This window comes from Arachis hypogaea, chromosome 14, assembly GCF_003086295.3.
Source record: "Arachis hypogaea cultivar Tifrunner chromosome 14, arahy.Tifrunner.gnm2.J5K5, whole genome shotgun sequence".
In the NCBI taxonomy this organism is placed as follows: Eukaryota; Viridiplantae; Streptophyta; class Magnoliopsida; order Fabales; family Fabaceae; genus Arachis; species Arachis hypogaea.
Window position 1 is genome coordinate 29,604,813 of NC_092049.1, and position 72,089 is coordinate 29,676,901.

The window sequence follows — 72,089 nt, forward strand, 5'->3', positions numbered from 1 at the left end:
TAAATGAAATTTATAACGATGGAGGTGATGCAATCGAAGGTGTTGAAAGTAAAAAAAGATGGCAACAAGAGAAATACAGAAAAGTGCATTAAACTATCAAAAGAGAAGCAGCAAGATTGGATGAAATTATAAAAAATAAAAAATAAAAAAGATATATTTTTATGATTAAAAAATGAATAATTAGAACGAGGCTAAACTTTTGGTCAAACGATTAAAATACAGTACTGTACTCACTGACATACTTAGAACAACTCGATACAAACCAAAATTAATATAAAACTAAATAAAACATAATTTAAATGAATACCTCAAAATATAATAAGATCCACAAAAAATTACTTATCACCCCTGATTAAATATTTGTTGGCTTCTAATTTTTTTTTTCATTTCATATATGCCCCGAAAATCAACATTTTGACATAGTCGTTATCTAGTTTAAGACGTCATAAAAACTTATTTAAATAATTATTCCATACGGAGAAGCATTTAGAAGATAAGTAAGGAGAATCAGAAAAAATGTGAAAAAATTAAAAAAGGAGATTGCGGGAGTAAAGAATTGAACAGAGGTTATGCATGAAGTTTTTGTAACTGTTAGTGAAATAGTTTTGAATTATGTTAGTAGAGTTAAAATAGAAAATTGAAAATTGGATACCAAACTCCATGTATTGCCATTATATATTGTTATAGATATATGTTTATTGTGTATTTTTATAATTTAGTTTTTTAAAGGTCTTTAATATTTTAGTGATTTTATTTTCAAAAAAAAAATAATGATATGAATAAGGTCACGACAAATATTGAAATGATGGAAAAAACATTTAATTAACAAATTGAAGAGTGAATAACATATTAAAAAAATAAAATTAATTTTATAAAAATAATAAAAAAATGGCTGAATAGGTACGGTAATGTCTGTTAAGCCGGTAGTATAAAATAATATTTATTTATAACAATATATAATGAAAAAATTTTGGTGTCCAAAATTTTTTTTCAATAATACTCTTCTTAATTAACTCCTTCATTTAACGTCAGTTCTTCGATTTTAAAAAATTCTCACCAATTTTCTCATCTCATATTCACGTTATTAGAGCAACTTCACACGTATCCTACTTTGACATAACTTCCACCCGTTGTCTCTCACCACCTCTTGCCAATTTTTCTCATCTCATATTCACGTTATTAGAGCAACTTCATACTTGAATTACTTTGACGTAACTTCACACCAATACAACAACCCCATTTGAAGATATCACAAACCGAGATGGACACATTGCTGACCATCAATATTTTATTTCAGAAACTCTATCTAGATTAATTGTAAAAAACAAATACTATAGGTTACTCCTACAGTATTATAAACTATAAGTAATAATTTTTTTTGTTACATTCATATTTTGATTATTATTATTATACTTTTATTGTAATGTATTCTTAGTAGCTATAATTTATATAAGAAATTACTTCATTTTTCGGTGATATTTAAAATACATTAATTTCATGCCAATAATATATTACTTTGTAAATATTCAGATACTCATAATAGTGGTGGAGTTGGTCCATCTGGTGATAATAACATTAGTAGGTATAAATTAGGTTAAATACTTTTTTCATCCCTAAGGTCTTGAGTTAAAATCAAAATCGTCCCCGACTTTTTTTCTTATTAATTTCATCCTCAACGTTAGAAATCGTTTTAAAATCATCCTTTTAAAAAAATTATAATATTTTGACAATTTTTCCCCTAAAAAAAAAATAAAAAAAAAAACCTCCTCCCCACCTTCACCACTAACCCCCTTTGTCCCCTGCATCTTCATCATATACTCATCAATCACCTCTCTCTCTCTCTCTCTCTCTCTCTCTCTCTCTCTCTCTCTCTCTCTCTCTCTCTCTCTCTCTCTCTCTCTCTCTCTCTCTCTCTCTCTCTCCACTTGAACTCTTTATCCAACACCCAATACACAAAACTACAATCAAACCTCAACAAGTCCCAACTAAAAAAGTGAAGGTTTAGGGATAAGACGGGAAGCACAACGGGAAGAAAATCTGCTGCTGCTGCCATTGGCTCACCGGAGAGAGAGAGAAGGTATCACTACAACAAAAATCATTCTTAGTGGCCATAATACAATGGCTACTATTTTTCTTATTTAACCTATGTTTTTGTGGTCATTATACATTTGTCATTATTAATATATGTTATAATATTATTATTGCCACTAAATTATTACCTTTTTACTTTTATTTTTATTTTTTTCAAAATTAATAACGGCCATTATTATTATTGCCGGTAAAAGGTGTTCCTAAATTAAATTGATTGAAAAAGAGAAAAAAAAGATATCTTCATGTTCATGGGTAAAAAATTCATGCCATAGGTAAAGCCACATACAAAGCATACTCTCACTTTCTTCTGTCGAACTCACTTCCTTCCATCGCCGATTACCGCCGCCGTAGGCCTTGCCACTGCCGATTACTCTTTTCCACTCATTCAAACTGTATCTCGATTTTTGTTTCATCTATTCTCTACCTCAGATCTGCAACGTTGTCTCAGATCCACCATCGCCAACATCCTCCAGTTCCAGAGCCTCTGTTGCTGCATCATCCTTCTGAGTAGAATTGCTGACAACTTGTAGCTGTGGATTCTGGCAATAACTACAGCTTCTCCAACTACTCCAAAAGTGGTGGAGATCATAGCTTCACATCGCAATTGTTCGTCGTTTTCATGTTAAAGCTTAGTGATGGGGGAAAATCGCCAGTAAAGAATTTCACAAAAGTAGTCGCATTGCAAATATAGATCTAAACCGACAATTAAATCTCAATCAAATTTAATTTGTTTGTCACTTAAGCAAACCCAATAAAATTAACCGAAGTATTAAACCTCGGGTCGTCTCTCAAGGAATTGCAGGGAAGTATGTTACTATTGGTTATGAGATATTATATTTTTTTGGTTTTTAAATGTTGAACAAGGAATATAAATGACAAGGAAATAAACTAATAATTAAGAAAAGTCCTAGCAAGAATTGATAATTGGAATTCCTATCCCCATTATCATAGTCACTTGTGATGGTAATTACCTTTTGCTCTCACTTAGTTAACCTCTAACAATGAAGGAAAGTCAAGTGAACAATAATCAACTGGAGTTCACAAGTCCTAATCAAAGACTAGATTTAGTGAAGCCTAAGCCAACTAGCAAGTCTCAACTGCCAACCAACAAGAGACTTTAACAATTCAAGAGTCTCTAAATACTCAATCCAAGCTAAGAATATAAAAAGCTAATTTAAAATCCAACCAAGCATTTTATCAAACACTTGGAAGGCACAAAATAAAAGCATAAAAAAACTATAGAGAATGTAAAATCTAAAACCAACAATTGCAAGCATCAATGATAACAAATAAAGGAAGAAGCAATAAACATAAATTACCTCAAATTGCATTAAAAGGGAAATCAAATCTAACATGAGAATTCATAAACTAAAGTGGCAACATAAAGTAAGCAATAAGGGAAATAAATAAACTAGAATCCTAGAACAATTAAAAGTAGAAGAAAAACTAAATTGAAATAAGATAGAATTCAGAAATTGAAAAGGAATAAAACTAAGAACCCTAAAACCTAAAATTATGTGAATAAATGATGATTTTCCATCCAGCCCCACTCTACAGCCTCTAATTAGTATTTTCGGGTTTGAAACTGGGCCAAAAATAGCCCAGAAATTGCCCCCAGCATTTTTTGATACGTGCAGCACGTGGCTCTGTCACGCGTACGCGTCGCCCATGCGTATGCGTTGCTGAACTTTTGCAAGGTCATGTGTACGTGTTATTCACGCGTACGCATCGCCTAACTGCATAGAAACTATGGCAAATTGCATATCATTTTGAAGCTCCGGATGTTAGCTTTCCAACGCAAGTTATGATCTGGAACCGCCTCATTCGGACCTCTGTAGCTCAAGTTATGATCGATTTAGTACGAAGAGATCAGGCTTCACAACTTAGCAATTCCTTCAATTTCTTGTATTCCTTCCACTTTTGCATGCTTCCTTTCCATCTTCTAAGCCATTCTTGCCCTATAAATCCTGAAAACACTTAGCAAACATATCACAACATCGAATGGTAATAAGAGATGATTAAAATTAGCAAATTTAAGGCCAAAGGAGCATGTTTTCAATCATAGCACAAAATTATGAATGAAAATGTAAAACATGCGAATTATATGAATAAGTGTGAGTTTAGTGGATAAAATCCACTAAATTAAGCACAAGATAAACCCTAAAAATGGGGTTTATCACTTAGTGAACGGTCAAATTTGTTATGAAATTAGGTTATAATAACGTGAATCTTTCTAATTATTTTGATTTTTTATATTTCTGTTTGTTCTCTTTTTCTCCAATGGCATCTCCTCTTACTACTCCATTCTCGCTGATTTCTTCTTTTTCTTCTAGTTGCTGTGTTGAGCTTACCATATCACTAGTACTATTCTCCTTTCTCACACATGTTTATTGCTATTGCTTCACTGAATATTTTTGTTTGTTATATTTGTGAATCTTAGTTTGAGTGGAATGACAACTAAGGAAGACTTTGAGGTGAGAGAGAAATTTAAAATGAAAATAAAAAAATTAGCTTTTGAAAGAAACAGGTAAACATGTAATTTACAATGCATTTTAGCTAGCATAGAAATTGTTGGATGAAGATGAGTATCTTGACTTAGGGCATTTTGCATAATTCTGTTTGACTTTGATCAACAAAGAAAAAGAAGAGAAAGAGAAAAAGGAAGGAATAATATTTTTCTTTTTCTTTTTTTTTCAGCTCAAGGTGGTTCAACTTAGAAGAAGCTTAAAGATTAAGTAGCTTTTTGAAGTATGATGAAAAAGTACTATGTATGTATATATATGTTGAAGACTTGACTCGAGTTGCATTTCTGGAGTTGTTGGGTAACTGACTTGACTCTGAAATCAGATAAGAAAATAGATGCCAAGATAGTAGTAGGTAGGGTATCATTTTATATGGTTATGAAAAAGTGAGGTTTTCAGCATGTGTCATATGTGTTTGTGTTTTCACTTTTACTTAAACTATTTTTGGATTAATGAAGTTACATATTCATGCGTGATGCTTGTCTCTTATGTTTCATTAGCTTTAAATATAAAATATAAGTTTGTTGGTGTCATTAGTTTTGGTTATAAGTATATGAGATCACCTACCAAAAGTCCTTTTGATTTAATGAAATAGCTTTAGAATTGATGGAATTTTATTTAGTTCATTATTTTTTCTGTGCTTACTTTATCCTGCAAAATATTCACGAAGTTAGTGCCATCCAAAAATCAAGTGCATAATTGACAGAATATTTTGTTGTAATGGCTTGGTACTAAATAAAAGATCATATTGGGTCATAGTTTATATTGAGATAAAAAACTTTTGTTGTTTGTTCTATTTGATTTATAGCAAAATTTTAAGTTTTTAAGTGCATTATTTGTAACTGTGCTTTGGTTAATAATCAATTTATATGATACCCCTTTTTTTTCTGAAGCCAACAAGAAGAGGAACGTAAAATTATCTCTGATGGAGTATCTTCAGTGGCAAGTTATTAGTCTCTTTCATTTCACCTTATGCTACTTTTAAAACCCCCTCTCTTCTTTTTTTTTCCAATTATATCCTAGTTATATTGCAGGTAATTTGTTTTCTCTGATATTTGTTCCATTTTGTGTTTGAGCAAAGTAACTTGCTTTTTCAGAAGACAAAGTGATTGATGATATGTCTGAACTGGCTCTGTCATTAACCTTATAACCATTGTTAGCATTGGACTCCTGTTTCTTTAAATTTGATTGATTTATTGATTTGGTGTATCTTTTTTATTCTTTAGGCTATTTGCATCTTAATAATGAAGATGAACATGGTAAAAAAATAGAGCTTTAGCCTGAGAAGTGGAACGAATGTTCTATACTGCTGTAGTATTGTTGACTCGATGTTAGTCATTGCCAGGTGGAATTGTAGTATTGGGAAAGTTTGATGCTCTGCACATTGGTCATCGAGAACTCGCAATTCAAGCATCAAGGGGCCGGGCTAGTCCTCCATTTCTTTTATCATTTGTTGGAATGGCTAAAGTACTTGGATGGAAACCTAGGTATGATTTAGTATTTGTTTGTATAGAGCCAGCCATGCATTCATAAGATAATCTTACACTTTTGGCTAATTGCTTCAACCGAAAATCAATTTCTTCCAAGATTTTGCTAATAGGTGAACTCTTCGTTATAGATTGAAACAATTCAACCATAAAATGTGATTTAGCATAGGATCATAGCATAGGTGAACTCTTTTGCGGCTCTCAGCTCTTCCACATGTTTCATCTTCAGCTATGGAGCACATGCAAAGTCGACTATTGGAAGACTATCTAGGACAATTATTGTTTCTTGATTTTGGAAATGGATCTGCCAGAAATTCTGACATAGAAATTATTAGTAGTCAAGAGGAACTGAAATTCTATTACCAGGTAATAACAAGTGTACTTCTGTGTTCTAGGGACTTAACGAATAAATAACTACTAGTGGCAAAAGAGAATTTTGAACTAACCAATTTTATATGGATCTGAAATTTTTTCTATTTGAGTTGGACTTCTATTAAGCTGTGTGTATGTAAAGTTATAGATAAAAACCAATGGTCCGAATAAGCATCCTTAGCATATTAAGTCAAACAAAATTCAAACTGAATTAAAGGAATACAAGGTTCACAAATATAGGCAGTCAAAGTCAATGGCAATGTATCCAAGGAGCCAGAGATCATTTATCTATCACGCCAAAATAAATTGAAGGTCAAGTCAAGGAGTACAGAACTTATGAACAATGACAAGGTTGAATGTTCCAAAAGATTCAAGCAACAGCTTGAACATAATCAGGCAAAGATATATATGAACGATATGATATGGTCAAAAATATTTGAACCATTTTTCAAGAAGTAGTTCGAAACAAAGAATTTCACTGCAAGCAATCAAGGAGGAGATAACACCAAGTCACTTTGGCACGAATATAGATTTTGTGTCGAAGTGAACTAACCCTTAAAACATAACTTCTATCCTTCCCAAACCCTATGATTTGCATCATTTATTACTTCTATTTTGTCTATGATAACCCGTTGGTGTTCCCATATACATAAATCATTAGTATTAAGTTGGCCAGACTTAACACCATGAGGTATGCAATGGTAAGCTAACAGCGTTAATCAACAGACAGCCATGCATATAAAATCTAGACTCTTGTTATCAGAACAAGTCACTAAGCATGACAGACACTCAGAGTATGCAATGAAGTATAATCAGTCCATTCCCAAGGCTCTAACAGGAATGAATTGCTCTGATACCATAATATAACACCTTAACTTCTAGCACCTCATGACCGTACTAAAAGTTCGAGCGCTACTTACCTCTATTCCTTTATTTACTATTTAATATTGAGCCTTCGCGAATACAAATCGTAACTTTAGTTAAGAAAACGAAAAGTCTTCACCTTAAATCTCTTAATCACAAAAATATTTATATTCACATAGCAATATATACATAGACTTATTCAATGATCCTCAACTACAAGTCCTACCCCTCTAAAAGCCAAACAGTAAACGACGAAGGAAAAATAAAATCTAAGACTAAACCGAATACAGAAAATACAGATAGGTAGAAGTAAACATAAAACTCTGAAGTTTAGTTGCAGCTCCTTGCCAAGGATTTCTGAACCTGTCGCTGAAATAAAAGATCTGTAGGGGGTGAGAACGTCGTCCTCGCATGTTCTCAGTAGGAAAGGTGAATGCCGTAAAAGTAATGAACGAAATGCGAATAATTGACTTTACTTGATAAAACTATTCTTTTATCAAGCCTTTAAAAATACTTTTTAATTTTACTTTAGACAATTAATTGCTTTCTTTAAAATTTCTGAACTTAAAATAAAATCTCATTCACAACATTAATTCTTAATCACTTTATTACATAAACTAATAGTACCAAAGACCTAATTGAACACACAGGTAAGGGAAAATAAGACAACCAACATAATCACAGAGAAAATACAATAAGCAAAACACATCCAAATGCAAATGCGCAAACAATATGATGTATGTCTGTCCTAAGCAGTCCATGAGCTCACGCGCCGGTTGTCTACCCGCAACCCAATGTTACTCGAGGCGAACCCCAAATATGGTTCCTTTACCCTGTCAGTCAGGCACAATTATCATTATGGGCAAACCCATGTCAGTCAGGATATATTGGCATTACGGTAAGAACAGGCTATCAATTAGGTGAACCTTCCCGCATTAGCAACCTTAGGATATAAGTTAGGCGGGCACTTTCCCATTTGCAACCATAGGCTATCAGTTAGAAGGACATTCCCGCATTAGCAACCTTAGGCTATCAGTTAGGCGAGCACTTTCGCATTAGCACTTTGGCACAAGGTCCATTCAAACATACACTATTCAATTATCCTTTCATTCCTCGTTTCTCATTTCTTTTCTTTTTGTCATACTTTCGCATCACCAAATAAATACGCATACCTCTGTGTTGCCATGTTACCAAGCATACTTCCGCATCACCAAATAATCAATCACTCTTACCTCCACATCACCTCATAGGTATACTTTCAATCTTAGCATTAAAATCTTTAATCTCTAAATACCAAAACTTCTTTAACATTAAATCAAGATAAAAGTCATTTTCCTAATAAATCAAACTCAATTCCCAACTTAAAACAGAATCTTTTCTTAATAGATTAAACTTAAAATATTATAGCTTTTCTTAATAAATCGTACTGAAATCAAGAGTCTTTTCTTAATAAATCGGAATCAATTAATACGATTCTTAAATCAAATCTTCTTTTAAATAACGCTTTAAACAAGTCTCGAAGTTTTGTAAAAATTTCTACAACACTTTCTCTAAAATCCGAGCTTTGCCACCCTTCAATGGTCCTTACCAAACCATCCTCAATTCTTAAAAACCCTTCTTGATAATTTAAACAAATTAAATTTAATGTTATAAATTCATTTTCAATTCTCAAAGATCACTTCCAATACATCAAATTTTTAATACAAAAACTCTTTTCTCAATTATGAGTAAATACGTAAACCAAATCTTTTTGGAACATAAAGTTATTTCTCAAAATAAGCTTGTAAATCAGGTTTCCAAAATAAAATATCCTTTTCGTATATTTTTGCAAGAATTCGGACATAACCTTTTCCTAAAAATAGACTTCACCACCCTCACGACTCCCTCACTTCCATCAATCCTTAACTTATCTCAATCCAAACTAGTACTTAATTCAAAATCAATCAAATTAATTACCGAAATCAATCAAAATCACAGCCAAACATTCACAGCAAAAAAATCTAATCTCAATATTATAATTACTAACATGTTTGTAATTATTTACTATACTTTTGGGCATTCTTAAATTAAAAAATGTTAATTTTAAAATAAAACCTCCTACCTCCGTATGAAATCAAGATCAAAGAAAGTTCTGGAGAAGCTTTTTGACCGAGCTCTTGAAGAGGGAAGCGTCAGAAATCGCCTGTGCCTCCTAGAACTCCAATTGGCCGAACTCAAGGGGAAGAGAAACTACATGACCATCAATTTCTACCGAATAAAAATGATGCCAACATATAGAAAAGAAAGATACAAACACTTTTATCGAATTAGATTTTTTATTGGAACTATGGATCGCAAGAACTCGAAGCTGGAAGGTTTATGTTTCCATGAAGTTCACGCTCTCTCTCTCTCTTTTGGATTTCTTTCTTTTCTTTCTCTCCAAATGCATGTTCGGTGATGCATGAGGAACAAAACAAAGATGATTAATGATGAATGGTGATTTGTGGTATTTAGGCATTATAGGTGTCAAAGTTAGAAAAATAAAAGAAACATGTGTCATGATGATATATGTATAAAAGAAACATTAATAAGAATTATATATATGTACATAATTAAGCATGCAAGCTACGTTTTGGCTTTCTTTATCTTAATTCCCTTAAGGCTTCGGCCAAAGGAAAATAAATATATCAATATTATAAATATATAAATATGATAATATAGTAAAAAAAATAAATAATAATAATAATAAATTATTATTATTATTATTATTATTATTATTATTATTATTATTATTATTATTATTATTATTATTATTATTATTATTTCATTATAATAAAAATTATTTAAAATTTTTAATAGATTTTAAACTCAAAATATAATAAAATTTAATTTAATTATTTTTAAGAAAATAATTTTTTTAAATAAAATAATAAAACACAAATAACTCATTATTTAATTTTTGAAAATTCGGGGTCTTACATTGAAAGAGGGGGAGAGAGGAAAAGAGAGAGTTGAAATTTTTTAACTAATAAAAAAGAATCACCACCATCAACCTATTAAATTTGAGTTATATCAAATGAGGATTAAGAAACAAATTAGAACTATGAATTTAAAAGTTTTTTTATTTTTCTTTATATAGTATTTCATTTGAAGTAACTATTTTTTATGGATAGTATTTAAAGGACAAACAAACTAGTAAAAAGATTCGCATTAGATTATGAACTCTATATAGTATGATCGCATCACTTCAAAATATGCAAAATAAAATAAAGTATAGTTTAATTAATTTGCACAATAAAGCAAATATGAAACTTATATAATAGTTGTCAAATATGAAAAATAATGACAACTTTCTATTCTAAGGTACTATATTAAATTACATCTTAAATTAATAATTAATATTTGAATATTTATAATAATATACTCATTTTTAGGATTACTGCCATCAAATTTTGATAATTTGAGCAAAAATTTTGAATACTTTACGTCTTCTAATAGAACAATAAAATAACTTAATACGCACATCAAGAAAAAATATTATTTTTATACATCTAGATATTCAAAAAACACAAAAACGAATTCTTTTAACATTTCAATGACTCATAAAAGTTAAGAGAATGGATAATTCTAGATCAAAGTGATAGACAAGATTAAAAATTGTGATAATGGTACTTAGTGATAATTAATTACGATCGGATGAAGAAAATGGATCGGAGAATAAAAAGAAGAAAATGAAAAAGGAGAACAAGACAATACAATAGTGGCGGAGGGACAATGACAGGTATGTGTATAGAGAATAATAATAAGAGAAAATAATAATGTGTGATACAATAAGGAGATATAATGAAAGTATAAATTAATAATTTTAAAAATAATAAAATTAAAGATAATTTAATAAATTGAATATAAAATTAAAAATAAAATATTTTTTATTTATTAGAATTATACATGCAGATAAAAAAATATTTTGAATATAAATTTTTATCTTTGTTTTAAATTAAATGCAGTTAAAAAATAAATAAATAAACTTACATAATATTTATAAATAATTACTTTATAAATATTTATTTTGATTTTGTTACACAAAATAACAATATAATATTTTTTTTAATATCTTATTTAATTTAAATTTATAATTTTTTAATATCTTTTTTTATAATTTTTTCTTCCCCCTTCCCTTCACTCGATTGTAATTAATTATCACTAAGTACTATTATTGCAACTTTTAATTTTGACTATCACTTTGATCTATAACCATCCATTTTGTTAACTTTATGAATAGTTGAAATGTTAAAAGAATCTGTTTTTATGTCTTTTGAATATCTAGATGTATAAAAATAATAAATTTTTCTTGATGTACGTGCTATGTTCTCTTATTGTTCTATTAAGACAAAATTTAAGACGGAAAGCATTTAAAATTTTTGCTCAAATTATCAAAATTTGATGTTAGTAATTCTTAAAAATAATATCAAAATATATTATTTTTAACTAATATAATAAAAAATAGTATATTAATGTAAATTTTCAACTATTAATTATAAATTTAAGTTGCAATTTAATATAGTACCTTATAACAGAAGGTTGTCATTGCTTTTCACATTTAACTGCTATTGTATAAGTTTCATATTTACTTTATTGTACAAATTAATTAAACTATACTTTATTTTATTTTGCATGTTTTGAAATAATGTGATCGTACTATAAGGATGATATTAGTTTTTATAATCTAATGCAAATCTTCTTGCTATTTTGTTTGTCATTTAAATACTTTCCATAAAGAATAGTTACTTTAAGTAAAACACTATATAAAGAGAGACAAAAAAAACTTTTAAATTTATAGTTCTAATTTGTTTCTTAATCCTCACTTGATATAACTCAAATTTAATAGGTTGATGGTGGTGATTGGTGCGGAATTTTATAACACACAAACTAACCGACAAGTGCACCGGGTCGTACCAAGTAATACCTCAGGTGAGTGAGGGTCGATCCCACGAGAATTGATGGACTAAGCAACAATGGTTAAGTGATTTATTTAGTTAGACAAACAGAAAATGGTGTTTGAGAGTTCAAAGAGCATTAAACAGTAAATTCAGAGTTTAAAGACAGGTAAGTAAATAAGTTGGGAATAAAATATGGAGAAAGCAGTTAAGGCTTCAGAGTTATCTATTTTCCTGATTGACTTTTCTTACTAACTATTTTAATCATGCAAGATTTAATTCATGGCAAACTATATGTGACTAAACCCTAATTCCTTAGACCTTTTTAGTCTCCTCTAAAATTCATCAACCGCCAATTCCTTGGTCACTTAATTCCAATTAGAGGGTGAAGCTTAATTCTAGTTTATATGCCACAAAAATCCTAATTACCCAAATATAAGAGGATTATATGTCATGTATCCCGTTAAGTCCAGATAATTAGAAATTTAGGAGAATATGTTTTCAAGTTGTTGTTCAAGTAAAGAGCTTTTCCAAGTTATACAAGAACTCAATTAGAAAAAGGGTCATACTTCCGTTCCACCCAAATTCATAAGCTAAAGAACGAAAACAATTCTTGAATTATAAATCAGTACATGAATTAAAATAGAAAAATAATAGTATCAATCCATACAATAGACAGAGCTCCTAACCTTAACAGTGGAGGTGTAGTTGCTCATGGTTCAGAGAGAAAATAAGTGGAATGAAAAGTTAACTAATGTTGGAATCCCCTAAAAGAGAAGTTTCTTTTCTCTTTTATATCTAATCCTAATTAATTTAAAATCTATTTTCTAAAACTAAAAATAATATCTTTTCCTATTTTAAAATAAAAGTTTAAATCAGAATCCAAATCAGCGTTTTCTGCGTTTTCCGCATGTGGCGCATGTCACGCGTATGCGTCAGTCACGTGTATGCATCGATCGTCTTCTTTGCGTGTCACGCGTACGCGGCAAGTACGCGCACGCATCGCTGAGCAACTTCGCTTTTCCCGCGTACGTGTCAGGTACGCGCACGCGTCACCATGGACAGCTCCAAATCACGCGCACGCGTCAGGTACGCGCACGCGTCGCTCCTCGCTGTCATCTCCTTTAATTCTTGTGCTGATTCCATTTGTGCAAGCTTCATCTCCATCTTCTAAGCCATTCCTGCCCTAGATATCCTTCTTCTCTTTTTCTGTGAAAGCTCCATCAAATCCAACCAAATCTACCTAAAATAAACAAAATTTCACAAGACTCAAAGTAGTATCCATAGTGGGTAAAAGATAATTAATTCTTGATTAAACTCAATAAATTAAATGCAAATTCACTAGGAAAAGATAGAAAATATTCTCACGCATCAATGATTCTTTTTTATTAGTTAAAAGATTTCAAATCTCTCTCTTTTTCTCTCTCTCCCTCTCTCTCGATCTCTCTCCAGAATACTTTTTAACTTTTTTGTAATAAATATTTTTTAAATTATCTAATGTATAAAAGATCACATTTTTTTAAGTTTCATATTCTTTTGTTTAGAACATTACAATTTATTATATTATTATATTATTTTTATACCACATAACAAAAAGTAGAATTTAATATCTTATTTTTGTTTCTTATTTTATTTTATTTTGGTTATCTAAATTAGTCTGTATATTATTAATTTATTTTCTATTATTTATACAATATTTTTTTTAGTAGTTATTCATTAATAAATATTGAATTAACAACTTTATTTATTGTATTTTAATATGTCTATTTTGATAATATTTTTTAAATTATCTAAATCTTTTAATATAAATTATTTCACATTATCAGGGCCAAAAAATTTAAGAAATAAAATTAATATTTTTTCTAAGGATAATTATCATTAAGATTATAAATACATGATAAAAATTTAGAGTACATTAAAATAGTTCATAGTAAAAATAATTCAAACTTTAAATTAACAGTATAAATTTATTAAGTGAATAATTATCAATCATAATAGATTATATTGAAAATAATTGAAGATTCACTAAGCATGAATTAAAGTTTTAAATATGATAATTTATACATATCAATGTTATTATCACTAGGTGGACTAGTTCTATTACTATTATAAGTATCTGAATATTTAAAAGTAATATATTATTAGCATGAGATTAATATATTTTAAATTTCACCGAAAATAAAGTAATTTTGTATATAAATCATAGCTACTAAGAGTACATTAGAATAAAATTATAATAAATAATAATAATAATAATAATAATAATAATAATAATAATCAAAATACGGATGTAACGAAAAAATTATTACTTATAGTTTATAATATTGTAGGAGTAACCTATAGTATTTTTTTTTTGTACAATTAATTTTAGATAGAGTTTCTGAGGCAAAATATTGATGGTCAACAATGCATTCATCTCTGTTTATGATATCTTAACATGATATTGGTGTTTGATGTGAAGTTATATCAAAGTGATGCAAGTATGAAGTTGCTCTAAAAACGTGAATATGAGATGAGAGAAACAGACAGGAGGTGGTGACAGACAACGGTTGAAAGTTATGTCAAAGTGGGGTACGTGTGAAGTTGCTCTAATAACATAGACATGAGGTGAAAGAAACTGGTAGGAATTTTTTAAAACTGAAGAACGTGAAGGGGGAGTTAATTAAGACGGGTATTACTGAAAAAAATTTTGGATACTAAAACTTATGTTTTGCCATTATATATTATTATAGATAGATTATAGATAACTAATTTTTTAAATATACTACTTAAAAATGAATTAAATTTATAAAATTAAATGATGCGTAAAACTATTTACATTAGAGCAATGTTGTATGACTAGCAAATATTATCATTTTTTGCCGTATTTAGCTTGCAATAATTTTCACTATTTATTTTTTTTCTTCCTTTCATACATAGTGTAAACCCCGCAAAATTAGTGAATAATTAATCAATAAATTAATTTTTAATAAAAGAAATTAAAAATGTGAATTTTATAGTAATATGGGATAGAGCTAATTAAAACAAGAATTTTGACACTAATTTTAAAGAATTTGGTCCAAGATTAGAGCGAACGAGTCGAACCAGACCCGAACCGGGCCCGTGGGCCCAACCGATTCACTAACTTAAGTGAGCTTCAGCTCACTTTCTCTCTCCCACATGCAAGAAGCGCAGAAACACAGCCAAGGAAGGAGGGAAGAACATTCCAAGGTTCCAAAATCCTTGACATTAATTCAAATCCACATAACTTTTAATCCGGAGCTCCGATCGCCGCACCGTTTGCGGTCACGCATCCGCGGTGTCAAGCTCTACAAAGCCCAGTATATTGTAAGGTAAGAAAGTCACATTTCCTTCCTCGATTTCCTCAGTTTCAATTTCAAAAATTCATGTAAAAAGATGTTGAAAATTGTTAAATTTTGGTGTTTATGATCAAATTAACTTGGTAGACTTGCCAAGTCTTGTTCTAATTTCCCGTTGGTAAGGTGAGAATCCTAGAACCCTAGCTAATTCATTGATTAAATGCTTTGGATATTGAATTTTGGGTATAAATATGTTATATTTGTGTTAAGTGTGTATGTATGTATGATATGAAGTCTTTGGAGCCATTGGAAGCTTAGTTGGAAAATTGGTTGGTGCTAGAACTGAACTTTGGTGTGGAAGGTTTGCGAGCTTGTCTTGCGGGGTTGTCTTGGATAATACGTAGAAATCGGCCAAGGTATGGTTTAGGTTTCACGTATATAATATATAATGTTCTGTGAAGACTTAGGCTAATTGACTTTAAAATAGGAATGAATATATGAGCAAGTAAATTGATTAGTACTTAATGATAAATGATGAGTTTTTGCTTGATTGTTGATGTTAGATTTAGGCTCTTAAATGATGATTTATTGGTGCTTGTAAAGTAGGAAAGGAATGAACATGAGTTTGTGGTGGTATGTTGGTGTATGTTGTGACTAAAGTCATGAGAATTAGGTATGAAACTAGGTACATATTGATGTATAATTGATTGAAGCAGGTTGTGAATGAATTTGGTAAAATAAATGGTATGTGGCTATTCCAATTATATGTAATGGAAGTGTGACTTGAGTTTGGGTTAATGAAAATTGAGGTTTGGAACTTTTGTGTAAAAATGAGTTTTGGCCGAACTTCGGCGAAGCATAACTTGGCTTTCGGATCCCAAATGATTTTAAATTTGTTTTATATGAAAATTGGGTCCGTGAAGTTTATGTCGTTCAAAGAACGGAAAAAAAGGATTCGAAACGAAAACGATATGCGCGTCGGAAGTTTAGGATCCGAAAATGAAATTCTACAGTTTTTTTTTATTCAGCACAACTTTTGGAAAAACGTACTTCCACGCGTAATGATGGTGGACTACGAGGATGAGGTATGACACGAATTTAACCTTTAACTGCTAATCGGCTAGGTGTTGAGAGAAGGAGTAAGTGGCGATAGAGTTAGTGCTGAAGACCAAATCATTTTCGATTACCTTATGTACGAAGACATTGTTAGGATCGGTAGAACTTAGGAGTTAGATGAAGTGAGCGATAGGAACAAAATTCGTTCAATTATGTGGTCCTGGTAAGAAGCACCAATTATGTTGGAGGAAAAGTAAAATAACAACAAGAGGGTCTATACGAGCGAAAGCACGTCAACGAACCTTCGTAAAACCACTTAGCCTTTCTTTTGTGACTCACATTGGGATTTCCATCTTGAATTCTGAGTTGGTCACCTTTCCAATTCTATTCTTACTGACATGAATCTCATTTTTCTGGGATGAGCCTGAACTTATCTTGGTATAATCATGTAAATCCTTGAAATGTTAGCACTCAATATGGATGGAATTGCTCTCTTTCACAAACTTCCATTTCTTGGATATCAGCTGGCATGTATTTGATTCGATGTGTTTTATTCTCCTCCTATCAGGGCATGATTTCAAAATTTCTCCCTTGGTATGCCCCTCAATTATTCTTCTTGTGCATCTTTTTGTTTCCTAGGACTTGGTCTAATCACCATGCCAGACCTTTTAATTGTTGACAAATATTATTTGAATAGTTTGATCGCCTTTGAGCTTAGTATCTTTTCGAAACATTAACCCGAGCTTAGTTAACACCTCTTTCTACTCCTAGATATAACCACCAAAATGCTAGTTCCTTAAAGCAAAATGCCAGGACACAGAAGAAGGAGTGCGTAATGATGCAGTCTCAAGGAGAGTTGTGAAACCTTAATTCTTATTGGCCACATTGTCCGTGATTAAGTCGATGCGTTGGGATGTACTGTTTGTTTAGATGTTTGAGGGCAACAAGCTTTTTTAAACCTTAAAAGGAATGGTAACCTCTGTACTGATAATCGTGTTGATTTTGTATTGAATTGAGTGGATTTTATCCATTATTCTCACACTTATTCATATAATTCACATGTTTTACATTTTCCTTCCTAATTTTTTGCTATGATTAAAAACATGCTTCTTTGGCTTTAAAATTGCTAATTTTTAATCTTCTCTTATTACCATTCGATGCCGTGATATGTTTGTTAAGTGTTTTCAGGGTTTATAGGGCAAGAATGGCTTAGAGGATGAAAAAGAAGCTTGCAAAAGTGGAAGGAACACAAGAAATTAAGGATTTCAGAATCTGGTATCGACGCACACACGTGGATGACGTGTACGCGTGACTGGTGGAGCAGACATACAACGCACACGCGTGGCTGACGCCTGCACGTGGCAAGGTGAAAAGTCCAACGACGTGTACGCGTGACTGACGCGTACGCGTGACAGAGCGTCACGTGCTGCAATTAACAGAAAATGCTGGGGGAGATTTCTGGGCTGTTGTGGACCCAGTTTCAGGCGCGAAAATACTGATTAGAGGCTGCAGAGTGGAGCTAGAATGGGGATTCAATCATTCACTTTTCATTCATACAATTCTTAGGTTTTAGATGTAGTTTTCTAAAGAGAGAGAGGCTCTCTCCTCTCTCTATGTTTAGGGTTTCTTCTTTCAAATTCTCTTTAGGTTCAGGTTCAATCTTCCTTTATTTTAGTTTTTATCTTACTTTTATTTGTTTAAGCACTTTAGTTCATCTTTTTCTCTTGTTAATTTTCCTTTTTCGCCATTTTTATGTTTATGAGCTCTTGTTACATTTGATTTCTTTTAATGCAGTTTATGTTTTCCATGTTTATTGTTACTCTCTTTAATTGTTAGTCATTGAAGTTTGCAATTGGTTGTTTGGATTTAATATTCCTTGTTAGTTTTCTATGCTTTTATTTTATGCCTACCATGTTTTTAATAAAATGCTTGGTTGGATTTTAAATTAGATTTTTGTATTCTTAGCTTGGATTGAGTAATTTAGAGACTCTTGAATTGTCAAAGTCTCTTGCTGGTTGGTGATTGAAAGTTGCTAGTTGGCTTGAGCTTCACTAACTCTAGTCTTTAATTAGGACTTGTGAACTCAATTTGAATTTCTCATTTGACTTTCCTTCAATTGTTAGAGGTTAACTAAGTGAGGGCAATTTGCAATTACCATCACAATTGACAATGATAATGAGGATAGGAATTCCGATTCTCAACCCTTGCTAGGACTTTCCTTGGTTGTTAGTTTATTTCCTTGTCATTTACATTCCTTGTTCAACATTTAAAAACCCCAAAAATACTTTTTCATAACCAATAATAACATACTTCCCTGCAATTCCTTGAGAGACAACCCAAGGTTTAAAATACTTTGGTTAATTTTATTGGGTCTACTTAAGTGACAAACAATTTAAATATTGATTGAGGTTTAATTATCGGTCTAGAACTATACTTGCAACGTGATATTTTTGCAAAAATCTTTACCGTCAATTTTTCCTCCGTCAGGTGGCGACAATGCCAATAAGAGAGGACGGACGTCGACGCCAGCAGATCAACGAGGAGGACGTCCGCCGCATTGTCGTTCTCCTCATTCTTCTCGCTAGCTTGCTGCTTTGCGTCCTCGCAACTAGATCTTACCGCTGGATCTCTTCGCTGCTCTTCCTCCTCGCTAGCATGTCGCTGCTCCTCGCCGCTTGCCGCTGCTCCTCGCCGCTTGCCGCTGCTCCTCGCATGTCGACGTTGTTCCTCGCATGTCACCGCTGCTCCTCCCTATAGTTCCAATTCTATTTCTTATTTTTTGATTTTGTTGAAGAAGAAGAAGAAGAAGAAGAAGAACAGAGGCTACTGTGATGGAGAAGAAGAAAAAGAAGAATAGAAACAGAGTATTTTGGTGAAGAAGGAGAAGGGTATTTTGGTCCGAAGGACGATTTTAAAACCAAGTTAAACCTTAGGGATGATTTTGTATGCAAAAAAAAGTTGAGGACGAAAAAATTTTTTGGCATATACCTTAGGGACCAAAATCGTACTTAACCCATAAAATAGTTAATAGTTGGGTTAAAATTTTATTAACAATAGTATTTATTGAAAATTTTAGATGTCCAATAATATATTAGTTGGGTTAAAATTTTATTAGTGTGTAATTAATAGGATCATTATGTTAAAATGTTATTAATATATATTAACGTATAATTAATTACACGTATAATCGTATGATAACCTATAATGATTTAGTATATTAGGGTAAAATTTAGTTGTCCAATAATATAATATATATATATATATATATATATATATATAGAAATAATCATTAGTATTAAAAATGTTAATAGCTAAAGGAAAAAGGTTTTGTTTTAGAATATTTGAGAAATTTAGCAAGTCTTCAAAAAGGAATTTTCTGGATTTCGAATGTGAACCTATGGTTTTTTTGGAAAGACTCATAAGACGAGTAATGATCACTAAACTCTAAGAGTGATTTTATCTTTACGTATCTTGTTATAGCAATTTCTGTAATCCTATAGTGAGAACAAGCGAGGACGACGTTCTCACTCCCCAACAGGTTATTCCTTTTCAGGATATGGAAGACGAAGCTTCAGGAGAGTTATGTTTATTTTCTGTTTATTCGGTCCTTTTGTATTACCGTAGCTATTGTTTTCCCTCGCCTTTATCTTTATTAAGTTTGTAAGAGGGATAGGAAATTATGATATGTATATTTGTAAACTAGTGTGTGTGTGTGTATATATATATATATATATATATATATCTTAAGGTTGTATCTGATTTGTATGTACATGTATGTTTTGGTTTTCACGAAAAAGAGTTATCGAAAGGTTATGCGGTTTTAAGTTTTAAACAGGCTCATATTTTAATCTTAAATATTATAAGAGTCGTGGTAATACTCGAGCTATCAGAGTGGCGCAGCCGGAAGCGTGACATTTTGCCGCTGTTCGCCGCTGCTGGGTTCTGTCGCCGCCATCTTGCCTCTGCCGGCGAGCACGAAGAGAGAGAGATCGGACAAAGAGAGAGAAGATTCACGAGGGAGTCACCGCAGGAAGGAGTTCGCCGCCGCGTCCCGTTGTCTGCACCGCTGTCATTCATCCTCCCTGTTGCCCGACGCCGTTGCCGTTCGCGAAGAAGAGAGGGAGCTCGCAATGCCATTAGATCCACCGTTCCTCACCATTTCTGTCGCCGCCATCAGTGCCTTGCTGTTGCCGCCGCCGCCGCGGGGAGCTACGCCTCTATGTTTCTGGCCATCAGAAAACCTCGTCGCCGTCGCCGGAAAAACTCTGCCGGTAAGGGTTTATGTTGGTCTTTGTTTCCTTTGGGTTTCCGAAAGCTTCATTGTCACTGTATGTTAGTTTCAGCTATCGTCGCCGGAGATCTGGTCGCTGCCGCCACTCGAGGTGGTTACCGGGGCTGCTGCTAAGCCGGTTCAATGAACGATGCTGGTTTGTTTTCTTAGTTCGGTAAGTAGTTGTATTTTAGAAAACCCTGCATTAGTATCCTATTATGTTTGGTTATAAACTCTGAGGTCTTGGTAACGTAGGTTCGAGTTCTGTATGTTGCGTGTCACTTTTAAGTTGCTGTGAGTATTGCGAAAGTGATCAGAGACCGAGTTGTGGTTTGCTGTTGATTTCGAGTTGAGACGAAAAGGACTCAGTGAGGCGTTTGGGATATGGTTTTGCGTCTTGAGGTAGGGGCTTTCAATACAAACTGATTTATTTTAAATTAGAAATTGTTATAAATGGATATGTTGTACGAAATGTATTTCTGGTGGTTATGTGAGTCTTATGAATTGTCTGATTTTATCTTGAATGAATATGGTTGCCTGTTTGATTGAAACAATGTCTGGTTTTGATAAATTGGAGATTTCTGGATTGGTTGATTTGAATGATTTTGACAATCTGAAAGTTGAGTTTTTGTTTTATTGGAAATTGATTTGGTCTTGAACCTATTGGAAAGAGTTGATGATTGGTTTTGTTGGGACCCGGAAAGGGTGGCAAAGTCCAAATTTTAGGGGAGATGCTGCCGAAATTTCTATAAAATCAGATACTCTAATTAAAACGAATTTTTAAAAAGAGAATGAATTATGCTTTGACTTGAATTACGGATATATGAAATATGTTTGAAGTCTTTTATTAAGAAAATCTTTATACTTTGAATGTAAACTATTTTTGAAAAGGATTAGGTTTTAAAGTCAATTTGAAGATGAAAATAATTATATTTTGGAAGTTGATTAAATAAGTAAATTTGAAGAAGTTTTAATGGATTTAAAAGGAACTTGGATTTTGATTAACTAATTTCACTTTACGACGTTTTAAGAAAAGTTTGAAGTATTTTAGGAAACTTTGACTTAGTAAAACTGAAACAATTTCCGAGCCTTTGGAAAAGGATTTAAGAATGAAACTGAAATTGGTTTTCGGTTTAAATGATTTGGTTTTGGTTTAAGTAAATTGGTTTTGAAATTGGTTCGGAATATTTAGACACATGACTTGGTTTTGGTTTAAATTCAATTTTATTTAGTTAAAACAAGAAGTTAAGGTTTTGGAAGTTTTCAATGAATTTAGAGAATGAGTTAGGTTAATCTCCCCTAAAGTCTTGAGACTCTGCTGAGGAATTTTATGACCAAATCCTGGTTTAGAAATGAATGATTTTGAGTCTTTCAAAAGAGATTTTGAGTTTGGCCTGGTTTCATGATTGTTTGGAAGTGTTGGAAAGAGGTGGGAAGTGGCTCCATTTTGAAAAGTAATTCTTGGCAAGATGTGAATTGAATAAGTTTGTTATTTAAAAGAAAATGGGCCAAGAATGAATTTGAAATCAGTTATTGAGCCTGATTGATTGTGGATATCATCAAGATTGATGAGTTATTGGTTGGTAGGCGTAAGGCCCGGGTTCGTCCCGCTTATGCTGAGAGATTTGATAATTGACGATATTGTTGATAAGTCACTTGCGCCTGGCAAAGACGGTGGTTAATCCCGCTTGTCGAGGTTGCGGCGCCCGCGTAAGGATGGTGGTTAATCCCGCTTACGTGTAGATGTGAGGTCGGAGGCAAAGTATCCCGCTCACATCCTTTCGGATCACAGGAGTGTGCAGGCACTGACATCCTGGACTGTATGGCGGGCACGTTATCCCAGAGGGTTCCCATTTATACGTGACCGAAGGGCAACATTCCCATGGGAATGTGTCAGGTTGGCAATTGAACCAACAATGTGATATCACAGCCAGTAGGACAAGCATTCATCATTTGCATCTATGTGATATTGTTTGGGTGTGCATATTGTATTTGGTTTGTCTATGTGAATACTTATGTTAACTGCTAACTATTATACTTGTTGTAATTGCTCTTGATTGTGCTTGAACCACATTAATTGTGATTGTGTTTGAATTGATTGGTTTGTGATGAGTTGGTTGCTGATTGAGCTGTTTGGGCCGGGGGCCATGTTGGATTGGATGGGCTTGAGGCCGTGATTGGTATATTGAGTCCTAGTTCTGTATAAAGTATCTGACCGGTTCAGTATAGACTTAATGAACCTATGCTTGGAACGGGATGATCATTTATACCGCGTAGGTAACTGCTTTCATGGTTGCGGTCTAGGAAAATCTTTTCAGACATTTTCTTTAAGAAAGGAAAAAGGTTTTGTTTTAGAATATTTGAGAAATTTAGCAAGTCTTCAAAAAGAAATTTTCTGGATTTCGAATGTGAACCTATGGTTTTTTTGGAAAGACTCATAAGACAAGTAATGATCACTGAACTCTAAGAGTGATTTTATCTTTACGTATCTTGTTATAGCAATTTCTGTAATCCTATAGTAAGAACAAGCGAGGACGACGTTCTCACTCCCCTACAGGTTATTCCTTTTCAGGATATGGAAGACGAAGTTTCAGGAGAGTTATGTTTATTTTCTGTTTATTCGGTCCTTTTGTATTACCGTAGCTATTGTTTTCCCTCGCCTTTATCTTTATTAAGTTTGTAAGAGGGATAGGAAATTATGATATGTATATTTGTAAACTAGTGTGTGTGTGTGTATATATATATATATCTTAAGGTTGTATCTGATTTGTATGTACATGTATGTTTTGGTTTTCACGAAAAAGAGTTATCGAAAGGTTATGCGGTTTTAAGTTTTAAACAGGCTCATATTTTAATCTTAAATATTATAAGAGTCGTGGTAATACTCGAGCTATCAGAGTGGCGCAGCCGGAAGCGTGACATTTTGATAGTTAGGGTGTTACACGTCGCCTCCACCGCTGGCCATTGCAGATTTTTCTCCTTCACCCTTTTTTTTGCTAGGTTTTACATTTTTACAAGAGGCGAAAGGCTCCTCACCCAATCCAAACCGTACTTCTGACCTAGATCTGCTCGCTGTTTATGCCTTCCTCTTCTGCTCTGCTCCTTTGCTTTTGGTTTGTTCTTTTTTATTTTATTTGTTCTGAATTTTTTGTTCACTCTGAATCTCTGAATCTAGTTTTGCTCTTGGTTTTTGCACTAATTTGATTGCTTTGCTTTAACAAAGAAGAAGAGAAAGCTCAATAGAGAATCTATCTAGCATTTTTCATTCAATATCTACACCAAATTTCAATTTGCAGTGTTAGAATAATTTTTACAAATATTTGCTACTAAGTTTCAATTTGCTGATATGTCGTCCACTGGCAGGTCACGCATTCTCGAAGGATACCTGTCGCCGTTCAACATAACCGCTGTAAAGAGGGTGAAGGAGCTTAGCGCCATTGTTGTTGGAAAGACCAATCTAGATGAGTTCGGTATGGGTAGCACCACTGAAGGTTCTGCATTTCAGGTTCTTCAATTTTCTTTAATGTTTAATTTCAAGTATTTGCGATTCTGTTATTTCTAAAACTAGCTTATAGTTAATTTCGTGCTAAGCATACTTAATTATATTGTATTGTATTGCATTGCATTTTGTTTTAATTGTGTGGATTGAAGTCTATGTCTGTTCTTTCCATGTTCCAATTTGGGTGAAATGAATTGTGTAACTTTTTCTAAAAACAATTTTCTTTTTAGATTCATTTTGAGATAGTGAGTGTAAACTTCACTGTAGATAGAAATTAAGCTCAATTTTATTGTTGAGGTTTCCGAATTGAGAGATCTTTATATACTATGCACCTGATACATAGTTCTAAAACCATGGTTGCATTGCTAGCACTCATGGATGTGTTATAAATTTGGCTAAGCTTTATGAGGTATGGATTCTAGTGTTCTTGCTATGGCCCATTTATAACTGAGATTGGTTTAATCAGTTGATGTGTATGTTCATTCAATAGGTCACAACCAATCCATGGGATCTTTCTAGGGTGATAGGAGGATCATCAGGAGGATCGGCAGCTGCAGTTTCTGCCAGGCAGTGTGTGGTATCACTGGGAAGTGATACTAGTGAAAGCATGAGACAGCCAGCATCCTTTTGCGGTGTTGTAGGTTTGAAGCCAACTTATGGCATATGCGTCTTCACTTGATACTATTGGTTGCTTTGGTTAATCAGTCGTTAATGCTGAGATTCTCCTTCATGCAATTGCTGGTAATGATAGATTTAATGCTACCTCAAGCAATCAAGTAAGAGTTCTTTTATATTTGGTATAATTGTTATATCCCATCTAATCTGCTGTTGTTAGCTGAAGTTATCAAAGGTATTGGCATAATTTGTCTATAAGATGGGCAGTTGCTGAAATCATTACAAGTGTTTATTTATGTACATCTTGTTATTAAATCATTTAATAGTCACTTTTTATTCTTGTGTTGATATATTCATTCTTCCATCCATATTTGTTCCCTATTTTCATCAAAATTTTCTATATCTTCTTGGTTCAGATTATGCTTTCAGGTTAATTTGATTTAGATTTTGTTTATATCTTCTATAATTCAAGTTAATTGTTGCTGTATAGAGTTAAAGGATTTGAAGGTACCACTATTGTGTGTTTGGGTTGGTCTGATGGATCGGAACATTAAGTTCGTATATAATTTCTCTTTTTTTAAGTGTCTTCTTGCGTTTGTAAATTGTGACATGGGGAGCCCCATTGTAGCTCATGTCCTTATGCTGTTTGATAAAATGCTTCAACGAAGTGATACATTTGTACTAGATGGACCTTCTATGTGTAAAGCTAAAATTTAATTATTTTTTTTCCATTTCAAGGTTGAGAATTGTTCCGTATAGCTGCTTGGTTGGTTGTTTATTGCACACTACCTAACAAGATTAGAGCTCCAACACTTTATTGCTTCCTTGGTGCTAAAATTGATAAAAATTAGTCATTAATGTATTTGATCCTTGTGTATGTATTTGTAGAAAAATTAATTTCTTCTATTATCGATCAATTTCTTAGTACTCAAGCATTTGTAAACACCATTTCATTGAAGTTTGCACTAATTTTTTACTTGTCAAAGTAAACTTATAAAGTGATTAGCTATTGGAATTTGATTTAAACTGAGATGAAATGAATTCTTGGATTTTTCAATTGTATGAACACAGAAAGTTGTGTTTTGTAAGTTTTATTTATTAGCTACAGGTTCCACATACAATAGTTTAATGTTGAAACCTGTTAAATCTAATTTGTTCGACACTTTAGATTATATTACCTATCAAGTGGTACAGTTTCACAACAGTCTGAAGTTCATTTTTTTCATTCTATCGGTAAATTCATTTTTGGCATTAGTACTGCCAAGGTTTTTCAATTATAAATCTTGAACTGGACAGGGTCTGAAGGTACCTCCTTTTCTTCCTTAAGTGATTAGTGTTTCTGTCTTTAACGTGTGGCAGAAAGTGTCAGATTTGGTCAGTCATTCTGCTGAGCTTTTACAAATAGTTAACTCATATTTTTTATTTATACACTAGAAGAGAAAGATTGAGGTTTGGGATCAATGTTTAGGCGAGATGATCAGAGACTTCAACAACTGAGGGAGAAAATAGATATGGGTGGGAGGATAAGTAATTGCATTGACAATTACCTTATTTTCTTATTATTAAACTGGCTGCAATGTTTTTCATTTATTTTCAAGTATATTATATATTTTCCTAATTTTCTAAGTATATTATATATTTTCCTAAGTATATTATATCTTATTATTAAACTGGATGGAAGGAACCGTCAAATAGAAAAGGATGTTGATGATTCAATAGCATACAGTCATGTACATAATATTCTCCTAACTTTCTTTCTATGCACTTTGAAATTGGTTTTGCTAATTTTTTTGTACCCAGTAATTGCTTTGCTTCAACGATGGTATTAAGGAACCTACAACATTGGCAGCAGATGAGTCTTCTAAGCATAAAGCAATGCAAGAAATTTTTGAGTCCACTATTATTCAGGTATCTTCATTCTATTTACCAAGGATATAGTTGAAATCATTGACTTACATATATAAATATCTCAATTGCTCAACTTTTAATTCCACACTTCTTATTACAAACTGCTTTAGTATTTGAGCATCATATTTCTTTATAAAAAATGCTTAGTCATCCAAATTAATGGCATAAAATATTTCAAAGAGAATATATGAGAAACAGAACAAATCCCTTGACTAGAATTTCAAGTACATCATCCTGAACTATTTGAGAAATAGAGAAACACAAGTTATTGAACAATTTGAGCCTGGTGTTTACGTGACACTAATAATAAAGCCTACTTGTGTCAAAATTTTCAAGAGAGTTGGATTCAGGTATACTACAGTTACTTGTTTATCTGATAAATTCTACATTTTCAATTTCTGTATCAGTGTGATTTGTATTGAACATGAGTCACTATAAGTCAGCTTCACAAAATTAGTTTAGTATTCTTCTCCTATCTCATGTGAAGGTGTGTATACCCATTTTTGAAATATGTACATGAATGTATGATCAAAATAGCTGCTACATTATTTAAACCATTTCACTGATTTTGATCTGCATGCACAACACATTTTCATTAAAAAGAAGTTGCAGAAATTTGCATGGATGCATTCCTTAATTTTGCTATTACTAAATAATATATGTTGTTTGAATTATTATATGACATTAGCATGTGTGCAACATAATTTTTTGATAAATCACTTGGAAAGCTTTTCATGGCACTCAAGTTACACAAGCTTTTTACTGGATAACAATGTTAAACTCTTTTGTATACCTCCAGTGCAGAAAAATTAAACTCTTCCTATACCTCAAACCTTTTATATGATTTTGTAACTTTGGACAATGTTACCAGATGTGAATAGTGTAAGAAGTAAAGCATATAGAATGCTAATTGTTACTAAATTTGGATGAAAGTGAAATTATGTGTGTGCTTTGTAATGTAGAGGGGTTATCCTCTAACTCCATATTTACTTGGTTTCTGTTTTTGAAGTGGGGTTATAGAGGGGTAAGGTAGTATGCACTGATTTTTTCTACATTGATGTAGATAGTATATCTCTTGCTTGAGTCTGGAGTTGATATCAATCTTAGGAACTATTATTATTATGAATAGAGCTAGCTAGCTGCATTTCCCCCAGGATCAATGGCTTGGTTTCTAAACAGTGTAGAGGCTTTCATATATATATATATATATATATATATATATATATGAAACTTGGGAGTTGATTGTGACCACTGTTTATACTCACCAATGAATTATCATGTGCAAGTTCATTGACATGTATAGTTTTGCAGATGCGTTTGGTGAGAATGGAAGACCAGCATCAGGTGATGAAGGTGCTATACCTCCGAATGCTTCGCTCCAAATTGATCTTGAGTTGATATCTTGGAAGGCTGTATCTGACATAACCAAGGATAATAAGGTTCTCAAGAAGACCTTGAAGGAGGGAGAGGGGTATGAACGTCCCAATGATGGAGCTGCGGTTCAAGGTAAAGCTTTTGATCTGCATTATGCTTCTCTTTGTTTCATTTACTATTTTATTGGCTGCTGTTGTTGAATTCGTTATTTTTATTGTTGCAGTGAAACTTATTGGTAAGCTGCAAGATGGGACTATTTTCGTGAAGAAGGGTCATGATGATGAGCATCCATTTGAGTTCAAAATTGACGAGGAGCAAGTAATTAATGGACTTGATAAAGCTGTGATGAACATGAAGAAAGGGGAAGTTGCATTGGTGACCATACATCCTGAGTATGCTTTTGGCTCATCTGGGTCAACTCAGGAATTGGCCACCGTTCCTCCCAACTCCAACGTGTACTATGAAGTTGAGCTGGTTTCCTTTGTAAAGGTGTGAGAGAATTGTCTTATGTTCCTAATGTTTTATGGTTCTGACAATATTAAAAACAACACTAATTTAATAAAAATGGAATACAGGAAAAGGAATCGTGGGATCTGAATACACCAGAGAAGATAGAGGCAGTTGGAAAGAAGAAGAAAGAAGGGAATGCACTGTTCAAGGCTGGCAAATATGAAAGAGCATCAAAGAGATATGAAAAGGTATTGTACTCCCTGCAAAAATCTTAGCAAAATTTGTTGTGATGTGAGGAGATTCAGAATCACATGAATATTTTTTTTTTTGGGTTTTAATATATAGTTCTTTGTATCCTTCACTGTAGAGTGCAGTACAATTGCAAGATAAGGCTCAACATGTTCTTTTTTAACTTTTTGTCTAGTTAATTACTTGCTTGCAAAAACATCTCATACAATTGGCTGATGCTCATCTGTTAACAATGATTTTCTACTTAAAAATTCTTTGTGCTATTTCACTTCTCAAATTGATTAACCTTACGCTTTGTTAATCATGATATTGTTTATTTAGTATTTTTCTATGTTAATATTTAAAGTTTAATAAATATGATGTAAAAAAATAGGTTATAGTAAAGAAAAATGGTATAAACTATTGTAGTTGGTCAGTTTTTTTTTAAGCTCATGCATGAAATTGTGGCGGTTCAAAACCGTCGCAATTTTTTTTAAAAGGCCCACTTAAAATTGCGGCGGTTGTAAAACCGCTGCAAATTTTTTTAAATCAACTAACCAAAATAACGGCGGTTTTGCAACCGTCGCAAAATCACCAACCTGATTTAGTGGAGTTATGCCAGCGGTTTTGCGGTTTCTCAAAACCGCCGCAAAATCAAATCTCCACCCCCTAACAGGCGACGCTTGTGGAACCGCTGGAATTTCATTTTGCGGCCGTTAAAAACCACCGCAAATTCCTAAAAAAACCGCCGCTATTCGGCGTGTCTCTTGTATCAAATAAATGATGGTTAATTGATTTAACATAATCATGAAAATCCACTCCAAATCACTTACTTATTGTGCAAGAAAGTGCATAAAACCTATTGAAACAAGTGAAAAATGCTTGAAAAGCTAGCATAAGATGACTTGTCATCATAACACCAAACTTAAATCTTGCTTGTCCCCAAGCAAGCACTAAACATGAGAAGAAATGCAGTGAGACAGAGAAGTATATAGGACCTTATTTAGCAGATAATAGAACTTGATTCATGGGATTTTATGCAGACAAATGCAACTCAATTATTCTTTGCTGTCTGATATGAAATGTCCCTTTGAAGATTTACTAGAGTTGCTACTATAATACCTTGCTCAGTCCCTTTGAAGATCGAAACTAAACTTGTACCCACGCAAGATGTCCTTCGTGTGACAAAAGTACCCTATGTGGCACTCCAACCCTCTACAAACATGGTACTTTTGTCACACGGAGGGCATCTTGCGTGTTCCACAATATATAATTCAAGCAAGTTCAATGAAAAGTTTTTTTTTCTCAAATCAATTGGAGTGCCCTATAGATAAATTTCTTAAAAAATTTTATTATTTGATGTATAGTGAAGTCTTTGATAAATTAAAATGATCAGGTATTAATTAATCAATTTGTATCTCTTTGTTCTTAATTGCGTTTTTCATATTTTTTTGTTGGATAAAATTTTTTATATAAATAATATTTAAATTTTATTTGATATAGAAATAAAGATACAACCTATAGATATGCAATGATCAATGTTAGAGATAAAAAATGTGTACGCACATTTTCTTATAAAATTAAGATCTTGATTTATTGTATATTATGTCTTTTTCTTTAATTAATCCAATTATTTTGTGAAATTTCTTTGTTATGTACTATTATTTAGTATTCACATGAATAAAAAGAAATAAATTAGACTTAATTTAAAATTAAATATATTAAAAATATTTTTTGTCAAAAATACTCCAGATATAAATAAATATTAAATAGTTTTCGTGGATCACAAGCCTAATTTTTCAAATATACTTCTTAAAAATGAATTAAATTTATAAAATTAAATGATGCATAAACTTATTTACGTTAGAGTAATGCTATATGACATAAATTAATTTAATAATAGACAAAAAATAGAGTAATTCAAATATATTAGTGCATGGTGTGTTTTCACTACAAGGAACAGCGTAATTATCGACACCAAAAATCAACGGCCAAAATATTCGTTGATATTTTTCGACAGTTGGTCGTCGATAAAATGAAAAATAATAAATTAGAAATAAAATATTAAAATCGACGACTGGATCGTCGATTATTTTAGCAACTTAGATCATTTTATTACTACCGTCGCATTGTCGACAAAGAATAGGTTAAGATTTTTTTCCTTTAAAATCGACGGAAATGTTGTCTATTTTAATATTTATTATATCGACGGCCTTTGCCGTCGATAAATTTAAACGGTGAAGATCTCCCTTTAAAATTGGATAAATGGCTTAGATTTATTATGTAAAATAGATAGCCAAAATGTCAATTTTTTTTCTAAATAAAATCAACGAAACTGGTGTCGATTTTTATCATCAAAAAATTTTATCACTGTTTCCTCCCCGCGTCCTTGATTCCGCCCCAATTCACTTCAATTTACTTCAGAAGTTAACCCCAATTCGCGACTTTTCCATTTCACCTCTACCATTTCACCAACCCTCCCTCTCGATGCCGCCGCGCCTCTTCGCTCTGCTGCCACCGTGTCGTTACTCTGCTGCTCCAACACCCGTCGTCGCCCCGTCGCACTCGCGCCGCCATCCCTCCGTCCCCTGTTTCAAATCGAAACACGTCGTATCAATAAGGTTCGGTTTTCCTTTTCTCTTTACTTTTCTTTGTTGTTTTCTCTGTTTTGTGAAATGTGATCCCGAATTTCTGATTTTCGAATGGAGTTCTCTTCGGTTCATAATTTAAGCTTACACGTGAGCTTCGCCTTCTTCTCTGCTCTGTGAATTGTTGATTCCTTTCTCTTTTTTTTTGGTTCTCTGATTTTTTTGTTAACTATAACTTGTGAGTACGCGATTTCAGTTAATATCTTCAGCGTTTCAGGGATGTCAATTATCGAAGAAGATATGCAGACTCTCGATGATTCTCGCTCGATCTACGTCTTCCTCTCTTCGAGTCTCAAGTAATGAGCACATACCTTTATATTAGCGTGATTTATAATTTCTAATTGTTCCTCTCTTTAATTTCTATTGATGCTTGTAAAACAGATGGAATTCTTTCTATCAAAACCACGAGTAAGTTTTTGATGTTCTTGTTATGATTAGTTTTGCTTTAATTTCACTGAATATATGCACACACGTCAAGCGAAAATTGGGAAAGAGATAGCTATTTTCTTATCTGCGTCATTATCAGAGGTAATATGCAAGATTTCTGTATAAGCCTCCGAGCAAAATTGTTTTACTCTTAGGTACGTGTTGTTTGAACTCCTCAATTTTCATCAACCATGTGGATAAGGTGCCATTTTAATTGTTCTACATCGTGGCTTAACATTGAAATAGATTCCAATTATTTAATAGCGTTATTGTGTTGAATATATTTGTGCTACTTTTAGTTTATGTTGCTATGTACCGGTGCTGCCATCTTGGTTTATGTAGTTTTTCTTAAAGAAATTTGATTTCTGTCAAATGTTCTTAAAGAAATTTGAGTCCTTGAAAATCCATTTTTGCTTGTCCTTGGGAACTTCAGGTCTAATGTATACAGCTTTGGAGTAATATTATGGGAACCTGCAGCCGAAAAGATCCCTTGGGATAATCTCAACTCAATGCAGGTATTGCTTTCATGCTTATGTAAACCTTGAAAGTATCTTGAAAAAAATAGATACTCAAACTAGAATGATAGACATCACATGAATTGTGTATCCCTTTGGGTGCATATAGATTAATTGTTCGTCTAGGAACATTGCAGGTGATTGGAGCCGTGGGGTTCATGGATCAGCGACTTGAAATTCCAAAAGATGTTGATCACGATGGGCTTCTATAAGGAAGTGAAACATCATTAGCAAAAGTATCAAATATGCTCTCTTAAAATATATGTGGGAGCATAATTTGGAAAGCTTTTAGCTTCACAACAATCAACAGTGACAGGGGAGTTGAATTTGAAGGTGTTGTTACAGAACTAGTCCATGTTCTTATTACTAGCCCATGTTAAACAATGCTTTTGTAGAAACACCAAGTGACGATGAATGGATAGAGGAACTCAAACATGGGAAGGGAACTGAATCTCTATATAGTTACTGCTGCAGTTTATGGTGGAATGTGCATGGGGGTATTAACTGTGCTTGGAGACTTGATGATGGGTCTATTTGGCACAGGAGCTGAGATCATGCTTGCTGCTACCATCTTTTATGAGTTGTCTGAGGCATTAGAGAACGAACATGACCTCTGAACTTGGCTTTTAGGAACTAGTTTCTTTCTTGATTGGAAACTAGCTTACAGTTAGTTTAGTTAGTTAGCCTTCTTGTAATAACAATTGATTTCACTAGTTTATGTATTTGGATATTTGGATTTTGTTTGCAGGTTTTGATGCCTATACCGAAGCCAACAGGTTATGCAGGAGACGATCCTTATAAAATGTAAGTATTTTCAATTATTATTATTATTAGGGATATTGTGTTTTCTGTTTTGTAATAATTAAAATTTTGAAAAATACCAAGAGATTGTATAATTGAGGAGACGTTGGAATTTTATTGATGTATGAACTGAGCTGATGTGAAGTAGGAGTAGTGAACAATGTGTTAGTGAGTGGACTTAAAAACCTTGTGAACTATGAATATAATGCCATTGATATTGTGACGAGTGAGTTATTATTATTATTATTATTGTTATTATTATTAGAGTTCTTTTTCTCTACTTGGCAGTTGGCAATGGCTTTCGAGTTTGCAAGCATGTTGTGTGGTGTTTCCTCCTCAGAATGACGGTGGCAGATGCTATCACAATACTCAAGTCCTTTGTTCCCATGCCCATGAGCTTCAATAACCTTTCTTCTCTCTCTCTCTTCTTCTACAAGAAAGAAGAGCCTTCAATTCATATTTCCAGGTCAAATATACCAACATTCACAATTTCTTCTTCTTGTTTTTTCCAATTGTTTTGAATATGGTAGAAATATTTTTGAATATAATGAATGGGTTGTTAGATAGGAAACCGTGTTTGAATTTATAGCTACACTGTTACTAATGCGTGCCACATGTTTGATCAAAGTTCTTAGTGAGTAATAGAAAATATGATGCTTTTCTATTTTATTTATTTATTTGTTCATATGTATATATAAAATTAGTAGTTAAATAGATTTGAATTACTGTGAGCTTATTGGTTATAGCATTAATTGTTTACTATTTTTTTAAATAAAAAAATAATTAAAATATATCTATTAAAATCGACGGAATAGTTGTCGCTTTTTAATTATAAAATAGACATGAAAACCCAAATATAGACATGGAATTTGTTGGTATATGAATAATAAAATCGACAGCAACTGTGTCGATTTTATTGGATCCAATATCAACGGTAATGTTGTCGATTTTAGTAAACATATTATAGACAAAAATGTTGTCGATTTTATTGGATCAAATATCGACAGAAATGGCGTCGATTTTATATAATAATATCGACGACGGTGTTGTCGATTTTAGTAAGAGTGTAAAATTCTCAAACTCATATTATAGACTGAAGCGCCGTCGATTTTATTAAATTATTATCGACGGCTAGGCAAGCCGTCGATTTTATTAGCATTTTGAAAAATCGACAAACTTAATAGCGACCAATTTCGCCGTCCATTTTGCCGTCGAATTTTAATATTATCGACGGCTTAGCCGTCGATTTGGCCGTCGATTTTAACGATGTTTCTTGTAGTGTAATTTGTACATATGTGGACCTAAACTGTACAGATAAAACACAGTTTACGATTAACACGAAAAAAATAAGAAAATAGCTGCTGCAAAACACAAGTTGCGTTTTGCAGGGAGGGACATCCCAACATTAAAATACGTCCTTGTCTCTTGCATGCAGAGCAGATGTTCAGTTTGATCATCTTGGGACACACCAAACATAACCTGCATTTGGCAGAAAAGATATTTATATGTGTGATATGTGTACGTGAAGGAAGTGAGCTTGATCTTTATAATATATATTGTATTTGGTTGAAGGTGAACACACTTCATAATAATATTAGCGTTTTTATTTGAGGAAAGAAGAAGATCGAAAAAGAGGAAAAAGGAGGTCAAGTGTGTGAGTAAAAAAATTAGTGAAAAAAAAAAGTTCGTAATTTTACATATCTCAAAAAGATATTATTAAATATTTAGATCATTTTCAATAAGAAAGTATTTTTTGTATTTTAATTATAAATAAGTTTATGTATTTGTATTGTTATTAGAGTTATTAATAAATTTTTGGTATATAAATTAATTGCTAATTTTATTATTGTTATTAGTGTTATTGTTATGATTATTATTGTTACAACATTATCATTATTATTGTTAGTTACACGGTTTTCGTGTATAATGTTAATAATAATAGTATATTATGAATATACTGTTATATAAAATTTTTATATTATTATTATTATTATTATTATTATTATTATTATTATTATTATTATTATTATTATTATTATTATTGTTAATGCATTACTATTCAAAATAATAATAATAATAATAAAATATTGTAATTATGATATCATTATTATATTGTTATTATGATAAATTTTTTAATATATTTTTAATTATTGTTATTGTTAATGTTTCAGCAGCAAGCATTAATTGTTATTATTAATACTAGTTAGAACATTGATAAACTATAATTTTATGGTAAATTTTGAATTGAATTGAGTGAAATTTATCAATTTATCTTGTATTTATTCACTGAAATAGTATAATTTTATGAATTTCTTCTAATTATGTTTAATGATTAAAAACATGCTTTTAGACTCTTAAATTGCTAAATTTAATTTACTTTAATTCCATGCAATGCATTGATGTGTTTGTTGAGTGATTTCAAGCTTAGAACGCAAAGATGGCTCGAAGAAGTGAAGAAAAAGCTAAGCGTGCAAAAGTAGAGAATTCATAAAGAAATAAAGTTTGGAGTTCCTCATGGTTACGCATATGCATGAATTTCAGGTTGAGTGTACGCATGCTTAATGCGTATGCATCTTTTGGAAGATCGCCAATTTGCGCGTATGCATCCTGTAAGAACCCGCGTTTTCACGTAAAACCGTTTTAAAATAATAATTTTAGTGCCCGGAATAGATTCAAAATTTAGGAGTTTTAATTTGAAAATATAAAGGTAAAATTTGGTTTCAATGAATTTTTCTGAGTCGAAAAATGTATTTTCTGAGACAGACCGAGAACCAGCAGTCGAACCGGTCGAACCGGTTTAAGCCTGTCAGGTACTGTGTTTTGAGAAAAATAAGATTTAGAAAATTGGTTTATTGTTTTGAAAGGACAAAAATAATTTTAGAATTGAAAACCGAGCACTAATCTTAAAGGTTTGGGTCAAACGGACCAAAAACGCTAACAGGTTGGACCGGGCCCAAAGTTCAACATATATAAGCTCATTTAATGAGCATTTCAGCCCATTCTTCCCCATTTTGATGAGAGAGCCGCGGTTTTGAAGAGAGGAGAGGAGGAAGAGAGTGCACTATTCACCTCCACCTTCCGGAAGCCATAACTTTTGATCCGGAGCTCCAATTGACAAGCCGTTTACGGCCACGCGAAACACTTGTCGAGCTCTACGTTTCTACCTAAGCAAACCTGGTAAGTAACCGCGTCTCACTTCCCAGTTTTGTGCCCTATATTTCTGCATTTTTGAGGTTATGATTTTGAGTAGATTTTGTGGTTTTGGTTGTTTAGGTGATCTCTAGTAGTGGGTAATTGATGAATTTTACCCCTAATCATGTTGGATAAGGTAAGGAACCTCTTTATCCTTGTGGTTTGGTATAGTATGAGCTTTAGTTATTGATGTATGGTTATGTTGTATGTATGAAGCTTGTTTTTAGAGTTAGTGGTGGCTTTTGGTGTGGCTTTGATGGTTTGGAGTTTGGTGGAAGCTTGATTGGAATCAAGTTTGGTGTTTGAGCATATTGAAAATCGGCCAAGGTTTAGTTTCGGTTTTCTTTATGTAATATGTAATGTTTCTGAAAACTTAGTCTAGTTGACCCTAAGATAGGATTGAATGATATGGGTGTATGAGTAATTATGTGTGAATTAATGTTAATTGTTGGTGTATGGGATTATTGTGGATGATGATGATTGTTGGAGATTATTGATGTTGATGAGTATTGATGATGATTATCTATATTGATGAATAATGAGAATTTTGAGAAATTAAAGTGATGAGTTAATGTAAAATGTTTATGGTGGGTTGGAATTAAGGATATTGATGATTATGATGTTTGATGACATATATTGATGATGATTTTTTATTGTTGGTTATTGTAGTTATTGAGGATTGTTGGGTATTATTGCTGTTGATGAGCTTTATGATGGATTTGATTAATAATGGATAGGGTTTGATAATGACTATTGGAATTTATGAGGAATTATTTTGGTTAGTTGAGGTTGTTATTGATTGATTATGATTATGAGTGTGGATTTATGATTAAGTGGGAAATTATGGATTTGGTAGCGAGATATGGTATAATGGTTGAGTGATTTAAGTAAAATTGAGATGATATGAACAGGTAAGGTATTGTGTGTGGTAGTGGTTTATGATGATTGGGTACGTTTTGATTTGGTTTTGAATGAAAAGTTGGTTAAAATTGAAGTTTTGAGGTTTTTGGTAAAAAACTGGTTTTTTGTGAACTTTGAAGGGTCATAACTTGTGCCTCAATTTTCAAAAGTTGCTGAAATTTATTTAGAATTAAATTTCATTGAAAACCCTTCAATTTGATATAAAGTTTGTAAAATTTGGATTTTTGTAGAGGAAGTTATGATCATTCAAAGTTTGTGTTAAAAATCTGAAATCCTGCAAAGTTGCAGAATTTCAGGATTTCTAATATGTTCGCACGCACAGCCTTGTGCGCACGCACAATCCTGCACTTTTTAAAACCTGTGCGCATGCACGGACCTGTGCGTATGCACCGCTAGGGAAGGGCGTGCTGTTTGCCGCGTTAGCACAGCTTGTGCGCTTGCACATCAACGAAGAATTACAACCTGTGCATACGCACAGCCCTGTGCGCACGCACAGCCCTGTGCGCACGCACACGTCTGCGCATACGCACACTTTGAAAATCTTCCTGGGCATGCAGACGCACACCCCTGTGCGGCCGCACACGCCCTGTTTCTCAAATTTTATTTTGTTTTCAACTATTTCACCTTCCCGACAAGATTGTAAGCTTCTATAACACCATTTTAAGACTCTTGGGCTTCTTTTAGAGCATTGAAATATGGGAAAGGTCCTAGGGGTTTAAGTTAGGTTTTCTTTTGAAAAGTTAGCAAACGGAGGTTTAGGTTTCTGGTGTATTGCGGATGAGTTAGTTGAGAGAGAAGGAAGAGTGGTGCATATCATGATTGTTGACAATGACTTTGGGAAATTGATGAACTATTGAGCTCGGAATGGAAGTGATGAATTGATGATGGTTATGATGAGTTGAAGACTCAAAGAGGAATGATGATCTTGTTGAATAATGAGAATGTGTCAGGCACTATATCCTTGGGTTAAGTATGATAGTGTGCAGGGTATTATGTCCCTGGGATTGGAGTATGATTGATAATCTTTTCTACTGCAAGAGTGTGACAGGCACTATATCCTTGGGTTAAGCATGCAAGTGTGCTCGGTACTATATCCGTGGGTGAATAGCATGTGTTTGGCACTATATCCGTGGGTCAATAGAGTGTGCCCGACACTATATTCGTGGGTGCGGTAGAAAAGCGACATCCGAAAGGATGTGTCGGGTTGGCATTTATGGACCGACAAGTGATATCACAAGCCAATAGGATAGACATTCATCATCTGCATTTTCTATCTGTTTGTCTACTTTGCCGACTTGTAATTGTATGCTCAAATGAATAACATGCCTATTTTTTTACTTGAACTACTTGCTCTATATGCTTCTACTTGTGTTTTACTTGCTTGCATTTATATTGTGATTGTCTGGTGCTGACGAGGTTAGGTAGGCGGTGGCGATGGGATTGCACGGAGGTTAGGTTGGCGACGGCTGTGGGATACAGCGGTGTGAATAGTATTAGTTAGAATTCCCCTAGTTTAGATAACCCTGGTTTATGGTTTAAGTTCTTTGTATATTTATTTATTTTGTTCTAAGCTTAAATATCAGTATGTGATGTGAAGTTCTAGGATTGCCTTCGGCGTCCCGGGGCCTTACATCTTACATCATTGGGCACTGTTACCATACTGAGAACCTCCGGTTCTCATTCCATACTTTGTTGTTGTTTTCAGATGTAGTCGTAATTCACCTTGGTGAAGTTACGGATATGGTGACAGAGCGGAGTATGGTTCTTTCTTTGTATGCTTCCGTTTTACTTTTGTCGTAGTATACTCTCATCTGTTGTATATTTATCTTTATGGCCTTAGAGGCTTATTTGAGAGGTAGGTTGTATAAGCTGTTTTTGTTCTAAAACTCTATATCTGTCTATTTGTAACTAGTTGGCTTAAACTCCGCAAGCTGTGGCTAGTTCTCTATGATTATTATATTCTTATATTTGTATATGAATTATTTTCTTATACATATACCTTATATCTTATGAGTTAGCTTCGTGTGAATGTTTCACGCTTTTGTAATTCTGTCTTCGAGCTTAATCCTTCATCAGGCTTCTAGAATATATTATTTCCTTCTATATAAATATGTATAAGCCCTAGAACTGTCGTAATCTCTGATTAACCTTTGCTTTACGGCTAGAGGTAAAGCTTAGGGTAATTGGGGTGTTACATTTAGTGGTATCAGAGCGGTTCGTCCTCGTGAGTCTGAGGGATGGACCGATTGTGCTTCATTGCATACTCTGGGTCATTTTTCTTTCATGCTATTTAGGTTATCTACTTGATATCTCATAGCATGCTTGTTTGTGAGTGCCTTTTTGGGATAATTGAAGCACTAGACCTTTGATATTGAGACTGATCACCTTGATATCAAATGTTTGGTGTAGATAGGAACCTAATGGCTACTCGCGGACGAGGTCGTACATGTTCACGAAGAGAGAGTAGGAATGAGCGACCGGCCAATAACCATGCCGAGTTCATGGCGACAATGGCGAATCTTGCAAACATCATGGGGGCTACCGCTACTGCGACTCTGCAAGTTGTGCAGAGGTTAAGCCAATCGGCCGGAAACAGAAACGGAAATGGTTAAGGAAATGTGAATGAGAATGCGGAAGGAAAAGGAGATAACAGGGGAGGTGCTCCGATGACCTTGGCGACCTTTCTCAAGGTTCATCCTCCGAGTTTTTGAGGTTCAACTAATCCCACAGAAGCGAATAACTGGTTCCAAGCTATGGAACGTGAACTGCAAGCATAGCATGTCCCGCATAACCAATACGTAGAGTTTGCTGCTTACCAACTTTGGGAAGAGGCCCAGCATTGGTGGCAGGCAGATTGTTGCTTGCTACAGCTCCAAAATGCAGATGTTCCTTGGGATGCATTTCAAACGGCCTTCTACAAGAAGTACTTCCCTGAGTCTGCAAGGGAAGCGAAGGAGATGGAATTGATGCAGCTGAAGCAAGGTTCTTTGCCTATGGCAGATTATACCAGAAAATTTGAGGAACTTTGTAGGTTCTCTAGGGTGTGTCAGGGTGCCCCGAAAACCTATGAAAGTTGGAAGTGTATCACGTATCAAAGGGGTTTGAAGTACGACATCATGACTGCTGTGGCTCCTATGGAGATTCGTATTTTCTCTGATTTGGTGAACAAGGCAAGAGTGGTTGAAGAATACGCGAAATTGGTAGCCTTGTCAAAGGAGACTTCTGGAGGAAATACTAGTAGGGAGCGTGACGATCACCTTGGACCAAGGGGATAGAACTTTAAAAGAAATGAACACACTCCTCAACATCTACGAGGTCAAGGGGATTTCAGAAAGAACAACAACGTTCAGTTCCACATGGCAAAGGGAGATGGTCGATGCTACACTTGCGGATTACCAGGGCACCTTGCTAAGGACTGCCGTAGAGGGAGGAACCGAGGTGTGGGTAAGAGTCAGCAACCAAGCCGTGTGTTTGCTTTGGAGGCACGTGAGGCGACGGGGTCGGATCCTCCAATGAGAGGTAAGCGTATGCTTTGAGTCTTATATTGCCTGGACCTGAGGTCGGTTTGGTTCTATCTTTTGTAAACTCGTCGTTAGAATTTCAAGAGTTTAGAGTTTTGTTGGAAGTAAACCATGGGAAAAGGAGGATTCTAGCGGTGGTAGCCGAGGATTTCGGACTTGTGATGACGAACGATGCGAGTTGGCGTGCCAGAATGGTTACCAGGTATGACGAGAAGCCTTGGCGGTTCCCTGTGTGGGCGATGGGTACGGTTCAGCACTAGTGGCAACGAAAATACCGACTAACGTCCTTGCGGTTTTTAACTATGATTTTTACCGTTTTAAGATTTAGAGTGATTTTTAAATCTGGTTTGGAGCTTTGGTTTAACTGATTTGGTTTTGAAACTAGGATTTGAACTTTTGATCAAATGATACAATTTTAAAAGGAAAGTGAGTCCTAAGATTTTGTTGGCTTGTGATTTTGGTTGTAAACCTAACTTATCAAAATGGATTCAAATTTAAAGATTTTGATTTAAGGGTTTCAATGAATTTAGGGAAAATCGTGCATTAAAATGATTGATTTACAAATAAAAAGTTTTTGACTCTTTTGATAAGATTTTAACAATGGACTCATTTAAATTGAAGTTGTTTTAAAGGTTTTGACAAATACTACAAAATCGGTATTTGGTTTAAGAAAAATTTCTAGATTCTTAATGACGATAATCAGAGTGATGCAGCGGAAGTTGTACGCTAAGTTGTCGACGTGTGAGTTCTGGAATGAGGAAGTGAAGTTCTTAGGTCACGTGGTGAGCAAAGGAGGAATAACCGTAGATCCTTCTAAGATAGAGACGGTGATAGAATGGAAAAGACCGACAATGGTGGCGGAAGTCAGAAGCTTCTTGGGTTTAGCCGGATATCACCGGAGATTCTTTGAAGGGTTTAACCGATGACTAAGTTGACAAGAAAGGAAGTGTCTTTGTTTGGATGTCGGAGTGCGCAGAGAGTTTTCATATTTTGAAGCAGAAGTTAACTTCAGCACCTGTTTTAATCTTGTTGGAATCGCATGAACCATTCAAAGTATACTATGATGCTTCTTTGAAGGGTTTAAGCTGCGTGTTGATGCAACACCGGAGTATGGTGGCTTACGCATCGCGTCAGTTGGGACCGCATGAGGGGAACTATTCAACTCATGATCTGGAATTAGCGGCGATTGTGTTTGCACCGGAGATTTGGAGGCACCACCTGTGCAGAGTGAAGTTTAGCGTCTTTTCTGATCATAAGAATCTCAAGTATGTCTTTGATCAGAAAGAGCTTAAAAATGCATTGGAGAAGACGGATGGAGTTGCTAGAGGATTATGATTTTGAACTGAGTTATCACCCTGGAAAGGCGAAGGTGGTCGCAGGTGCATTTGGTCTGAAATCTTTAACAATTGCTTGGGAGAGAATCAAGGAAGAGGAGCTAGTGGATAAGTTTGTGAATTTTAAGCTGGACATTGGTGAGGTTGTCGGAATAACTTGTTTGAACCAGTTGCAGATTTCAAGCACGATTAAGACGGAGATTTAGAGGGCTCAGCAAGATGAGCTGAAGCTTCAGAAATTATTGCAACTAGTTGGTGATAAAAGGTGTGAAGAATTTGCTAAGGAAAGTGAAAGATTGAGGAGAGATAAGGGGAGAGTTTGCACACAGGATGTCGGAAGTTTGAGACAAGACTTATTGTCGAGGGCTCACTATAGTGGATTTTCTGTTCATCCCGGAAGCACGAAGATGTATTGTAACTTAAAGAAGATGTTTTGGTGGCCTGGGATGAAAGGTGATGTAGCTACAGTGGCATCCAAGTGTTTGACGTGTCAGAAGGCGAAGATAGAGTATCAGAAGCCGTCAGGAATGATACAGCCTCTTGAGATTCCTCAGTGGAAGTGGGCTATGATGCGGTTTGGGTGATCATGGTTTGCTTAACCAAATCTGCTCATTTTCTGCCTATCTGACTGAACTATTCTACGGAGGAGTTGGCAAGAGAAAACGTCAACACGGTAGGATGATAGTGAATGAGGTGCCTTGGCAACTTGTTGGATTAGCAACGTTGAAAGTAGGATGCCTCGTGGGGAATATATATATATCCCATCGCGTGATTCAGATTTTTGAGGGTGAAAATCTTTTTAAGGAGGGGAGGATGTAAGAACCCGCATTTTCACATAAAACCATTTTAAAAATAATAATTTTAGTGCCCGGAATAGATTCAAAATTTAGGAGTTTTAATTTGAAAATATAAAGGTGAAATTTGGTTTCAATGAATTTTTCTGAGTCGAAAAATGTATTTTCTGAGAAAGAATGAGAACCGGCAGCCGAACCGATTGAACCGGTTTAAGCCTTCAGGTACTGTGTTTTGAGAAAAATAAAATTTAGAAAATTGGTTTATTGTTTTGAAAGGACAAAAATAATTTTAGAATTGAAAACCGGGCACTACTATTAAAGGTTTTGGCCCAAAGTGGGCCAAATGGAGCAAAAACGCTAACGGGTTGGACCGGGCCAAAACTGAGCCCAAGGTCCAACATATATAAGCTCATTTAATGAGAATTTCAGCCCATTCTCCCCCACTTTGATGAGAGAGCAGCGGTTTTGAAGAGAGGAGAGGAGGAAGAGAGTGCACTATTCACCTCCACCTTCCGGAGGCCATAACTTTTGATCCGAAGTTCCGATTGACGAGCCGTTTACGGCCACGCGAAGCTCTTGTCGAGCTCGACGTTTTTATTTAAGCAAACTTGGTAAGAAACCGCGTCTCACTTTCCAGTTTTGTGCCCTAGATTTCTGCATTTTGGAGGTTATGGTTTTGAGTAGATTTTGTGGTTTTGGTTGTTTAGGTGATCTCTAGTAGCGAGTAATTCATGGATTTTACTCCTAATCTCGTTGGATAAGGTAAGGAACCTCTTTATCCTTGTGGTTTGGTATAGTATGAGCTTTAGTTGTTGATGTATGGTTATGTTGTATGTATGAAGCTTGTTTTTGGAGTTGGTGGTGGCTTTTGGTGTGGCTTTCATGGTTTGGAGCTTGGTGGAAGCTTGATTGGAATCAAGTTTGGTGTTTAAGCATATTGGAAATTGGCCAAGGTATGGTTTCGGTTTCCTTTATGTAATATGTAATGTTTCTGAAAACTTAGGCTAGTTGACCCTAAGATAGGATTGAATGATATGGGTGTATGAGTAATTATGTGTGAATTGACGTTAATTTTTGGTGTATGGGATTATTGTGGATGATGATGATTGTTGGAGATTATTGATGTTGATGAGTATTGATGATGATTATCTATATTAATGAATAATGAGAATTTTGAGAAATTAAAGTGATGAGTTAATGTAAAATGTTTATGGTGGGTTGGAATGAAGGATATTGATGATTATGATGTTTGATGACATATATTGATGATGATTTTTGATTGTTGGTTATTGTGGTTATTGAGGATTGTTGGGTATTATTGGTGTTGATGAGCTTTATGATGGATTTGATTAATAATGGATAGGGTTTGATAATGACTATTCAAATTTATGAGGAATTGTTTTGGTTAGTTGAGGTTGTTGTTGATTGATTATGATTATGAGTGTGGATTTATGATTAAGTGGAAAATTATGGATTTGGTAGCGAGATATGGTATAATGGTTGAATAATTTAAGTGAAATTGAGAAGAATGATATGAAGAGGTAAGGTGTTGTGTGTGGTAGTGGTTTATGATGATTGGGTAGGTTTTGATTTAGTTTTGAATGGAAAGTTGATTAAAATTGAAGTTTTGATGTTTTTGGTAAAAAACTGGTTTTTAGTGAACTTTGAAGGGTCATAACTTGTGCCTCAATTTTCAAAAGTTACTGAATTTTGTTTAGAATTAAAGTCCATTGAAAACCCTTCGATTTGATATAAAGTTTGTAAAATTTGGATTTTTGTAGAGGAAGTTATGATCATTCAAAGTTGGTGTTAAAAATCTAAAATTCTGCAAAGTTGCAGAATTTCAGGATTTCTGATATGTGCGCACTCACAGCCTTGTGCGCACGCACAACCCTGCACTTTTTAAAACCTGTGCGCACGCACAGACCTGTGCGTACGCATCGCCAGGGAAGGGTGTGCTGTTTGCTGCGTTAGCACAGCTTGTGTGCGTGCACATCAACGAAGAATTACGACCTGTGCGTACGCACAGTCCTGTGCGCATGCACAAGTCGGGAAGGATCAGTACCTGTGCACAAGCATACCCCTGCACGTACGCATACTTTGAAAATCTTCCTGGGCGTGCGCACGCACACCCCTGTGCGGCCGCACACGCCCTGTTTCTCAAATTTTATTTTGTTTTCAACTATTTCACCTTCGCGACAAGGTTGTAAGCTTCTATAACACCATTTTAAGACTCTTGGGCTTATTTTAGAGCATTGAAATATGGGAAAGGTCCTAGGGGTTTAAGTTAGGTTTTCTTTTTTGAAAAGTTAGCAAACGGAGGTTTAGGTTTCTGGTGTATTGTGGATGAGTTAGTTGAGAGAGAAGGAAGAGTGGTGCATATGGTGATTGTTGACAATGACTTGGAAAATTGATGAACTAATGAGCTCAGAATGGAGTGATGAATTGATGATGGTTATAATGAGTTGAAGACTCAAAGAGGAATGATGATCTTGTTGAATAATGAGAGTGTGCCAGGCACTATATCCTTGGGTTAAGTATGATAGTGTGCAGGGTATTATGTCCCTGGGATTGAATTATGATTGATAATCTTTTCTGCTGCAAGAGTGTGCCAGGCACTATATCCTTGGGTTATGCATGCAAGTGTGCCCGGCACTATATCCATGGGTCAATAGAGTGTGCCCGACACTATATTCGTGGGTACGGCAGAAAAGCGACATCCGAAAGGATGTGTCGGGTTCGTATTTATGGACCGACAAGTGATATCACGAGCCAATAGGATAGACATTCATCATGTCAATTTTCTATCTTTTTGTATACTTTTCCGACTTGTAATTGTATGCCTAAATGAATAACATGCCTATTTGCTTACTTGAACTACTTGCTCTATATGTTTCTACTTGTGTTTTACTTGCTTGCATTTATATTGTGATTGTCTGGTGCTGAGGAGGTTAGGTAGGCGGTGGCGATGGGATCGCACGGAGGTTAGGTTGGCGACGGCTGTGAGATACAGCGGTGTGAACAATATTAGTTAGAATTCCCCTAGGTTTAGACAACCTTGGTTTATGGTTTAAGTTCTTTATATATTTATTTAGTTTATTCTAAGCTTGAATATCAGTATGTGATGTGAAGTTCTAGGATTGCCTTCGGCGTCCCGGGACCTTACATCTTATATCATTGGGCACTGTTACTATACTGAGAACCTCCGGTTCTTATTCCATACTTTGTTGTTATTTTTAGATGCAGGTCGTAATTCACCTTGGTGAAGTTGCGGATATGGTGACAGAGCGGAGAATGGTTCTTTCTTTGTATGCTTTCATTTTACTTTTGTTGTAGTATACTCTCATCTGTTGTATATTTATCTTTATGGCCTTAGAGGCTTATTTGACAGATAGGTTGTATAAGTTGTTTTAATTCTAAAACTCTGTATCTGTCAATTTGTAACTAGTCGGCTTAAACTCCACAAGCTGCGGCTAGTTCTCTATGATTATTATATTCTTATATTTGTATATGAATTATTCTCTTATACATATACCTTATATCTTATGAGTTAGCTTCGTGTGAACGTTTCACGCTTTTGTAATTCTGTTTTCGAGCTTAATCCTTCATCAGGCTTATAGAATATATTATTTCCTTTTATATAAATATGTATAAGCCCTAGAACTGTCATAATCTCTGATTAACCTTTACTTTACGGCTAGAGGTAAAGCTTAGGGTAATTGGGGTGTTACACATCCCTCATGCATACGCATGACTGTCAGCACGTGATTTACTTAAGTAAACACATGGGTTGCAATTTCAGCGCTTTCTTGGGCCTAATCCAACTCATTTATGAAATATTTGATGCAATTCTCAAGGAGAATCAAGGGGAGAGCAATTACGATAGTTTGATGCCATGTTTTAGGTTAGAATTCAAGAGAAAGAAGCTCTCTCTTCTCTTTAGAAATTAAGGTTTTAGATTTAGTCTTTCCCTTAGTTTAGGTTTTAATTCTTGTTTTAGGATAGGGTTGCTTACATTTTCTTGTTTTATTGTATTCATTTTCTTAGCTTTATTTATTAATTTCTCTATTTGACCATTTTTAGTTTTATGAAATCTTATTGAATTTTGATTTCTTTTAATGCAATTTATATTTTCATGTTTATTGTTTCTCCTTTTAATTGTTGTTATTACTTTCTTAAATTTGGTAGTTGTAGATTTTATTATTCTTGCACTTTTACCATATTTTACTTATATGCCTTCTAAGTGTTTGGAAAAATGTTTCTCTTAGTTTTAGGGTAGATTTTTACACACTTGACTTGGAATTGAGTATTTGAGGTGACCTTGAGTCACGAATGTCCGAATTGATTGATAATTTAGAGATTTTAATTAATCTCGTTTCTATTAATGAGTAAGACCTATGGATTGAGATTGAATAAGCCCGGTTGACTTATCTCACTATTTAGAGGTTGACTAATTGGGTTTGTTCTTGTAATTATCATGTCGCGAGAATCGTTGATGTCCAATATTGATTGGTGATTTAGGGTTGTTAGTTGTTCTTGTTTCCATTGACGAGTAAGACCTATGGATTAAGACTGACTATGCCTATTTGACTTTCTCCTGATGTTGGAGATGATGAAGTAGGATTAACTCTAGGTAATCACCATGTTTGTGGTCAATGACTTAGATAGGAAGCCTTGATTCTCAATCCTCGCCAGGAGTGTCTTTTAGCATTTATATCCCTTTAGTTGTTAGCTTTATTTTCTTGCCTTTTTTGTCTTCAAAACTCCTGTTTTCTCATAACCGATAATACGCACACCTCACTGCAATTTCTTTGAGAGACAACCCGAGATCCAAGTACTCTCAGTTTTTATTGGTTTGTATCCGTGACAAACAAATTAAACTTTGATTCGAGTTATTTTTTCGTTTGGAACTATACTACTGACGAAGCGATTCTTTTTGAGAAATTCTAAACCGACGTTTGGCCCGCATCAAGTTTTTGGCACCGTTGCCAGAAAATTGCAATGTGTGCTTATTATTGGTTATTGTTTATATGTTAATATTGTAAATAGTTTGCTTTTTATTTCTTTGCTAGTTGTAGGAGTTTGCTTTTCTTTGTTTCATATTAGCTTTTGCTTTTATTTTTTCTTTTTATTATGAATTCTCACAATTTTGGCTATGAGTTTGACTCTAAGTACATTGTAGAAAATGAAAATTTCAATGAAGGTTTGATAAAGGATTAGAAAATCAAAGGTGGAAGGAGCCTCAAGCCTATGGACAATCTTTATGGCAACAGCCTCCTCCAGCATACTATGAGCATATCCAACCCATGGTGCATACGAATCTAGTAGATACAGTGGACCTCCTTGTGTCTATCAACCACAGCCACCATATGCCTATGAATCCCTTCCTTAACATAGCCCACAACCACCATACTCACAAGTCTCATACCACCAAACACCTCCATATGATCCTAACCCATATCCACTATACCAACAACCATACGAGCCATATGAACCATACTCAGAACCACCACCATTCCAGCATCAAAACTCCCATGAGCTTATTGAACAAATACCTCCATATACACCACCTCAATATTTTCACCAAAATGAATCACCTTTCATATATGATGGCTACTCCCAACACTATCAACCATCCTTTACACCACAGCCTTCCATGGAAGAATATCCACACCTATCGATTCAAGAGTAAAATGATCCTAATTATGTTAGCCAATAGGAACAAGAAACAAGGGATCATCTCATGGAAGCGATGGACCAGTTTACTGCAATCATGCTTCTCAAAGAGCAAGAGAAAGCCCAAAAAAGGAAAGAAAACATCATGGATACCCTAGCAGATGCTTTAACCCGGTTGAATTCAACCCGCTCTTGCTAGAATCCAAGCACTTCTATTGATGAATTCAAAGACCAACTCCAATTGAAGCATGTAGAGTGGAAGAAAGCTTGGAGTTTCAACACGATGAACCCTCCTCTCCACCTTAAGCACTCATGAATGAGACTCACTTTTTGTTTCTTCAAGAGCAAAGTGAGACAAGAAGAAAAACACATAAATCAATTAAGCGTCAAAATGCTATCATAGCTATCATAGCTACCTTAGCCGAAGTCGTAACCTACTTGACTTCACAACGCTCATGCAATCAAAGTACTCCCATTGACAAATGTAGAGAATTAACCAAAGAGCATAGTATGAAAGAGAATTTAGAATCTCAATAGGAGAACAAGGAGTAGATACATGTATTGCAACAAGTGGAGAAAGTGGAGATCCTTGAAGATGAAGAAATGGTTGAATATTTAGGAGAAGTTGAGCAAGAGGTGGATTTCAAGATTAAAGACACTTCCACACCAATTAGTAACATTGGTGATCTCATTGAATCCTCTTCCATTGGAGTTGAAAGTGATGTCGAGGAGGACCGTGCACAACCTTCGGAACATATTTTGAGCAATGAAGAAGATTTGGAAGAAGTTGTTGAATAAGAAGTGGAAATTGAAAAAAGTTATCAAGAGGTGGAGGTAATCAAAGAGGAGTACAAGGGAGTGAAAATTGCAAGGCCGTTGGAAGTCTCTCTTCCTAAGTCACTATCCAACACAACATTCGAGTGGGTAAAATGTTTATCCTTAAACTTTATTGTCCCATTTGAATATGATTTACTTGAGACGGATGGTTAACTTAGAACTCTTTGCGGATTGAAGAGTAAGAGAAAGTTGAGTAGTGATTGGCGACATAACTCAAGGCTCATTAAGGTTGAAAGCTCAAGGTTTGAGTTCAAAGGAAGGTGCGATGCTCAATGCAATGAATCTCGGAGGATAGTTTGGCACTTTAAGGAAAATTCTGGAGTGATGTCACTCAAGTGAAATCACAAGAATCAATTAGAAGACGAGTGCAAAAATAAAGTTTCGGATCTCGGTATACAAGATGCGAATCAATTTCGGGAGCTCCTAACTTGTGTGGACTTCATCAGAGCTTGGTGCACTTGGTTGAAAATTCTGGCAGTCAATTGAAGTCCAAGCGTGGAAGTTCAAGGATAAATTCAAGCACAAGCCACCTTGACAAAGAGCTCACCAACATGTCCAACTTAAGGACTTTAACTAAAAGTGCTTGGTGGGAGACACCCCACCATGGTAAATTCTTTCCATTTTCTCTTTGTATATATTGGTGAATAACTTGAATTTCTATTTTAGTTAGATTTGTTTAGTTTAATTGGTTGTTTAGCTTGTTTAATAAGGTTTGGTATTGTTTTGGTATCTTGTTGGGTGTTCAAGAGGCTTAGTTTGGCGTAATAAGTGTGAAAAAGCTTGAAAATTAGAGCACAACTTGCACGTACACGTGCCTAATCCGTACATGCAACTCACGAAATTTTACCAATTTGTGCGTATGCCTGCCTGATGCATACGCACGACATCCAAGTAGAACCAAACTTCATTTGTGTGTGTACTATGCGCACGCACAATCATATATAAAAAAAGAAGAGAAAAATCCACTCATGCGTACGTATCCCTTCCGTGTACGCATGGCCCCCTTTCCAGCACCAAAATGGTGTTGTGCGTACACCATGCGTACGCAACTTCCTTTCGCACAACCACTTGCACATACGCATGCCTTAAGCATACGCGCAAATTCAAAAATCACACCCACTTATGCGTATGCCCTAATACGCATTCGCACAAACCCCCAACCTTTCTTCTTCTTCGTCTCTGGTTACTCAATTTCCAAACCAAATATTTTCAAACCCAACTTTTCCACACTTAATTCATGAACACATTCACTAGTCTAAGCTAACCAAGAATTTAAATTAGGGAAATTATTGTTTTCTGCTTAGAGTTAATGATGTGCTAAAATAAAGAACAGATGGGGTGAAATAAGCTCAACATTGGTTTGGATAATGAAAGGGTAAGGCTATATGGGTATGTGAGCTATAGTGAAACAAGGCCTCAATCACATAAGTGCATGCATACATCAAACAATGGAAATATAGAATTAAGCAAGACAAAGATCACAATTTTAGAGAGAACAACACACACCCAAACAAAGTATTGGTTGATAAAATGAAACCAATCAAATAGGTTCAAAATCTCACTGGTTTTGTGTGTTCGAGCTCTAAACCATGTTCCAAATATAAATTTCTTCAAGCAAGTTCAACAAAAATTTTAATTCAAATTAGTGAAATGTTATAAAATAGTTTCTTGAAAAGAAAATCATTGCTTCAACCAAGTAGTGGTATAATATGCACAAAATCTAACAAACATGCAATCAATCATGCAAATGAAACAATGAACTAACAAAGAAAATTAATCATTGGTGTTGAGACAGGAAGTAGTTACCCATAGAAGTCGGTATCGACCTCCCCACACTTAAAGATTGCACCGTCCTCGGTGCATGCAAAGATGTGCAAGTGGACGGGTTGCTACAACTGATGAGTTTCTTGAATGTATTGTGCAGATGGACTTGTCTGTTGTCCCATTTAGAAGCTTTTTCTTTTTCTTCTTGGTGGCCATCCTAAAAGAAGAGAAAAAAAAAAGAAGAGTAACCCACAGACAAAGATATGCAAACAAATAAAATATGGTGGGCTAATGCGAAATAATAATGAGGTTCTCAACTACATGGTAGCTACAACATGTGAGTGAGAAAACAATAGAAGCGAAGGGAATTTCAAGTAAATAGCAGACAAGTCGAGAAGCACCAAAAACAATGCAAGAAATAGCCAACAGTTAAGTAAGAAAATTCAACACCAATGGAAAAATAGCAAATTTAGAAAAAGACATGAAAGCAAGTACAAAATTAAAATGCAATGAATGAAAGTATGCAAATGCAATACACGACAGAGAATAAAAGAGAATAAGGATGAGAAGTTAAAGAAATGAAGAAGAAGAAAGTAAGAAGGGAAGAAGAAAAGGAAGAAGAAAGGAAAGAGGAAAGAATAAGAAAGGGGAGAAGAAAGAAGGAGAATGGAAAACAGGACGCGACACGTAAGCGTCGCTCACGCGCACGCGTGGGCAGCAGATTAAGGAGGTGACGCGTACGCGTCAGTCACGCGTACGCATGGAAGTGAATTGTGCTCCGCGCACAATGCTCGCACAGTGGCAACCCAACTCTCTATTTTTAGTACTGGACAATCAAAATTTTAAGTCGACGCGCACGCGTCGTCCATGCCTACGCATGGATTGTAAAAAAAAAAAACGTAAATGACGCGTACGCGTGGTGTTGGCTATGCACCTAGCACCCCACCAGCGCGGTCCTGGCATAACTCTCTGTCCAGGCTGCGCTGTTGCAACGTTTCAGCACGGTTTGGGCACGAACCATTTTTGGGCATCGAGGCGTACGCGTCGGTCACGCGCATACGTGACAGACCCCTTTTTTTTTAACAGGCTACCAGAGTAATGTCAAACATTAATAAACAATTGAAACCATAACATAGACTAAATAAACCCAACTAAAATTGAAAATTCACTTATTGCCAATATAAATAAAAGAGAAAATAGAAAGAATTTACCATGGTGGAGTGTCTCCCACCTAGCACTTTTAGTTAAAGTCCTTAAGTTAGACATTTAGTGAGCTCCTTGTCATGGTGTCTTGTGCTTGAACTCATCTTAAAACTTCCACCAACGCTTGGACTTCCAATAAGCTCCAACATTTCTAAGTGAATTCACCAAGCCTTGATGAAGTTCTTCACAAGCTTTGAGCTCCCAAAGTTGATCCTCTTGTATGCCGGGATCCCAAATCTTATTTCTACACCCATATTTAAGTGGATCATCATTGTTCCAACCGGGTGGCAAGCAATCCGAATTCTCAATGAAGTACCAAACTCTTCTCTTAGATCCAACCAAATTATCATCAGTCCAGCCCTTGCATCTAGCTCTTGAAATCTCAACTTTGATGAGTCTTGATTTGCAACTCCAACCACTAAACATCATTCTCTTACACTTCATTCTGCAAAGCCTCCTAATTTGGCCATCCGTTTCAAGAATATCATACTCAAGTGGGACAATAAAGCTAATAGAGATAAGTTTTACCCACTCAAATGAAGGATTGGATGGCAACCTAGGTAGAGAAGTCTTCAACGATCTTGGCAAAGCATATTCAACTCCCATCCATCCTTTTCAAAAGACTTCCATCTCTACATCATTCTTCAACTCAATTGGAGAAGGTTCTTCAAACTCAAGGAGTTCATTTGCGGATGCACATTCATCACTAGGAAGACTTGATTCACGGTTATCATCACCAAGGGAACTTGCTTTTTAATCTATTCTATCCAATTCTTCATAGGGAATATGCCTTGGAAGTTATGCACTACCCTCCTCAATATTAATTTCAAGCTTCTTGGAGGAATACTCTACAACTCTAGATTCCCATGGAGGTTCAGCATCTCCTAAGTCTTCAACCACTTCATCCTCTTCAACAGGTACGGCTTCCTCCAATTATTCCAATACAAAGCCATATTCCTCACTTTTCACCAGAGTTTCTATTCTCTCCTTCATGCTACGTTCTTCATTAGATTCTCCACATGTAGCCATGGGGGTACTTTGAGTGTTGAAGTGCAGTGAAGCTAAATTATCTACTACCTCGCTCAAGGTAGCTATGAACTCTAGTGTCGTCTGCTGCATCTCTCTTTGCTCTTGAAGAAGAACACCAAGGGTGTCATCCATTGGAGAGTGGAGTAGATATGAAGGTTCATTGCTTAGGAGGAAAGGTTCATGATAAGAGGGTGGTTCATCATGATAAGGATGTGGCGGTTCAACACTCTCCATCTTTTTCACTTGTTGCACAACACATTCATCCGTGGAAATGCTTTGTTTGTTGCATGAGTCCCATGGGTCAAACTTTAACGGATGGTTGCTTGAAGTTGATCCATTACTTCCTTGAGACGATCCATTGGCTCTTGTTCCACTTGGCTATCATAAGTAGGATCATAGTGTTCTTGGATTGATGGATATTGACATTCTCCTATGGAGGGTTGTGGTGGAAAAGAAAATTTATATTGTGGTTGAAAATTTTCATACATTCGAGGTGGTGTATATTGATGTAACACCCTAATTACCAAAGCTCACGCTTCCGGCTGCGCAACTCTGATAGCTCGGACATTACGACGACTTTTATACTATTTAATACTAAAATATGAGCCTGTTTAAAACTTTAAACCGCAATATCGCTCCCAAAAATACTTTCATCCGATAACATACATCCATAGATACCATACAACTTACAAAACTCATAAAGAGTACATCCATATATACATACATATATATATATATATATATATATATATATATATATATATTTACAAGCATTAACCAATACAATCCCTATCCCTCTCACAGAATATATCAAGATAAAGGCGTGGGTACAATAAATAATCTACATCAATACAGAACATATCAATAACTAAATAAACTCTTCGTGACTTCTGCGCCCATATCCTGAAAGGGGAAAAATGTAGGGGGGTGAGAACATCATCCTCGAAAGGGTTCTCAGTAGAGGGTTTTTGGGAATTACTGTAATAGGATACGTGAAGATAACCGCATCAGTGATTAATAACCGTCTTATGCCTCTTTTCAAAAACAACAGTTTCCAATAAAAGTAAAGTCGGAAATCTTTTCGGAAAGAAGAACCGTTCAATTCTCAAAAACTCAAAAGCCTTTCAAAACGGTTTATCTATGCGGAACCAAAATAGCCTTTCATAATTTTTTTCCAAACCAGAAACACAAAACCGAAATCAACCATCAGTTCACCTCTTTCCAACCACGGCCCTAGGCCCAAACAATCCAACCAACAACCAATCACCACAATCCAACAGAGTCCCAGATGCAAACACAAATAGGAAGATGCAGGCACAAACAAACAGTTATTGCAAGTAGGACAATTAGCAATTAATCACAAAGGCAAGCCAAGTACAATATGCACACCCAAGCAATGTCACAAAGATGCATATGATGAATGCCTGTCCCTAGTGGCTGATGATATCATCTGTCGGTTATAGAGCCAACCCGACAAGTCCTGGTAGCTAACCATTGGACTGTCCCTCTGTCGCGCATCCCCAACTCGAGTTATACTCATCATAAACTTGATCATAATCATGATCCATATCCATCACCCTCATTGGTGAATATTTACGGGGGCGAGCTCATCCGGGGATTTCACAGTGCCCGGCCACACTTACGACATAGGGTCAACAGAGTATCAAGTCTCAACCTGGAGCACGTGGTGGCTAGCCACTGCTACTACCCAGGGAACTCGTAATCTCAGATAGTGGAAGTGCAACATTCACATTTATCAATGATTCAGCATAAACATGCAATCAATCTCATCCATGGATCAACATCCATCTCAGCCATCCGGCTCACGGTTCATTCCAGAACCAGCCAATATTCATATCATACACAGCCATTCCGGCTCACGGTTCAGTCCAGAACCAATCAATATGTATAAACATACACAGCCATTCCGGCTCTCAACAAAACAGCACTTCCACATTCAAAATCATCAAATTCATGAAATCGGCATTTAAGCCATAAATCATTTTCTCAACTCATTTCACTTTGAAATCAAGTTTCAACTCTTTTCAGCCTTGGCTTTAAAGATCTCATTTCTCAAATCATCTCAGGCTCATAAGCCACTTTTACTCAAGGTAAATTCTCCTTTCAAAACAATGCCACTCTCAGCATCTTCTTTCCAAAACTTCCATAATCATGGCAAGTTAAAAGCCTCTTTGAGATATTCAAAATCACCCATCTAACAATGGGATTTTATAACAAAAGTTTCTCGGCAGAGTCCCAAGTCTTTAGGGGAGAATAACATAACTCATTTCGCCAAATTCATTTAAAATCATTAAAACATTGGCTTTCCGACTTGAGTAATAAAATAGGATCTAAGCCAAACTGAGTCACGTAATCATTTACTTCTTTCAAAGCCGTTTCCTTTACCTAGGCAAAACCAGCTTCAACCCCCATGATAAATTCTAAAGTATTTCAACTGTTCGAAATTGTTTTAGTCTTGCAAAAGTTCAGAATTCAAAGAGTACTTAAAACCTTTCTCAAAACATTTAAAAATGAAACTTGTCAATAGACAGTCAGGTCTTTTCAAAATCATTAAAACTCTTTAATTGAAACCCCCAAGGCAAATTCAAAGGCATAAACCCTTTTCACATTCAATTAGCTTTAAAACACAAGTTTCATCTAAATAACTTTCTCCTGAAAGAGATACAATGTCTTTCTTAAGAAGCAAGACTAAATCACAATTCCTTCTTTAATAATTCATTTCAAAAGTATGAATTATCCCTTTCTTGATAATTCAAATAAAATAGTAGAAGTCTTTAACTCATCATTCTTCGAACAACATTTCAATAAAGACTCGGATTTTATAGAAATTTTGGCAGCACCTCCCCTAAAACTTGGACTTTGCCACCCGGTTCGGGTCCCAACTAAACCGTTTCACAATCCTTTTCAACAGCCCAAAACCAGAAATCAATTCAAAAGCAAGCTAAATCCAACAGTCGCCTCAGTGGCATATCTCAAGGAAACCATTTCAGAAATCAACTCAATATCAACCGATTTAACTCATTTCTAAAGCTTTAAAGAAACAGCTCAATAACAAATCATTTGTCCAAAACCAAGTCAATTAAAGTAAACCAGGCTAATTTCAAAAGTGCGTTCGGCTTTTCACATTATCAAGATAATTAACTCAATTCAACTCAATTCTCAACGGATCAAACTCAGATTTCAAATCTTTAAAGAATTAACATCAAAACATTATATTTCACAAGCCGCACAACAATTCAGCCAAACAAGCATCCTTAACCATTCGAGACAATCAAATAACACACAAGGCAGATACAATCACCAAATACCAATTGTCTCATATCAGTATCCATATGTAATAATTCCAATACATAAAACATAGTTTTTGGAAAGCGCCCCTACCTCAAAACACAAATCCATAATCCAAACGCGTCACAGAATCCTTTCCGCCTCAGCCCGAGATCAACAATCGAAATCCCGGCAGCCAAAACCTCGGTTCCAAGCCACTTTCGCAACAGTCGTAACAACTCTAATCGCAACATACAACAACCGAAACTCAATCGTATAGCGATTAATGCCACAACCTCAGCGTATGATAACATAACAGTAACTAAAGGACTTTCAAATAAAAAACGCTTACCGAACCGAAGGAGGAACGGCTGAACCGACACAGCGGCAGTCTCCGAACCGGCTCGGCGGCAGCCCGGCAGCCACCCCAAGCGGCAGCGGCGACAAATTCCAATCACGATGACTGAAACCAACAGGCAGTGACCATAGTAACCTCGGAATTCAAAAAGGACAGAAATCCCAAATAAAACCCTTACCGGCATTGGATCTCGACGGCGGCAGAGGCATTTTCCGGCGACGGCAGCGGAGTCTAAAGTGGCAGAAACGGCCAGAAGCTCCGGTGTGGCTCCGGCAGCCATTCACAACAGGCGACGACCACCGCAGCAGCTGGCTGGACGGCGGCAGCTTCTGACGGCAATGGAAGCTCCGGCGGCGTCGCGGGTGGTTTCCCCCTCTCTCTCGCATCGGGTTCTTCTCAGACGACGGTGGCGTCCTCCATTACTAGCGCCAGGGCACGACGGCGATGCCAGGTTGAGACGGAATGGCGATGGCGAAGGCACGGGTAACGGCGGCGGCGCGACGCTCTTCGCGAAGCCTTCCTCCCTTCTCACGCGCATGCCCTCCCGTCAGACTCTTCCTCTCTCGCCTCAGTTCCGATCTATGATGGAGGCGACCTCGCGAACAGCAGCGGCGGCCTCAACTGGGCAGGGCGCGGCGGCAGAACGGCTCCCCACGTGTAGCTCTCGGCGGTGGCGGCAGAACCCAGTGGCGCCGGCAGACAGCCCCTTTCCTCCCTTCTCTCTTCCGTTCTCCCGATTTCTGCCTTCCCTTTCTTTCTCTTCGTTGGTTTCTCAAAGAACAGTGTGTGTGTGTGTGTGTGTGTGTGTGTGTGTATGTGTGTGTGTGTGTGTTTCGCATAGGGCTGCTCAGAAGGAGGATGAAGGAAAGCCTGGAGGCTGCACAGCGTGAAGGAGGTTGGTTTCAGGGAATGGGTGTATCAAAATTAGGGTTAGGGTTACTTTTGTAATTTCAAATAAAAGTAGGGGTAATATAGTAATTGAAACTCAATTAAATTCAACACTAATTATATATAGAAAATACTATTTGTTCATCACTTTCACAAATTATTTTCAATAAAATGTCCAATTCAAATAATTAGAAATAATATACTTAATTTCTTCATTTTCCAAAATAGCAGTATTAATACTTAAAATATTACTTATTCAATCCAAACCATATAAAATTCTTATTATTTCATAACTATCAACTTTATACTTTAAATATAGAAAATAATCCAATAATTATAAAATTGGATAATAATCATAACTTATCTCAAATCCAATAAGTCAAAACTTGCCTTAATTATTTTTAATAAAATAATTTCTGAAATTAAGGCTATAAATAACCATATGATCTGAGACTTGGTCATAATAAGACTTTTCAAAAGTTCTGGGCCTTACAATTGGGGTGGTGGTTCTTGGGAGTAATTGGGTTGGAATTGGGGTGGCTCTATCTGTGGTTGGTATGGTGGATATGGGTTAGGATCATATGAAGGTGTTTGGTAAAACAGGGCTTGTGAGTATGGTTGAAGGCTATGTTGTGGGGGATAAGGGTCAAAGGTGTATGGTGGAGGTTGTTAATTGTCACGAAGAGGTCCACCATAACCATCGGGTTGATATGCATCTTGGAATGACTCTTGCTCATAGTACATTGGAGGGGGTTGTTGCCAAGAGGGTTGATCAAATCCTTGTGGCTCCTCCCATCTTTGATCGTCCCATCCTTGATACATGTTCTCATTGTAGCTTCCATTCCCTACAACATAATTTGAACCAAACTCATAGCCAAAGGGGTGAGAATTCATAGTAGCAAGAGAAAATAAAAACAAAAACTAATAAGAAATAATGAAAATAAACTCCTAGAACTAGAAACAACTAACAAAGGAACAAAAAGGCAAACATATTCACAATATTCATAATAACCAATAATAAGGCACACATTTGCAATTCCCTGGCAACGGCGCCAAAACTTGACGGAGGAAAAATTGCGGTAAAGATTTTCATAAAATTATCGCGTTGCAAGTATAGTTCTAGACCAACAATTAAACCTCAATCAATATTTAAATTGTTTGTCACTTAACAAACCCAATAAAATTAACCAAAGTATTTAAACCTCGGGTCGTCTCTCAAGGAATTGTAGGGAAGTATGTTACTATTGGTTATGGAAAAGTATTTTTGGAGTTTTTAAATGTTGAACAAGGAATGTAAATGACAAGGAAATAAACTAACAACCAAGGAAAGTCCTACCAAGGGTTGAGAATCGGAATTCCTATCCTCATTATCATTGTCAATTATGATGGTAATTAAAAATTGCCCTCACTTAGTTAACCTCTAATAATTGAAGGAAAGTCAAATGAGCAATTCAACTTGAGTTCACAAGTCCTAATCAAAGACTAGAGTTAGTAAAGCTCAAGCCAACTAGCAACTTTCAATCACCAACCAACAAGAGACTTTGACAATTCAAGAGTCTCCAAATTAGTCAATCCAAGCTAAGAATACAAAAATCTAATTTAAAATCCAACCAAGCATTTTATCAAACACTTGGTAGGCATAAAATAAAAGTATAAAAAACTAACAAGGAATATTAAATCCAAACAACCAATTGAAAACATCAATGACTAAAAATTAAAGAGAGTAACAATAAACATGGAAAACATAAATTACATTAAAAGAAATCAAATGTAACAAGAGCTCATAAACATAAAAATGGTAAAAAGGGAAATTAACAAGAGAAGAATATGAACTAAAGTGCTTAAACAAATAAAAGTAAGACAAAAACTAAATTAAAGGAAGATTGAACCTGAACCTAAAGAGAATTTGAAAGAAGAAACCCTAAACCTAGAGAGAGGAGAGAGCCTCTCTCTCTCTAGAAAACTACATCTAAAACCTAAGAATTGTATGAATGAAAAGTGAATGATTGAATCCCCTTTCAGCTCCACTCTGCAGCCTCTAATCAGTATTTTCGGGCCTGAAAATGGGTCCACAGCAGCCCAGAAATTGCCCCAATGTTTTCTGTTAATTGCAGCATGTGACGCTCTGTAACGCGTACGCGTCAGTCACGCGTACGCATCGCTGGACTTTTCACCTTGCCACGTGTAGGTGTCAGCCACGCGTACGCGTCGTATGTCTGCTCCACCAGTCATGCGTACGCGTTATCCACGCATGCGCGTCGATACTAGATTCTGAAATCCTTAATTTCTTGTGTTCCTTCCACTTTTGCATGCTTCTTTTTTATTCTCTAAGCCATTTGACCCTATAAACCCTGAAAACACTTAACAAATATATCACGACATCGAATGGTAATATGAGAAGATTAAAAATTAGCAATTTTAAAGCTAAAGAAGCATGTTTTCAATCATAGCAAAAAATTACAAAGGAAAATGTAAAACATGTGAATTATATGAATAAGTGTGAGAATAATGGATAAAATCCACTCAATTCAATACAAAATAAACCGTAAAATAGCGGTTTATCACCACCCTCCCTTCCGCCTTCTTCCACTCCCTCGTGTGATTCTCTTTTCCCCACCTTCTCTTCCCCCTTCTTCTTCCCTCCCCTCGCGTGATTCCCTCTCCCTCTCATCCGTTTTCTTTCTTTTTTTTCTTTTTTATTTTATAATTTTTTAGTTAGGGGTAATTTGGTAATAAAATTTAAAATTTAAGTAAAAGGGACGATTTTAAAACAAAATTAAACCTTAGGGACGATTTTGTATGCAAAAAAAGGTTGCAGACGAAAAAACTTTTCGGTCTATACCTTAGGGACCAAAATCATACTTAATCCTTTATTTTATCATTTGTTTACAATAATTTTACATAATTGATTAAAATAATTGTCATCAAAGATATTATGTATTATTAGCAGATTTTTTAACTTAATTATTTTATTTTTTTCTAGTTATACTGAGAGTAAATAAAAATTAAAAATAAACTTTAAAACAAAAATTTCATATAATAAAATTTAAAAATAGCATACCTATATAGTCCTAAAATATAAATTGAGGAAATAATTTAAATTTTCTAAAATTAATTTAATCAAATACTAATATTAGAACTAAATTATTTAAATATTATTTAAGCTATTTTAGTCCTTAGACACATATATATTAGAGTCATTTTATTAACGACACCCAACTGAAACAATGTCATCAGCTCAAACATTTAGAATACGTAAAAATGAAGACCATCCTCTTGTTAAATAAGCTTCATCATCCGCTATCCATGTAATACAGTAAGGTATAGAATAGTCACACCGAGGAACTAAATTGACCTTTATTCCCATCAATGGCATTGCAATAATGCAGTAGAAGCCAGTGGTTTCTAAAAAAATAATACACGGTTTATATCAAGAAAAAACCTCACATATTTACTAAGCACATAAATTACATGAGGTATAGATAACAAAATTTCTTTGAACACCACATTCTTTGTGAATTGTCTGTTTTTTGCATCTATTTTTTCTTCTTTGACTAAGATTTTTGTGGTTGCCTGAAAAACACTTCGAGATAGAGCAACATATGATTGATCATGCTTGAACACATGTTTAGGGAGATAGATTTCTACCTTAGAAATAGTTTTCCATATGATTTATTTGTTGTTAAGGCAAAATCAGTCTTACAGAAAATTGCTTCCTAATAAGCACGAAGGGCAATCCTGAGTTCTCAGTTATTTTATATTTTATCCGAGACAGAAAAACTCTTTGTCTATAGTGATGGCCTGTTAAAATTTTCACATCTAACATGTTTTGAAAAGTTTCTCGATACAGTAACCTTGTGCCCTGCATACGTCTGCATTAGGATCTATGTTTCTCAGTAACATCAAAGGAACATCTTTTTTTACCTTTAATGTATGAGGTGGCAATCCACCTGTGGAGATTTAGTTAATATATTCTTGTTGATATATATTATTTGTATCTCTTTGTACTTCATCAAAGGATGCTAACATTCGTTTATCTCTCGAAAAATTTGTTGATGATTATATCATTGAGCTACTGTACATCATGTTTTTGGGTGTCAATATCGCTCTCTCTACCATATAAGATGCATCCTACCCCATGAGCTTGTAAATTTGGAAGAATTTCTTCTATTAATTTGTGTAATGATGCCTCACCTTCCCATAGTATTGTCATGTGTGCTTCTATTTGTACCAGGTCCTCACACATGGTAAGCTCAATCCCATCCCTATCCGGATGTGCGCATAAGATACTCCGGAAAATCATGATCATTAAGAGATCGCATATTTTGTCGCTAGTGAAAAATTTTAGTAAATGCCCACAAATGTGATTCAACAATAGAAGCTGAAATCAATTGCTACTTCCTTTCGGCACAACAGGTAGTACTTGGCGAAAATCTCCTCCCATCACCATCACTTTTCCTACAAATGGATTATTATTCCAACCAATTATGCTATTATGGCGCCTGTTACTTGGACCGGCTCCATTATCATGCGCTTCTATTCCTATATTTTTCAAATAGTAGAATATAGATATTAAGTACCCATTGAATTCATAACAAAAAAAATTAATTATCGTAATACATATTAAGTTTTATGTTCCCAAAACAAAATGATGATGATGGATGGCTCTGGCCATTTGTCTAATTATAGTTAATCAGGCCACTCCTGTGTTTGTAGTTAATTGATTCACTCCACCTATGTTTGACAATGGATTTCTCATAGATCAGTTAATTTGGCAACTTGTTTTTCTTGTTGAATCATCTCCTGGTAAGTTGCACGTCTTCTAGCTAGGTGTTGTTGTCTTTGTTCTTCGCTCATATTTTGTCTTCTTCACCTAGTATATTCTATCCAAGTAGTCAACGTTGACGTGATTATCAATTTGTTGAATTTTTCTTTTCTATTTGTATATCAAAGAAGAAAAATGATTGCAAGTAGAATAATTTTGTTAATCTCTTTCACGATTGAAAGTGAAACAGATTTTTAACTCTCTCATGACTTAAAAATGATTAGAAGTGGAGCAGTTTTTTTAATTTCTTTTACGATTGAGAGTGAAATAGTTATTTAACTCTCTTGTGGGTTAATGACATTTTTTTAATAAAAAAAGAACAAAAAGAATTGAGTACGTAGTTTTAGGTTATAGGGATAGAGATAAAATAAAAAGGAAGAATTGGATACCAAACTCCTATATCTCCATTATATATTATTATATTATATTATACTATTATATATATATATATATATATATATATATATATATATATATATATATATATATGATAAAGATAAAATATTAAAAAATATTATTATTTTGTCCATTAAATTTATTTTATAATAAAATGAATTGTGTAATGGTAAATGAAGTCTAAAAAAATTGGACACCAAACTTTAATATTGACTTTATATATTGTTAACTCTATATATTGTTTGATTAAGGAGTATATATATAATTTTTTGAAAAAAAGTTAAACAATGGCTCTCAGAAATAAATACGCTGTAATTAATTTAATTAATTTTATTATAGTATATCAATCAATTATGTTATTATGATGTCTGTTACTTGGACCGACTCTATTATCATGCACTTTCATTCCTAAAGTTTTCAAAGAATAGAATATAGCTATTAAGCACCCATTGAATTTATAACAAAAAATTTCATAATACATGTTGTGTTTTATGTTACCTGAAATAAAATAACGATGATGAATGACTGGCCATTTTTTAATTGTAGTTAATTGGACAATTCTTGTGTTTATAGATAATTGATTCACTCCACATGTGTTTGGTAATGGATTTGTCATAGGAGTCAGTTGATTCGGCAACTTATTTTTCTTGTTGAATCCTTGTAAATTGTATGTCTTCTAACTAGGTATTGTTATAGTTCTTATCCCGCTTATGTTTTGTCTTTTCACCTAGCATATTCTGTCTAAGTGGCTGGACGTTAACTTGTTGATTTGATGAATTTTTCATTTTTATCTATAAGACGCAAAGAAAAAAAATGATTGCAAGTAGAGCAATTTTGTTAATCTCTTTCACGATCGAAGTGAAACAAGTTTTTAACTCTCTCGTGACTTAAAAACGATTGCAAGTGGAGCAGTTTTTTTAATTTCTTTCATGTTTGAGAGTGAAAAAGCTATTTAACTCTCTCGTGAGTTAATGCCATTTTCTTAACAAAAAAAGAACAAAAAGAATTGAGTACATAGTTTTAGGTTATATCAATAAGGGTAAAATAAGAAGGAAGAATTGGATACTAAACTCTCGTATCCTCATTATATATATATATATATATATATATATATATATATATATATATATATATATATGATGAAGATGGAATAATAAAAAATAATTATTATTTTGTCCATTAAATTTATTTTATAATAAAATGAATTGTGCAACGATAAATGAAGTCTAAAAAGGTTGGACACCAAACTTTAGTATTAACTTTATATATTGTTAATTGTATATATTATTTAATTAAGGAGTATACTGGTGTATGTAAAATTTTCTTTTTAAAGTTAAACAATGGTGCTCAGAAATAAATACACAATGTATATTAATTTAATTAATTTTGTTATAGAATACCAACCAATTATGTTATTATAGCGTCTGTTATTTGGACCGGCTCTATTATCATGCGCTTCCATTCCTATCTTTGAAGAATATAGATATTAAACTCATTGAATTCATAACAAAAAAAAATAGTTATTGTAATACATGTTATGTTTTATGTTACCTGAAACAAAATGACGATGATGGATGACTCTAGCCATTTGTCTAATTGTAGTTAATTGAACCACTTTTGTGTTTTTAGTTAATTGATTTACTCCACCTATGCTTGGCAATAGATTTGTCATAGGAGTTGTATCAGTTGATTCAGCAACTTATTTTTCTTGTTGAATCATCTCTTGATAAGTTCCATGTATTCTGGTTAGGTATTACCTTTGTTCTTCACTCACGTTTGTTCTTCTTTGTCTAGCATATTATATCCAAGTGGATCGATGTTGATGTGATGGTTAATTTATTGAATTTTTTATTTCTATCTATATATAGGAACATAAGGTAGTAAGACACAAAGAAGAAAAATAATTGCAAATAGAGCAATTTTGTTAACCTCTTTCACCATTGAAAGTGAACCGGATTTTTAACTCTCTCATGGCTTAAAAACAATTGCAAGTGAAGCAGTTTTTTAATTTCTTTCACGATTGAGAGTCGAATAGTTATTTAACCCTCTCATGGGTTAATGCCATTTTTTTAATAAAAAAGAACAAAAAGAATTGAGTAAGTAGTTTTAGATTATAAGGATAGGGATAAAATAGAAAGGAAAAATTGGATACCAAACTCCCGTATTCCATTATATATTGTTATAGATAAAGAAACTTTTGCCTTTAACGACAACTCATATTCTCCTCTCATTTTCATCTATATTTCACTAACAGTTGCAAAAAAATTACATGTAACCTCTTCTTCAATTCTTTACTCTAATAATCTTCCTTTTATTTTTTTTCACATTTTTACAATTTTACTTCTATTCTTAATTCGGTGTGCTTTTCTGTATGGAACAATTATTTGGATGGATTTTTGGGCTTTCTGAGCTAGATAATGACTATGCCAAATGTTGGTTTTTGGCGCCATGTGTAACACCCAACCACACAGAGCTTTACACCTAGGATGTAAACCAGAGGTGGCGAGGCACTACGACCTCTAAAATAAAATATATATAGTATGATAATTGAAAGGATTTAATATACGAGGAGCCTTGATGAAAATGTAAAGCAAAAATTGCAAAATATAAAAGCACAATGCTCAGAAAATGTGGTTACTTGTGTACGAAGAAATCTAAAGTCCACTAACACAATTATACAAAATATAAGAGTAGAAGATCAGGGGTACAAAATAACAAGCTCCTAACTAAGCCTGCAAAGCTAAGGTTGGCCAGAGAATATTTATGTACATATACACATAGCCCTAAGTCCCAAAATGCACATACATAAACCCTAGTTCTCCATAAAACCTCTAAGAGGTACATAAACAAAGCATTCTTATACACAAGAGGAGAAACTATAAATTTATACATAATAATATCAAAATAATCAAAAGAAACCCCCAAAGTAAACCACTTCGTCGCAGAAACTCCAGACGCCTACCAAGGTGCCTCTCGACCTGCATTTGAAAAACGAAAACACAGTATAGAATGAGAATCGGAAGTTCTCAGCATGGTAAAAGTGCCATGCACATAAGATATAAGGTCCTGAGAATACCAGAGGCAATCCTAGAACGCCGACATTCAGATTATAAAACTTAAGAATTAAAACTGAAACCATAAATAAGGGTAGTTTTCTAAGGATTCCTGAACTTAACCAAATACTTTAACCTAACCCTCCATCATCCTCTTTCTCCCAAAACCTCCATCACCAGTATAATCACATAGACAAGTAAGCAAACAATAACAAACACAACTAGGATACAAGTAATGCAAGTAGCACGTATACAAGTAAGCATATGAAAGTCACATAGGCATTCCCAATTAGAGCATGAACAAGCAATTCAAGCAATATGCTTATGATGCATGCCTGTCCTATGGCTGTTGATATCAATTGTCAGTTACTTAGCCAGCCCGACATGTCATGTTAGCTAACCGTGGACAGAGCACCAAATACGAAGCAAGTGGGACAATGCCTCAACCCTTGCATCTTACTCGCGTACCCGGAGCAGGGGACAACTTCACCCTGTCTCTTACCCAGGCAGTGTTACAGTCTCGACAACAGAATATAGCCCTTGCATCTTACTCGAAGCCAGTGACAGACCTAGAAAATTTTAAGAGTGAGGGCAAAAATATATACACTAAAATAAAATTTGTTGAACATTATTAATTATATGAAGATATAAAAATTTAAAAAGTTAGTAAACACTTTTATTCTTAAAATACTATTTATTATATATAATTTATAAAAAAATATTTTTTTTATTTCTAAAACTTGAATTTAAAACATTTTAATTAAATTATAGAAAACTTGTTATCCTAACTAATTTTTTATACACATTTAATAATAAAAGATTGAATCAATTAACACATTAGCGGCTAATGATACATTAGTATATAATTTGAAACTAAAATTATATATAAATACTAGAAAAATTAAATTTGTATATAAAAAGTATGTTTATATAAAATAATAGAAATATAATTTACAATTTTTTTCTTTCTTTCTTTTTAAAATAATTAATCTTGTTATGTATTTTTTAATTTAATTTTGATATAATGTTAGATGAAAGATTTTATGCATCTGTTTAATTATGTATTGTAATTCAAATTTTTTCTTATTATTTCTAAAAATAAAAAATATATTCTAAATTAGTAAATTAATCAATTTATTTTAAAATTTTATATGCAACATAGGTACATATAATAGAACAAAAGATATAAAACAAATAATAAGGATGAATAAATTGAGAATAAAATAAAATATATAAAGTCATGACGAAAATAAAACATTAGATTAATACTTAAACTATAATTGTTTGAATTAAAATTTGTAATTTAAATTTTCAAAAAGAGAAACAATGAAATTGGAAGATACACAGAGTCATAGAGAGCTATATAAAAAAATATGAAGAATTTGAAATTTATCTTTTGATGAAGAGAAGATGATCATTAGACAAGGAATAGAAAAAAAAGGTTGAGAATATAAAAATAAGAAGATGATTTAAGGAAATAAAAGAGAAATGGCACAAAAACTAAATTTGATTAGGTTAAATAATAATAAAAATAATAAAGAAATAAAAAAATTAATTTAGAACTTTGGCCAATTGAATTTAATTTATTTGTAGTGGGGTCATTTAAAATTAAAAATAGGAGTACATTATATATAACTATTATTTTTAAAAAACTAAAAATAAAAATACAGTGGGGGGCAAGTGCCCCCTCATGTGTGTGACTGAGTCTGTGCCTGCTCGAACCTTGAACTTTTCCGGAGCAAGTGGATAACACCACTGCATCTTACCCGGCTTATTGACTCTTACTCGGAGCAAGTGGATAACACCACTGCATCTTACCTAGAGTCACATATAGAAACACACTTTCATTATCATTACCATTCATTCATTCATCCATTCATTCTCAATTCATACCCGGAGCAAGTGGATACACCACTGTATCTTACCCGACAATCTCGCCTCTTACCCGGAGCAAGTGGTTAACACTACTGCGTCTTACCTGAAGGTACATCACAATCAATTTCAATTTTATTATCATTTTAATTCATTCATAATTATCTATAACCAATGCATAATCATCCTTTACATCACATATACTTCAGTTCTCTGCATTTTTCATACATAATTCATCATTTTTCAACCTTACTTCACCCCCAAGTTACCATTCTTTCCTAGTTCCATCTCATCACTAGGCTTACTAACAAAATCTAGGACCAAAAGAACGAAAATAGAGGTTTAGAAATTTAAAATTAGGTTTAAAATTCAAAAACTAGATTTGCTAAAACAGGGCCACGTGTACACGTGGGCATGAAAAATCTTTGCTCGCATACGCCAGTCCTTGCTCGCGTACGCGTGAACCCCCAACCCGAAAGGGTTGGTCGCATCGCGAGCAGCTAGACTCAAACGCAAACCCCAGGTCATGCGTACGCGTGAAAGTACGTTTTTCCAAAAGTTTTGCTGAATAAAAAAAAACTGCAGAATTTTATTTTCGGATCCTAAACTTCCGACGCACATAACTTTTTCATTTCCAATCCTTTTTCTTCTGTTCTTTGAACGGCATAAACTTCACGGACCCAATTTTCATATAAAACAAATTTGAAATCATTTGGGGGTCCGGAAGCCAAGTTATGCTTTGCCGAAGTTCAGCCAAAAATCAATTTTACACAAAAGTTCCAAACCTCAATTTTCATTAACCCAAACTCAAGTCACACTTCCATTACATATAATTGGCATAGCCACATACCATTTATTTTACCAAAGTCATTCACAACCTGCTTCAATCAATTATACATCAATATGTACCTAGTTTCATACCTAATTCTCATGACTTTAGTCACAACATACACCAACATACCACCACAAACTCATGTTCATTCCTTTTCCTACTTTACAAGCACCAATAAGTCATCATTTAACAGCCCAAATCCAGCATCAACAGTCAAGCAAAAACTCATCATTTATCAATAATTACTAATCAATTTACATGCTCATACATTCATTCCTATCTTAAAGTCAACTAGCCTAAGTCTTCACAGAACATTATATATTATATACGTGAAACCTAAATCATACCTTGGCCGATTTCCACGTATTACCTAAGACAATCCCGCAAGACAAGCTCACAAACCTTCCACACCAAAGTTCAAATCTAGCACCAACTAATTTTCCAACTAAGCTTCTAATGGCTCCAAAGACTTCATATCATACATACATACACACCTAACACAAATATAACATATTTATAACCAAAATTCAATACCCAAAGTATTTAATCAATGAATTAGCTAGGGTTCTAGGATTCTCACCTTACCAACGGAAAATTGGGACAAGACTCGGCAAGTCCACCAAGTTAATTTGATCCTAAACACCGAAATTTAACAATTTTCAACATCTTTTCACATGAATTTTTGAAATTGAAACTGAGGAAATTGAAGAAGAAAATGTGACTTCCTTACCTTACAATTTACCGGGCTTTGTAGAGCTCAACGCCGCGGATGCGTGGCCGCAAACAATGTGGCGATCGGAGTTCCAAATCAAAAGTTATGTGGATTTGAATCAATGTCAAGGGTTTAGAACCTTGGAATGTTCTTCCCTCCTTCCTTGGCTGTGTTTCTGCATTTCTTGCATGTGGGAGAGAGAAAGTGAGCTGAAGCTCACATAAGTTAGTGAATTGGTTGGGCCCACGGACCCGGTTCGGGTCCAGTTCGACCGGTTCGGCCTGTTAGGTCCAATCTTATGCCAAATTCTTTAAAATTAGTGTAAAAATTCTTGTTTTAATTAGCTCTATCCCATATTTCTATAAAATTCACATTTTTAATTTCTTTTATTAAAAATTAATTTATTGATTAATTATTCGCTAATTTTCTAGGGTTTACTTCCTACCTACCAAATTAGGAATTTTTCCCTCAAAATTCATATTTAGTTACCTGAGAAGAGGTGTGGGTAGTCCTTCTGTATATCCGATCCGAGTTTCCAAATGTGTCCTTTGATCTCAACCTGATTCCTAGCAAATTTTATTATCGATACTACTCTTCCGCCTAGTTGCTTACACTGATATTGTCAACCTCAACTGAAGTTACTCAATACGTCAAATTTTCCTTTTCATTTGGATTAACTCGGTCCGTAAAATGTGGTTTATCTTAGAGGCGTACTACCGGCGTAGTGGAAAGTGGATATGTCGTACAGGTTCAAAGAATACAGTGGGAAAGCTGCTGGATACCTCACAAGCCCCTAATCTGTCTTAATACTTCAAACCGTTTAATACACCTCGATTTTAATTCCTTAATTTTGATGGCTCACCGATTCTAGGTTGTTGAAGTAACTCTTAAGAATACGTAACTTATTCGTGGGCTTTGCGCAGTTATGATCTTAACTCAAATTCACTTTGTCCTTTCTCCATTGCCTCGGCTTTCAACTTGGGACTCAAAATACCTAATACTCTCGGGTTGATATAGCACAAGGGTGATCAATGCGCCATGCAATCTTACAAATTTCTTCGATAAATTAGTCTCCTCTATTAAGCGAAAAGTAGGTGAACTCGTCATTCGATTCATGATTACCTAATGGCATTACATCCTTTGATCATAGCTCGGAGTCTTTCTAGCGACGCGTTGTCACGCTGTCACGATGTCGTATCCGCTCACATTCTAAGCCCTTGGATAGTGCATGTGTAGAATTTCTATTCACACCACTATACCCACCACCGGCGACCATCATAGCCGCCGTCAACCCCCTCTTTTCTTTCCCCTTCTCCCATTTTTTCCTCTTCTGTCCCTTTTCTTTCTCCTTTCCTTCCATCACTGTCGTGGCTACATCCCAGCTGCCAACGCCGCCTCCATTGGCCGGTCACACTGTTGCTGTGCCACCATATTATCCCTCTTCTTTTCCTCTATTTCTGCTCCTACATTTCAAGGTTCTTTATTGCATTTTCTTTCATTTCTGTTTTTGTTACTTTAATTTTGTTAATTAGTTAGTTCTCATTAGTTAGATTAGTTAGATTGTATGCTTTCGTTAATTTTGTTAATTTTGTATAATTGCTGAAATGATGTTGAATTCATATGAATAAATGTTGATTGAGTAAATTATTTGATTTCCAACTAAATTGCTACTGAAATTTTGTGACAATTTGCTGAATTCACTTTATGCTTTTCTGATTCAGTGGATTGTTGAACCATGTGGGTTACTTGCTAATTTTTGCTGAAATTATGCTGCTGAATTGTTTGATTGTTTTTCATTGTACATCCTTAGTAATTGATGTTAATTGAGCCGTGGTATTATGTTGATATTGTTTGACATTGTGCTGAATATTGTCATGAAAACGTGCTCAACTCAATTGACTAATTACTAAGCTCATTTGATTCCTATGCTGCTGGTATGCTGCCTAAATGTTGTTGCGCATATTAAATTGCTGAATTTATTACAACAAGGTTCTTATTGACGAATTTCTGTGTCAATATAACCTTGCACGCCAAATAGGCACCAAAAACGTCTCAATGACTTTAAAGAAAGTTTTTGGTAAAAAAAATTTTACTTCAATGTTTGTTCTTGATTCATTCTACCTAACTAAATTGAAGTAAGTGTTTTTAAGTTTCTGCATGGCCAAAACTTGTGAATTATGAATATTTGAGATTCCTTTTGACTATGCTTGTAAAATTAGTGCATTTTGACCTATGTAACCATTCATTTACTCT

The 72,089-nt window shown here is 34.5% G+C and overlaps 1 protein-coding gene and 1 long non-coding RNA gene across 2 annotated transcripts; both read left to right on the forward strand.

The window, feature by feature from the left end:
* Nucleotides 1–31,304: 31,304 nt before the first annotated feature.
* On the forward strand, nt 31,305–34,010 carry LOC112741900 (uncharacterized). The gene is made up of 6 exons (XM_072214029.1): nt 31,305–31,572; nt 31,809–31,895; nt 31,981–32,007; nt 32,459–32,540; nt 32,678–33,344; nt 33,630–34,010. The coding sequence occupies exons 1-5, from the start codon at nt 31,439–31,441 to the stop codon at nt 32,750–32,752; spliced, it is 405 nt and encodes a 134-aa protein (XP_072070130.1). The 5' UTR covers nt 31,305–31,438; the 3' UTR covers nt 32,753–33,344; nt 33,630–34,010.
* Nucleotides 34,011–36,263: 2,253 nt separating this feature from the next.
* LOC140178280 (uncharacterized) lies at nt 36,264–46,629 on the forward strand. The gene is made up of 3 exons (XR_011870850.1): nt 36,264–36,518; nt 36,615–36,669; nt 46,344–46,629. It is a non-coding gene; the product is annotated as an uncharacterized lncRNA (long non-coding RNA).
* The last annotated feature ends 25,460 nt before the right edge of the window (nt 46,630–72,089 follow it).

Coding starts and splice junctions, on each gene's coding strand:
- LOC112741900 (XM_072214029.1), top strand. CDS start 31,439: ATGCCGCCGCGCCTCTTCGCTCTGCTGCCACCGTGTCGTTACTCTGCT. Junction 31,573..31,808: donor AAACACGTCGTATCAATAAG/GTTCGGTTTTCC, acceptor TAATATCTTCAG/CGTTTCAGGGATGTCAATTA. Junction 31,896..31,980: donor TTCCTCTCTTCGAGTCTCAA/GTAATGAGCACA, acceptor CTTGTAAAACAG/ATGGAATTCTTTCTATCAAA.